The sequence below is a fragment of the Triticum urartu genome, chromosome 2 (genome assembly GCF_003073215.2).
Source record: "Triticum urartu cultivar G1812 chromosome 2, Tu2.1, whole genome shotgun sequence".
NCBI lineage: Eukaryota > Viridiplantae > Streptophyta > Magnoliopsida > Poales > Poaceae > Triticum > Triticum urartu.
Window position 1 is genome coordinate 181,357,003 of NC_053023.1, and position 72,089 is coordinate 181,429,091.

Consider the following 72,089-nt stretch of genomic DNA (forward strand, 5'->3'; position numbering starts at 1 on the left):
GTCTTGTCCATCACATCATTCTCCTAATGATGTGATCCCGTTACCAACGACATCCAATGTCCATGGTTAGGAAACCGTAACCATCTATTGATCAACGAGCTAGTCAACTAGAGGCTTACTAGGGACATGGTGTTGTCTATGTATCCACACATGTATCTGAGTTTCCTATCAATACAATTATAGCATGGATAATAAACGATTATCATGAACAAGGAAATATAATAATAATCAATTTATTATTGCCTCTAGGGCATATTTCCAACACAGAGTCGGTTACAATGGGAGGAGATCTACATATCCGTATTGCCAAGCTTGCCTTCCACGCCAAGGAAAGTCCCATCCGGACACAGGACGAAGTCTTCAATCTTGTATCTTCATAGTCCAACAGTCCGGCCAAAGGTTATAGTCCGGCTATCCGGACACCCCCTAATCCAGGACTCCCTCACCCACCACACGAGACGATAACCGTCACGCCGGATACAGTAAAAGTAAATCCGGCCGGGCCGAACACAGCAGACAAGACTCATTCGAGCTACGTCGTGATACAGCCCCGTACAGAGGCGCCGCACACCCCCTATGCTTCACGGATGAAGTAATGGACCATCAAATCCCAGGGTGTTTTAAACCCATAAATATTGAATCATACGATGGTACAACAGATCCTGCGGTATGGATTGAGGACTACCTCCTGCATATCCACTTGGCCCGTGGTGATGATCTACACGCCATCAAGTACCTCCCACTCAAACTTAAAGGACCAGCTCGACATTGGCTCAACAGCTTGCCAGCAGAATCCATTGGCTATTGGGAAGATCTGGAAGCCACATTCCTCGACAACTTCCAGGGCACTTATGTGCGACCACCAGATGCCAATGACTTGATCCATATAATTCAACAGCTAGAAGAATCGGCCAGACAATTCTGGACACGATTCCTAACCAAGAAAAATCAAATCGTGGACTGTCCGGATGCAGAGGCCCTAGCAGCTTTCAAGCATAACATCCGTGACGAGTGGCTTGCCCGGCACCTCGGCCAGGAAAAGCCGAAATCTATGGCAGCCCTCAAGACGCTCATGACCCACTTTTGTGCGGGAGAGGACAGCTGGCTGGCTCGCAGCAATAACATATCAAAGAACTCTAGTACTTCGGATACTAAGGACGGCAACGGTAGGTCACGTCACAACAAACATAAGCGCCACAGCAGCGACAACAATACAGAGGATACGATAGTAAATGTTGGATTCAGAGGCTCCAAGCCCGGTCAACGGAAGAAGCCATTTAAACGAAGTACTCCGGGCCTGTCTAGTTTGGACCGTATACTCGATCTCTCGTGTCACATACATGGCACCCCCGACAAGCCAGCCAACCACACCAACAGGGATTGTTGGGTGTTCAAGCAGGCCGGCAAGTTAAATGCCGAAAACAAAGACAAGGGGCTACATAGCGACGACGAAGAGGAGCCCCGACCGCCGAACACTAGAGGACAGAAGGGGTTTCCCCCACAAGTGCGGACGGTGAACATGATATACGCAACCCACATCCCAAGAGGGAGCGGAAGCGTGCGTTAAGGGACGTATACACATTGGAGCCGGTCGCCCCAAAGTTCAACCCATGGTCCTCCTGTTCGATCACTTTCGATCGCAGGGACCACCCCACCAGTATCCGCCATGGCGGATTTGCCGCATTGGTCCTAGACCCAATCATTGATGGATTTCACCTCACTCAAGTCCTTATGGACGGCAGCAGCAGCCTAAACCTGCTTTACCGGGACACAGTGCGAAAGATGGGCATATATCCCTCAAGGATTAAACCCACAAAGACGACCTTTAAAGGTGTCATACCAGGTGTAGAGGCCCATTGCACAGGCTCAGTCACACTAGAAGTGGTCTTCGGATACCCGGATAATTTCCGAAGCGAGGAGTTAATCTTCGATATAGTCCCGTTCTGTAGTGGCTATCATGCACTGCTCGGACGAACCGCATTTGCAAAATTCAACGCGGTGCCGCACTATGCATACCTCAAGCTCAAGATGCCAGGACCTCGGGGGGGTCATCACAGTCAATGGAAACACAGAGCGCTCTCTCCGAACCGAGGAGCACACTGTGGCCCTCGCAGCAGAAGTGCAAAGCAGCCTATCAAGGCAATTCTCCAGTCCGGCGGTCAAACGTCCGGACACCGTCAAGCGCACTCGAAGTAATCTGCAACGTGACCGCCTGGCACGTTCTGTGCTCGCATAGCAATGCGGCCCCTACCCCAGCCCCATCCAAATGGCGACCTACGTGCCACGCGTACACAATTACGCATTAAAAATACCATGGGCACAGGAGGAGGGGCACGACTACGGCACGCCCCGAAACGCGGCTCAACCGCACTAGGGGCTCCCTACTTTGTTATTTTTTCTCTCTTCCAGGACTTTACTCTCTAGAGGCCCTGTCCGGTAGTACAATTGCCGAACACACGATGCAAGGACCAGGGGGGCCGAAAGCTACGTCGCATCATGGAACTCCTAGGTGGTCTCTATAACGAGCAAAATACCTACTTTAAAATACTATTCCACAGCTTACCCTTGGAGGAGACATGTTAAATAGTCCCATTTTCTGCTTATCGCACTACTTGTATCGTTCTGCTTCAATGCACCTTTTCGAATAAACAATGCATAGCTTCAGTCTACTATTGCATTCTCTTTTTCTGTATATATGTTCATTAATGACATTTTGCACCCGTACACTTTGGTATGGCCAATACACCAGGGGCTTAAGTATCCCACAATATGCTGTGAGAAGTCCGAACACTTTCACAAGTGCGGCACCCCAAACTTATAGCATTATATGCATCGGCTCCGAATCATGTCTTGGGTCAATAGTTGGGTTTGCCCGACTCCCACGTTTTGGTACCTTACGTTCGGTTATATCGGCTAAGGTAGCACTGGGAGAACTACTGCGATTGTGCCCCGGTTCAGCTGGGCTAAGCACCTCAGTAGAGAAAGCTAAAACTGACTGTCATGATAATGCGAGAGCTGGTCGCTGTTCGAGAGGTTTCAAGTCCCTAAAGACTTATGCCGCTTAGGGCGAGGAGTCGGCTTTGTCTGGCTTAGGCATGGATAGCGCCGCGAACTCGGTCTTCCGAATACTAGGGGCTTCGCCAAAATTTAAAATTATAAAATTCTATTGCTAAGTGAGAGTGATAAAGCATTATAGTTTGATTACCTTGTTCGTTGTGCTGAGCACCTCCCTCAGAGGACCCAAGAATGGGAAAAAGAGTGCTCAGGTTTATCCCGAACACTACAGCACTCGTGGCTTGGGGGCAGAAGCCGACGACTCACCATCTCTCAGATTTAATAAACGGCCGCACAGAAGGTAATATTTTAAATTCAAACAAGCGTTGCGTAGCGCATATGAACAAGTTTTCAGCGTACATGACCACAAATGCGAGTTCACTCAAAAATTACATCTTTGGAACATACATCCACCACAAGGCGGGCACCCTTCAGGACGCCCTCATAGTACATTTTAGGGCGGCGATGCTCCTTGCCCTGCGGTGGCCCATCCTTCACCAGCTTCTCAGCGTCCATCTTGCCCCAGTGTACTTTAACACGGGCAAGCGCCCTGGTAGCACCCTCGATGCAGATGGAGCACTTGATGACCTGAAGCCAAGGGCGGGCATCCGCAAGCCGCTTCATCAGCCCGAAGTAGCTCCCTGGCATGGCCTCTCCAGGCCACAGCCGGACTATCAGACCCTTCATGGCCTGTTCAGCCGCCTTATGGACCTCGACCAACTGCTTCAGCTGGTCGCTTACGGGCACCGGATGTTCGGCATCAGTATACTGAGACTAGAACACCTTCTCCGTCGAGCTCCCCTCCTCGGCTCGGTAGTGCTTTGCGGCATCTGACACACTGCGTGGCAAATCTGCGAATGCTCCTGGAGAGCTCCGGACTCGGGTAAGTAACAAGTAATTTACTTTCACATGCTTGCTTTGCATAATGAATGCCTTACCCGCAGCTATGTTCTTCATCTCCTCAATTTCCTGGAGGGCCTTTTGGGCTTCGGCATTGGCATGTTTGGCGCTCTCGAGGGCTGAGGCAAGCTCAGACTCTCGCGTCTTCGAGTCAAGCTCCAAACTCTCATGTTTTTTCATGAGAGCCTGGAGCTCTTGCTGCACCTCCTCCACCCACGCCTCCTGTTTCCCTCGCTTGGTGCGCTCCATGGCTGCTTTGTTTTGGGCCTCAGATAGTGCTTGCTTCAGGGTTGCCACCTCCGTCGCGGCCCCTGCCATAGCCACGATAATCCTGTGCAACCACATCTTTTTTATATACTTACACAAGGTATTACTTACCTTCTTTCTCCTTGAGCTGCTTCTTGGCAAGGCCGAGCTCTTCCTCGGACCGCTGGAGGCTGTGCTTCAACGCATCGACCTCCGCAGTCAGTGCGGCAGAGGTCATCAGCGCAGCCTGCATACCCATATCGACATACTTATGTTAGACTCCTGCGGATATTCTTAGATCCTCAATTCGGCTTTTCTTTGTGAACACCGAACAGAGCATCAGGGGCTACTGTCTATGCGGTAATATTTTCATATATTTTAAATACATACCTCAATGCCTGTTAGAAGGCTGGCACAGGCTTCAGTCAGTCCGCTCTTGGCGGACTGAACCTTTTGGATCACCGCACTCATAATAGTACGGTGCTCCTCATCGATGGAGGCGCCATTAAGCACCTCCAGCAAATTATCCGGTGCCTCCGGTTGGACGGAGGTCACGGGCACGGTAGGCTTGCCCCTCTTAGTGGGGGGCCGCCTGCCGGAGTCCGGAACCACTTGAGGTTCCGGTGCGGTGTTCGGCCCGGGGCTGAAATTGGAGCCCTTGGGAGCCTTGCTCCCTTTGCGCCTGCAGTCCGGAAGGTCGCCTCATGGCGCCTCCAGGACTACCTCCCCTCGGCTTGGTGCCCTTTGAGACAACACCTCGGCGTTGTCCGCAGGGCAAGGGGAGGAGGCAGTCGGAAGTGATCCTCCGCTGCTCATGGCCGACGGGTCCAAGGAACCGCTCGACGAAGATACGTCGATACGGGCCCGGGACGGGCTGCATAACCGTGTCCGGCGTTAGGAGAAGCTGTGCAATTAAACGGTGCCACGAGTTACTCTGGTGTCCGAATACTTAGGATCTCGCCAGGGGCTTGGCCCTGGGTGGCCTCTCGTCTTCGCTGTTGGTGGCGGTGGCGGAGTAGTCCGGAGGGAGAGCCCTTCCCTTCTTGGACCCTCCGGCCTCCCCAGTTGGGGCGGCCTTCCTTTTCTCCCCCCCCCCCCCGCTGGGGGGGGGGAAGCTTTTTTTCCTCCTCCTCATCTTCGTGGGAGGAGTGCGCCTCGGATTCATCAGACGATGAGTATGATACTACCGGGTGCCGGGAACTCTTTCGGGTTCCCGTGGCTTTCTTCTTGACCTTCTTCTCCGGCACCACGTAAGGTTCCGGAACCAGCAGCTCCGCTAAGCGGGCGTCTGTTGGGCCTTCGGGCAGAGGGGCCAGACAATCAATCTGCCCCGATGTCTCCACCCAATCCTATCAAAGGCGTGGAAGCTCAAATCCCGCACATAGCTAAACTATGAAGAATGAATACCCTATAAGAGGCAAAACATCTTACCACGCTGGCTTGGCGCTTCGCGCTGAATCCGCGATCCTCGGTAAGGGGAGGGGGAACCTCGGCGCCCTTGAATAGCACCTTCCAAGCATCCTCGTGTGTTGTGTCGAAAAGCTCGCTTAGAGTTTGGTGCTGGGCCGGGTCGAACTCCCACAAGTTGAACGCCCGTTGTTGACACTGGAGGATCCGGCGGATGAGCATGACCTGGAATATGTTGAAAAGTTTGAGCTTCTTGCTCACCATGTTTTGGATACAGGTTTGGAGTCCGGTCAGCTCTCCTGAACTACCCCAGGACAGGCCCTTCTCTTGCCAGGAGGTGAGCCGCGTGGGGATTCCGGATCAGAACTCGGGGGCCGCTGCCCATTTGGGGTCACGCGGCTCGGTGATGTAGAACCACCTCAATTGCCACCCCTTTATGGTCTCCACGTAGGAGCCCTCGAGCCATGTGATGTTGGGCATCTTGCCCACCATGGCGCCTCCGCACTCCGCCTGCCGGCCGCTCACCACCTTCGGTTTTACATTGAAGGTCTTCAGCCATAAGCCAAAGTGGGGATTGATGCGGAGGAAGGCCTCACACACGACGATAAACACCGAGATGTTGAGGATGAAGTTCGGGTTCAGATCGTGGAAATCCAAGCCGTAGTAGAACATCAGCCCCCAGACAAATGAGTGGAGAGGGAATCCCAGTCCGCGGAGGAAATGGGTAAGGAACACTACCCTCTCGTGGGGCCTGGGGGTGGGGATGAGCTTCCCCGCATCTGGGAGCCGGTGCGCGATGTCGTCGGGCAGGTATCTGGCTCCCCTCAGCTTCTTGATGTGTTCCTCTGTGACGGAGGAAACCATCCATCTGCCTCCCGCTCCGGACATGGTTGGAGAAGGTTGAGGAGGAAAATGCATACTTGGGCGCTGGAGCTCGGGTGTGCGAAAATGGATGAGCAAAGGAGGAAGAAGGCGTGGATGGAAGAGGTGAATCCTTATCCCCTTATATGGGCGGACGAAACTATGCATCCCCACCAGCCTGGTAAAACTCACTTATGCCCCAAGCGCCGTAATCAATGGCGCGGTTGGGTTACCCATGTCCGTATTGATGAGAATCCCGCGATAAGGGGACATGATCTCTGCTTCGACAAGACGTGCCAAGGAAACCGCCTCGTGAAACGTGTGGAGGTGGGACAGTAAAAAATGATTCGAATAAAGGCTTGGCTGTGGTGTGATGTCACGCTACAGAATACGTCAGCAGATTGGATTTGTGAAAATATTACTCTCTCTACGGTGGTATGTGGTAACTTGTTTTGCAGAGCCGGACATGATCCTCGTGTTCAAAATCTTCTATGAAGTATTCGGAGGAGGAACCCGCCTTGCAATGCCCAAGACAATCTGCGCGCCGAACTCGTCATCATTGAAGCCTGGTTCAGGGGCTACTGAGGGAGTCCTGGATTAGGGGGTATCCAGACAGCCAGACTATAATCTTTGGCCAGACTGTTGGACTATGGAGATACAAGATTGAAGACTTTGTCCCGTGTCCGGATGGGACTCTCCTTGGCGTGGAAGGCAAGCTTGGCAATACGGATATGTAGATCTCCTTCCTTGTAACCGACTCTGTGTAACCCTAGCCCCTCCGGTGTCTATACAAACCAGAGGGTTTAGTCCGTAGGACACAACAACAACAATCATACCATAGGCTAGCTTCTAGGGTTTAGCCTCTCCGATCTCATGGTAGATCAACTCTTGTACTACCCATATCATCAATATTAATCAAGCAGGAGTAGGGTTTTACCTCCATCAAGAGGGCCCGAACCTGGGTAAAAACATCGTGTCCCTTGTCTCCTGTTACCATCCGCCTAGACGCACAGTTCGAGACCCCCTACCCGAGATCCGCCGGTTTTGACACTGACAGTCATGCACCCTTGAAGAGTGGTCTATTTTTGATGAATCTCGATAGTAGTGATACACATATTCATAATGTTGAAGCCAAAAGATGCAGAGTTGATAATGATAGTGCAACTTATTTGTGGCACTGCCGTTTAGGTCATATCGGTGTAAAGCGCATGAAGAAACTCCATACTGATGGACTTTTGGAACTAGTTGATTATGAATCACTTGGTACTTGCGAACCGTGCCTCATGGGCAAGATGACCAAAACGCTGTTCTCCGGTACTATGGAGAGAGCAACAGATTTGTTGGAAATCATACATACAGATGTATGTGGTCCAATGAATGTTGAGGCTCGTGGCGGATATCATTATTTTCTCGCCTTCACAGATGATTTAAACAGATATGGGTATATCTACCTAATGAAGCATAAGTCTGAAACATTTGAAAAGTTCAAAGAGTTTCAGAGTGAAGTTGAAAATCATCGTAACAAGAAAATAAAGTTTCTACGATCTGATCGTGGAGGAGAATATTTGAGTTACGAGTTTGGTCTACATTTGAAACAATGCGGAATAGTTTCGCAACTCACGCCACCGGGAACACCACAGCGTAATGGTGTGTCCGAACGTCGTAATCGTACTTTACTAGATATGGTGCGATCTATGATGTCTCTTACTGATTTACCGCTATCGTTTTGCGGTTAAACTTTAGATACGGTCGCAATCACGTTAAATAGGGCACCATCGAAAACCGTTGAGATGATGCCTTATGAACTGTGGTTTGGCAAGAAACCAAAGTTGTCGTTTCTGAAAGTTTGGGGCTGCGATGCTTATGTGAAAAAGCTTCAACCTGATAAGCTCGAACCCAAATTGGAGAAGTGTGTCTTCATAGGATACCCAAAGGAGACTGTTGGTACACCTTCTATGATAGATGCAAAGGCAAAACATTCATTGCTAAGAATGGATCCTTTCTAGAGAAGGAGTTTCTCTCGAAAGAAGTGGGTGGGAGGAAAGTAGAACTTGAGGAGGTAACTGTGCCTGCTCCCTTATTGGAAAGTAGTTCATCACAGAAACCAATTTCTATGACATCTACACCAATTAGTGAGGAAGTTAATGATGATGATCATGGAACTTCAGATCAAGTTGTTATTGAACCTCGTAGATAAACCAAAGTAAGATCCGCACCAGAGTGGTATGGTAATCCTGTTCTGGAAGTCATGCTACTAGATCATGATGAACCTACGAACTATGAAGAAGCAATGGTGAGCCCAGATTCCACAAAATGGCTTGAGGCCATGAAATCTGAGATGGGATCCATGTATGAGAACAAAGTGTGGACTTTGGTTGACTTGCCCGATGATCGGCAAGCAATTGAGAATAAATGGATCTTCAAGAAGAAGACTGACGCTGATGGTAATGTTACTGTCTACAAAGCTCGACCTGTTGCGAAAGGTTTTCGACAAGTTCAAGGGATTGACTACGATGAGACCTTCTCACCCGTAGCGATGCTTAAGTCTGTCCGAATCATGTTAGCGATTGCCGCATTTTATGATTATGAAATTTGGCAGATGGATGTCAAAACTGCATTCCTTAATGGATTTTTGGAAGAAGAGTTGTATATGATGCAACCGGAAGGTTTTGTCGATCCAAAAGGAGCTAACAAAGTGTGCAAGCTCCAGCGATCCATTTATGGACTGGTGCAAGCCTCTCGGAGTTGGAATAATCACTTTGATAGTGTGATCAAAGCATTTGGTTTTGTACAGACTTTTGGAGAAGCCTGTATTTACAAGAAAGTGAGTGGGAGCTCTGTAGCATTTCTGATATTATATGTGGATGACATATTACTGATTGGAAATGATATAGAATTTCTGGATAGCATAAAGGGATACTTGAATAAGAGTTTTTCAATGAAAGACCTCGGTGAAGCTGCTTACATATTGGGCATCAAGATCTATAGAGATAGATCGAGACGCTTAATTGGACTTTCACAAAGCACATACCTTGACAAAGTTTTGAAGAAGTTCAAAATGGATCAAGCAAAGAAAGGGTTCTTGCCTGTGTTACAAGGTGTGAAGTTGAGTAAGACTCAATGCCCGACCACTGCAGAAGATAGAGAGAAAATGAAAGATGTTCCCTATGCTTCAGCCATAGGCTCTATCATGTATGCAATGCTGTGTACCAGACCTGATGTGTGCCTTGCTATAAGTCTAGCAGGGAGGTACAAAACTAATCTAGGAGTGGATCACTAGACAGCGGTCAAGAACATCCTGAAGTACCTGAAAAGGACTAAGGATATGTTTCTCATTTATGGAGGTGACAAAGAGCTCATCATAAATGTTTACGTTGATCCAAGCTTTGACACTGATCCGGACGATTCTAAATCACAAACCGGGTACATGTTTAGATTGAACGGTGGAGCTGTCAGTTGGTGCAGTTCTAAACAAAGCATCATGGCGGGATCTACGTGTGAAGCGAAGTACATAGCTGCTTCGGAAGTAGCAAATGAAGGAGTCTGGATGAAGGATTTCATATCCGATCTAGGTGTCATACCTAATGCATCGGGTCCAATGAAAATCTTTTGTGACAATACTGGAGCAATTGCCTTGGCGAAGGAATCCAGATTTCACAAGAGAACCAAGCACATCAAGAGACACTTCAATTCCATCTGGGATTTAGTCCAGGTGGGAGACATAGAAATTTGCAAGATACATACGGATCTGAATGTTGCAGACCCGTTGACTAAGCCTCTTCCACGAGCAAAACATGATCAGCACCAAGGCTCCATGGGTGTTAGAATCATTACTGTGTAATCTAGATTATTGACTCTAGTGCAAGTGGGAGACTGAAGGAAATATGCCCTAGAGGCAATAATAAAGTTATTATTTATTTCCTTATATCATGATAAATGTTTATTATTCATGCTAGAATTGTATTAACCGGAAACATAATACATGTGTGAATACATAGACAAACAGAGTGTCACTAGTATGCCTCTACTTGACTAGCTTGTTGATCAAATATGGTTAAGTTTCCTAACCATTGACATGGGTTGTCATTTTCTTAATGGGATCACATCATTAGGAGAATGATGTGATTGACATGACCCATTCCGTTAGCTTAGCACACAATCGTTTAGTATGTTGCTATTGCTTTCTTCATGACTTATACATGTTCCTATGACTATGAGATTATGCAACTCCCATTTACCGGAGGAACACTTTGTGTGCTACCAAACGTCACAATGTAACTGGGTGATTATAAAGGTGCTCTACAGGTGTCTCCGAAGGTACTTGTTGGGTTGGCGTATTTCGAGATTAGGATTTGTCACTCCGATTGTCGGAGAGGTATCTCTGGGCCCTCTCGGTAATGCACATCACTTAAGCCTTGCAAGCATTGCAACTAATGAGTTAGTTGCAGGATGATGTATTACGGAACGAGTAAAGAGACTTGCCGGTAACGAGATTGAACTAGGTATTGAGATACCGACGATCGAATCTCGGGCAAGTAACATACCGATGACAAAGGGAACAACGTATGTTGTTATGCGGTTTGACCGATAAAGATCTTCATAGAATATGTGGGAGACAATATGAGCATCCAGGTTCCGCTATTGGTTATTGACCGGAGACGTGTATCGGTCATGTCTACATAGTTCTCGAACCCGTAGGGTCCGCACGCTTAACGTTACGATGACAGTTTTATTATGAGTTTATATGTTTTGATGTACCGAAGGTTGTTCGGAGTCCCGGATGTGATCACGGACATGACGAGGAGTCTCGAAATGGTCGAGACATGAAGATTGATATATTGGAAGCCTATGTTTGGATATCGAAAGTGTTCCGGGTGAAATCGGGATTTTACCGGAGTACCGGGAGGTTACCGGAACCCCCCGGGAACCTAATGGGCCTTAATGGGCCTAGGTGGAAGAGAGAAGAGGTGGCTAGGGATGGGCCGCGCGCCCCTCCCCCCAGTCTGAATAGGACAAGGAGAGGGGGGCGGCGCCCCCCTTTCCTTCTTCTCCTCCACTCCTTTCCCCTCCCAAGTCCTATTCCAACTAGGAAAGGGGGGGGGGAGTCATACTCCCGGTGGGAGTAGGACTCCTCCTGGCGCGCCTCTCCCTATGGCCGGCCGCACACCCCCTTTGCTCCTCTATATACGGGGGCAGGGGGCACCCTAGAGACACAACAATTGATCATTGATCTCTTAGCCGTGTGTGGTGCCCCCCTCCACCATAGTCCACCTCGATAATACTGTAGTGGTGCTTAGGCGAAGCCGTGCGTCGGTAGAACATCAACATCGTCACCACACCGTCGTGCTGACGAAACTCTCCCTCAACACTCAGCTGGATCGGAGTTCGAGGGACGTCATCGGGCTGAACGTGTGCTGAACTCGGAGGTGCCGTACGTTCGGTACTTGATCGGTCGGATCATGAAGACGTACGACTACATCAACCGCACTGTGCTAACGCTTCCGCTTTCGGTCTACGAGGGTATGTGGACAACACTCTCCCCTCTTGTTGTTATGCATCACCATGATCTTGCGTGTGCGTAGGAATTTTTTTGAAATTACTATGTTCCCCAACAACTTGATTATGAATCATTTGATACTTGCGAACCATGCCTCATGGACAAGATGACTGAAACTCCGTTCTCCGGAACAATGGAGCGAACCACTGACTTATTGGAAACAATACATACCGATGTATACGATCCAATGAGTGTTGAGGCTCGTGGTGGGTATCGTTATTTTCTAACCTTCACAGATGATTTGAGCAGATATGGGTATATCTACTTAACGAAACACAAGTCTGAAACATTTGAAAAGTTCAAAGAATTTTAGAGTGAAGTTGAGAATCATCGTAACAAGAAAGTAATGTTTCTACGATCTAATCGCGGAGGCGAATATTTGAGTTACGAGTTTGCCTTCATTTGAAACAATGTGGAATAGTTTCGCAACTCACGCCACCTGGAACACCACAGCGTAATGGTGTGTCCGAATGTCGTAACCGCACTTTATTAGATATGGTGCGATCTATGATGTCTCTTATCGATTTACCACTATCGTTTTGGGGTTATGCATTAGAGACAGCTGCATTCACGTTAAATAGGGCACCATCTAAATCCATTGAGACGACACCGTATGAACTGTGGTTTAGCAAGAAACCTAAGCTGTCGTTTCTTAAAGTTTGGGGTTGCGATGCTTATATGAAAAAGTTTCAACCTGATAAGCTCAAACCCAAATTGGAGAAGTGCGTCTTCATAGGATACCCAAAAGAAACTGTTGGGTACACCTTCTATCACAGATTCGAAGGCAAGATCTTTGTTGCTAAGAGTGGATCCTTTCTAGAGAAGGAGTTTCTCTTGAAAGAAGTGAGTGGGAGGAAAGTAGAACTTGATGAGGTAATTGTAATTTCTCTCGAATTGGAAATTAGCTCATCACAGAAATCAGTTCCAGTGATGCCTACACCAATTAGTGAGGAAGTTAATGATGATGATCATGAAACTTTAGGTCAAGTTACTACCGAACCTCGTAGGTCAACCAGAGTACGATCCGCACCAGAGTGGTACGGTAATCCTGTTTTGGAAGTAGTGTTGCTAGATCATGATGAACCTACAAACTATGAGGAAGCGATGATGAGCCCAGATTCCGACAGATGGCTTGAGGCCATGAAATCTGAGATAGAATCCATGTATGGGAACAAAGTGTGGACTTTGGTGGACTTGACAGATGATCGGCAAGCCATTGAGAATAAATGGATCTTCAAGAGGAAGACGGACCCTGATAGTAGTGTTACTATCTACAAAGCTCGACTTGTCAAAAAGGGTTTTTGACAAATTCAAGATGTTGACTACGATGAGATTTTCTCACTCGTATCGATGCTTAAAGTCTGTCCGAATCATGTTAGCAATTGCCACATTTTATGAAATCTGACAAATGGATATCAAAACTGCATTCCTTAATGGATTTATTAAAGAAGAGTTGTATATGATACAACCAGAAGGTTTTGTCAATCCTAAAGGTGCTAACAAAATGTGCAAGCTCCAGCGATCCATCTATGGACTGGTGCAAGCATCTCGGAGTTGGAATATATGCTTTAATAAGTTGATCAAAGCATATTGTTTTATATAGACTTGTGGTGAAGCCTGTATTTACAAGAAAGCGAGTGGGAGCACTACAGCCTTTCTAATAAGTATATGTGAATGACATATTGTTGATCGGAAATGATGTAGAATTTTCTAGAAAGCATAAAGGAGTGTTTGAAAGGAGTTTTTTCAAAGAAAGACCTCAGTGAAGCTGCTTACATATTGGGCATCAAGATCTATAGAGATAGATCAAGACGCTTGATAAGATTTTTCAATGAGTACATACCTTGACAAGATTTTGAAGTAGTTCAAAATGGAACAGTCAAAGAAGGAGTTCTTGCCTATATTGGAAGGTGTAAAGTTGAGTAAGACTCAAAACACGACCATGGAAGAAAATAGAAAGAGAATGAAAGTCATTCCCTATGCCTCAGTCGTAGGTTCTATAAAGTATGCTATGATGTGTACCAAACCTATTGTGTACCTTGCCATGAGTTTGGCAAGGGGGTACGATATTGATCCAGGAGTGGATCACTTGACAACAGTCAAAATTATCCTTGAAGACTAAGGAGACATTTCTTGGTTATGGAGGTGATAAAGAGTTCGTTGTAAAGAGTTACGCCGATGCAAGCTTTTACACCGATCCGGATGACTCTGAGTCTCAATCTGGATACATATTGAAAGTGGGAGCAATTAGCTAGAGTAGCTCCATGCAGAGCATTGTAGACATATAAAATTTGCAAAATACATACGGCTCTAAATGTGATAGACCCATTAACTAAGCTTCTCTCACAAGCAAAATATGATCACACCTTAGTACTCTTTGGGTGTTAATCACATAGCGATGTGAACTAGATTATTGACTCTAGTAAAACCCTTTGGGTATTAGTCACATGGCAATGTGAACTAATCACATGGTGATGTGAACTATTGGTGTTAAATCACATGGCGATGTGAACTAGATTATTGACTCTAGTGCAAGTGGGAGACTGAAGGAAATATGCCCTAGAGGCAATAATAAAGTTGTTATTTCTATTTCCTTATGTCATGATAAATGTTTATTATTCATGCTAGAATTGTATTAACCTGAAACTTAGTACATGTGTGAATACATAGACAAAACAGAGTGTCCCAAGTATGCCTCTACTTGACTAGCTCGTTAATCAAACATGGTTATGTTTCCTGACCATAGACATGTGTTGTCATTTGATGAACAGGATCACATCATTAGAGAATGATGTGATGGACAAGACCCATCTATTAGCTTAGCATAATGATCGTTTAGTTTTATTGCTATTGCTTTCATCATGACTTATACATGTTCCTCTGACTATGAGATTATGCAACTCCCGAATACTAGAGGAACACCTTGTGTGCTATCAAATGTCACAATGTAACTGGGTGATTATAAATATGATCTACAGATGTCTCTGAAGGTGTTTGTTGGGTTGGCATAGATCGAGATTAGGATTTTCCACTCCGTGTATCGGAGAGGTATCTCTGGGCCCTCTCGGTAATGCACATCACTATAAGCCTTGCAAGCAATGTGACTAATGGGTTAGTCACTTGATGTTGCATTACGGAACGAGTTAAGAGACTTGCCGGTAACGAGATTGAACTAGGTATGATGATACCAGTGATTGAATCTCGGACAAGTAGCACACTGATGACAAAGGAAACAACGCGTGTTGTTGTGTGGTTTGAACGGTAAAGATCTTCGTAGAATATGTAGGAATCAATATGAGAATCCAGGTTCTGCTATTGTTTATTGACCGGAGATGTGTCTCGGTCATGTCTACATAGTTCTCGAACCCGTAGGGTCTGCACGCTTAACGTTTGATGACGATTTGTATTATGAGTTATGTGATTTGATGACCGAAGTTTGTTCGGAGTCCCGGATGAGATCACGGACATGACGAGGAGTCTCGAAATGGTCGAGAGGTAAATATTCATATATATAGGACGATGGTATTTGGACACGGGAAGTGTTCCGGGTGATACCGGGTCACCAGAAGGGGTTACGGGCAACCCCCGGCAAAGATATGGGCTTAATGGGCCAAGTAAGGGAACACAAGGCCAGCCACGTGGGGAGAAAGGGAAAGGAGAGGAGGAAAAGGAAAGTATGAAGTAGGAATTCTACTTCCTTCCCCTCCCCCTCCTTCCTTTCCCCCTTGTCCAAATATGGTAAGGGGGCCGAATTGGACTAGGGGCCCAAGTAGGATTCCTCCTACTTGGGCGCGCCCTAGTCTACCTCCCTCCCTCTCCATACTTTATATACGTGGGGAGGGCACCCCTAGAACACACATCAATTGTTCCTAGCCGTGTGTGGCGCCCCCTCCACAGTTAACACCTCGGTCATATCGTCATAGTGCTTAGGCGAAGCCCTGCGCCGGTAACATCATCATCACTGTCGCCACACCGTCGTGCTGACGGAACTCTCCCTCGTCCTCAACTGGATCAAGAGCTCGAGGGACGTCATCGTGTTGAACGTGTGCTAAACACGGAGGTTTCATACGTTCGGTGCTTGGGTCGGTTGGATCACGAAGACGTTCGACTGCATCAACCGCGTTACTAAACGCTTCCGCTTTCGGTCTATGAGGGTACGTGGACACACTCTCCCGCTTATTGCTATGCATCTCCTAGATAGATCTTGCGTGATCGTAGGTAACTTTTTTGAAACACTACGTTCCCCAACATTATTTGTGTAGGTGTGAGAACTTGACGAGAACCGGAACTAGTTGTGCTATTTCCTTGTTACATCATTGAGTGATCATTGATCCATTCTCAACATTGGTCAAGGTACATTTGGTATAGTTCTCTCCTTTCTTCCACTCATATTTGCTCGAGTCTTGTGATGTATAGGCAAGGCATTTCATCTCCGGTCTTCGACAACAATGACGACGCGAACAACTACATCACCAAAACATCCATCTTCGATCTACAACGACAAATACAAGGCGCACAATCAAGATTGCAAGAGCGCATCAACAACCTCACCATCGACATACGACACTCCGAAGCACGTACAAGAGACTACTTCTACAACAAGCTTTTCGCACAAAAGGAGGAGAATGATGCAAGGATGGAGGAGATTCTGGCCTTGGTCAAGTCTACTTCCCCTTCGTCATCTTCACAGCGGTGGCTAGCAAGTCGATCATCTTCGGAGCACCCACACGATGCAAGCGCAATTCATCCACGTCTACATCTACATGGTGAACATCACATTCGTGATAAAAATTGTCATGAAGGGCAAGTCACCTCGAAGCATCATGTGCACGACGCCAACGAACAACATCTACTACGAGCTCAAGTACGACAAAGACACCATCATCATGAAGATGCTCGACACGCACAAACCTGCACTACAAAAAAATACACTTCCGTGATGATACGTGTTTGTCACAGTAGGTCACGTTTTTTGTCATGCATGTACATCCATGACAAATTTATGACAGAATCAAGATAGTCATACCAGTGCTGTCGTAGAAGTGTTCCATGACATTACCAAAATTATCATCACGGAAGTGTCCACTTCCATGACGATAAATCGCACGTCACAGTAGTGCTTTCGTCAAGGGTGACCGACACATGGCATCCACCGTAACGGAACGCCGTTAAGCTACCGGGTCGGGTTTTGGATCCGATAACCCATTAACAGCCCTGGCCAATTGGAAATTTCCAGGTGTAAAATTCTTATTGGCCAGATGAAACACGTGTCAGCTCGTTAGTGGGTCAGATAGGCGCCTATGATACGTCGACACGTGGCCCGGCCCAACAGAGGCCCATTCCTGTGAAAAGGCCGGCCCGTTTGACTTGGTCAAAAGCTGGCGGGCCGGCCCATGGAAAGCCTGTTAACGGCCTGTTTGCATATAGCCCATTTACAGCCCGCTAACCCAAGGCAAGTTACGCCCTATCCGAATTAGGCCCAGTAGCGTTATCTGGGCCATCCAATATGATTCCAGCCTGTTTTCACTTCTGGCCCATGTATAGCCCATGACGTATTTCGGCCCATATGAGGCCCTTTGTAACTCTTGGCCCATTAGCGGCCCGTGCTGAAACTGGCCCGTAATGAACAGTGTATTACTTTACACCCATTAACGGCCCATGGTGAAACTAGCCTGTAATGAACAGTGTATCACTTTATACCCATTAACGTCCCGTTAATCCGTTGGGCCGTTTCTAGCCCAAGTTAACTTTTGGCCTTCTGAGGGCCCATTTATTCTTGGGCTCATTTGCAGCATTCGGTTACTTACGGCCCGTTACTGTCGTTTTCTGCTTGTGGGCTGCTACCTCTTGAGCACTGCGTTGGTTTTCCCCGAAGAGGAGAGGATGATGCAGCAAAGTAGCGTAAGTGTTTCCCTCAGTTTTTGATAACCAAGGTATCAATCCAGTAGGAGGCTACACGCAAGTCCCTCGTACCTGCACAAAACGATAGCTCCTCGCAACCAACGCGATTAGGGGTTGTCAATCCCTTCACGGTCACTTACGAGAGTGAGATCTGATAGATATGATAGATAATATTTTTGGTATTTTTGATATAGATATGCAAAGTGAAAAGTAAAAAAGCAAAGCAATAATAAAGTGATAGAGATTGATATGATGAGAATAGACCCGGGGCCCTAGGGTTCACTAGTGGCTTCTCTCAAGAGCATAAGTATTCTACGGTGGGTGAACAAATTACTGTTGAGCAATTGACAGAATTGAGCATAGTTATGAGAATATCTAGGTATGATCATGTATATAGGCATCACGTCCGAGACAAGTAGACCGACTCCTGCCTGCATCTACTACTATTACTCCACTCATCGACCGCTATCCAGCATGCATCTAGAGTATTAAGTTAAAAACAGAGTAACACCTTAAGTAAGATGACATGATGTAGAGGGATAAATTCATGCAATATGATATAAACCCCATCTTGTTATCCTCGATGGCAACTATGCAATACGTGCCTTGCTGCCCCTTCTGTCACTGGGAAAGGACACCGCAAGATCGAACCCAAAGCTAAGCACTTCTCCCATTGCAAGAAAAACCAATCTAGTAGGCCAAACCAAACTGATAATTCTAAGAGACTTGCAAATATAACCAATCATACATAAAAGAATTCAGAGAAGATTCAAATATTATTCATAGATAGACTTGATCATAAACCCACAATTCATCGGTCTCAACAAACACACCGCAAAAAGAAGATTACATCGAATAGATCTCCACAAGAGAGGGGGAGAACATTGTATTGAGATCCAAAAAGAGAGAAGAAGCCATCTAGCTAATAACTATGGACCCGAAGGTCTGAGGTAAACTACTCACACTTCATCGGAGGGGCTATGATGATGTAGAAGCCCTCCGTGATGACGACCCTCTCCGGCGAAGCTCCGGAACAGGCCCCAAGATGGGATCTCGTGGATACAGAAAGTTGCGGCGCTGGAGTTAGGTTTTTGGCTCCTGTTCTAATCGTTTGGGGGTACGTAGGCATATATAGGAGGAAGGAGTATGTCGGTGGAGCTCCGAGGGGCCCACGAGGCAGGGGGCGCGCCCCCCACCCTTGTGACCGCCTCTTTTACTTCTTGGAGTAGGGTCCAAGTCTCCTGGATCACGTTCGGTGAGAAAATCACGTTCCCGAAGGTTTCATTCTGTTTGGACTCCGTTTGATATGCTGTTTCTCTGAAACACTGAAATAGGCAAAAAACAGCAATTCTGGGATGGGTCTCCGGTTAATAGGTTAGTCCCAAAAATAATATAAAAGTGGAAAATAAAGCCCAATATAGTCCAAAACAGTAGATAATATAGCATGGAGCAATCAAAAATTATAGATACGTTGGAGACGTTTCAGGCATCCCCAAGCTTAATTCCTACTCGTCCTCGAGTAGGTAAATGATAAAAAGAGAATTTTTGATGCGGAATGCTACTTGGCATAATTCCAATGCAAATCTTCTTAATTGTGGTATGAATATTCAGATTCGAAAGATTCAAGACAAAAGTTCATATTGACATAAAAATAATAATACTTCAAGCATACTAAGTAAGCAATTATGTCTTCTCAAAATAACATGGCCAAAGAAAGTTTATCCCTACAAAATCATATAGTTTAGTCATGCTCCATTTTCTTCACACAAGAATGTTCTCATCATGCACAACCCCGATGACAAGCCAAGCAATTGTTTCATACTTTAGTAATCTCAGACTTTTTTCAACTTTCACGCAATACATGAGCGTGAGCCATGGATATAGCACTATGTGGAGAAGACAAAAAGGAGAAAGTCTCACATCAACACGGCTAATCAATGGGCTAGGGAGATGCTCATCAATTGATGTCAATGCAAGGAGTAGGGATTGCCATGCAACGGATGCACTAGAGCTATAAATGTATGAAAGCTCAACATAAGAAACTAAGTGGGTGTGCATCCAAATTGCTGGCTCACGAAGACCTAGGGCACTTGAGGAGGCCCATTGTTGGAATATACAATCCAAGTTCTATAATGAAAGATTCCCACTAGTATATGAAAATGAAAAAACATGAGACTCTCTATCATGAAGATTATGGTGCTACTTTGAAGCACAAGTGTGGAAAAAGAGGATAGTAGCATTGCCCCTTTCTATTATTATATTTTGGGCCTTTTTTTTCTTTGGCCTTTCTCTTTTTCTTTTTTTGGGACAATGCTCTATTGAATGATGATCATCACACTTCTATTTATTTACAACTCAATGATTACAACTCGATACTAAAACAAAGTATGACTGTCGGTGTCAAAACCGGCGGATCTCGGGTAGGGGGTCCCGAACTGTGCGTCCAGGCCGGATGGTAACAGGAGGCAAGGGACACGAAGTTTTACCCAGGTTCGAGCCCTCTTGACGCAGGTAAAACCCTACGTCCTGCTTGATTAATATTGATGATATGGGTAGTACAAGAGTAGATCTACCACGAGATCAGAGAGGCTAAACCCTAGAAGCTAGCCTATGGTATGATTGTTGTATATCCTCTATTGACTAGCCTGGCCTCGGTTTATATAATGCACCAGAGGCCTAGGATAACAAGAGTCCTAGCCGAATACGCCGGTGGGGAGGAGTCCTTGTCTTGATCACCAAGTCTTGTAGAATCTTCCATGTATGCGGCAGCTGTCCGAACTGGCCCATGAGTATACGGCCATGGGGGTCCTCGGCCCAATCTAACAGATCGGGAGATGACGTGGTGAGTACCCCCTAGTCCAGGACACCGTCAGTAGCCCCCTGAACCGGTCTTCAAGTTAGAGACGCTCCCCGATTCTTCCGAACTGTTCTTCATCTTCGGTTGTCGGTCTTGGAAACTGGTTCAACAAATCTTCCCACCTTCGATCTTGAGGATCGCCGAAATGCATTCGACGACTTTACACGTCGGGTATCCGAGAAGCCCCTTTAAGTTTCCAGCCTTTATCAATGCCTTGTTATTTTTATGCCACACCTCGGGTTTGAAGTTGTTCCCGGTAGGCAATGTCCTCTTGCGTCCGAGCTCTAATGCCGGACTGCAATCGAGGTATCTTTTGCAGCCGAGCACCAATGCCGGACTGCTTCCGAGCTCTAACGCCGAAATGTATCCGAGCTCCAACGCCGGACTGTGTCCCAGCTCCAACGCCGGACTGTGTCCAAGCTCCAACGCCGGACTATATCCAAGATGTCATAGATCATCTTGGTCCAAAAGAGTTGAAGGAGTTTAGCTGAGCTTAATGCTGGAAATGCCCTCTATGGAGCCAGCCACTAGCGCCCGAGCTTTATGCCGGACTGCTTCCGAGGTGATGCACCACCCCGACTGTGGGCCAATTTTTTGTCAATATTTTTTATTGGTGCAATTTATTCTCTGCCGAGATATATAGCCAGTAGCCCTCAAGGTGTGTATCGGTCTAAAACCCGAGATGCACCTGAAGGATGACGTAAGACCGCTGATCCCAGTAGCCGCTGAGACTTAGTTGATTTGCAAAATCGGCCTGAGGATCAAGTCCATGCTTGGCAGAATACTTCGGGACACTAAAAGCGGCATGCTCAGTCCTCGGGACTTAGGTTGGGTGCGGCCGACCAACCTGAGGATCAAAATCTCCTCGGAAACTATATTGCACATAAAATTTTCTGCATTGGACAAGCAATGCAGTAGCCCCCGAGACACTAGTCAGGTGGTAACACCAGATCAGGGGATCAATGTGCCCCTTTAATATTTGTAAATAATAAGCCCGAAGCCCAGTAGCCCCCGAGCCTTAATGCGGGCACGGGTGGACGAATAAAGGATCAATATCCATAGTAAAATCAGAAATTATGTGTAATGACTCTATGTATGCAAGTACTTTACGTCATTAATGCTCGGATCCGCATTCTACAAAACTTTGTTGACCGACCATCGGCTTCCACCTCCTCGGCCAGTAGCCGAGGAGTGTGTCCTACTTTATAAAGCCTTTATGAGGGCAAAGATTTACAACAAACAAGGCAATCTGGCCATACGGTTTTATAAGCAAAGGTACACAGAGAGTTATATTACTATTTAACAGAAGAAATGTCTTCCGAAGAAAATAGTCCCGCTATCGGTTCCTTTCTTTGGGTTGTCATGCTAAGCATGATCATTAAACCTCAGCTCTAATGTAAGAGCGAAATATTGAGGATTTAGTTTGGGAGGCCAGTTAATAGCCCCTGGTAGTGTTCGGCGACAGTCGGAATCAAGCCGTAAAGACTTCGGCCAATGTTATGAACGGCCCATCATTTATCATAGTCATCGGATCGCTGACCAGTTTACGCTTATTGTGAAAGTCCGTTTTCCGCTTTCTCCACTGAGGTGCTTAACCATGTGAGCTAGAAGCACAATCGCAGTGGTTCTCCCTTTGCACGCCTAGTCGAACAAAACGGAACGTAGGAAGCAAGTGCAGGAGCCGGGCAACCCAACTATTGACCGAAGACACAATTCGAAACCGATGCATGTATAGCAATATCTGAGAACGTTTTTGCCGAATCCCTAAAGGTGTCCGGCGTTGCACTGCGAGACTAATGCTGGAAAAGCACAAATAGTTTAAAAGTGCCAAAAAGCTTGGAAAACCAAGAAACATCAGTAAAAACATGACGTCCGAACAATATCAAGTGTTCGGTGCCAATCCGAAAGTTGGTCTTAGAAAAAAGAAGTGCGTCTGTCATGCTTTAACATGATACATCCTATCTCAAGACTTCGAGCGGGTCAGCCTACGGCTTCAACCTCCTATCCCGAGGGCGGAGTACTTCTCATCAGGGTAGTTTAGCAAACTTAACTCTAGCGGTTTTGAGAGAGAAATTAGGCTCCCCGGCTAGTGACCGCACACTCGTGTCGAAAAAATGAGTGATAAATAATAATAATAAAACTTTGCAACGACTAAGAAGAAGAACACTTATTATAAAACAGCTCAAATAAACTTAAGAGCCCCCAAGTGACTTGGGTAGAAGAATGATTGCATGTACCGAAGTACTTATATCATATCTATGTTCAACCGAACTTTAAACGCGTCTTAACCGACCGTTGGCTTCTCCCTCTTCGGTCAAGGACCGAAAAGTGTTATGTACTCCATCGGTCGAGAATATCGACGGTGTTTCCGATAACCAGGCAATCAGGCCATAAGGCTGTAACAGACAAAGCGCGCTCAGGGAACTTATGCTATATTACCGTGAAGTGTAAGAAGCATCTTAGAAGAAAATAGTACCCCCATCGATACCTTTCTTCAGTGCTCATTGCTATTATGAGACTTGTGCAATAGATTTTTTGTACTCATGAGTTCCGTTGTGTGCCGACCATCATTGAAAACTATAAGAGCGCTAGCTTTCGGCTTCACCCAGTATGAGGTCCGGCTCGGGTGACCCGATCGTGACAATCGCAGAGGTGCTCCCTTTACTCCCTAGCCGAACAATCAGGAACGTAGGGGTAAACACAGGAGCGAGGCAACCCAGCTTGCAAATCGCTTAAGTCAATATGGTGCATATTGTGGCGTAATACACGAACAAGGAACGAAGCCGTACAAGTATAATCATATGCAAGTGGAAAAGCTTCATGAAGGAAGCCCCCAAATGAATTGGGTATTTGAATTTATGCGTCACAAACAAAGTTTGGACAAGGAAATTTTTACAAGCAACTTTTTTCCAAAAAAAGTATAATGCTTGGTCGAACCGAACACCAGTTAGAAATTAAAGCTTTGAGCGTGAAAACGACTTAGCTGGTTAATGTGTTCGGTATTGATGAAGCGGTCTGAGCTTGATGCGGGGCAAGGTTCCATCCCCCAAGCTGGTCCCGAGGTGGCGGAGCGGAGGGCTCGACATGCCGAAGTGGTGACATAGCACGGTCAATGTAGACCGGCAGAGTGACGCCGAAGTCCCCGGATCATTTTCCTGTGCACAAAAAATAGTGCAAACCGGAGATAATAGTAATAATGATAATTTAAAAAAATGTTGCATAATAAATAATTTATGCAAAGTGAGGAATAGAAGAAATATGGCCTGGCACCGAAGTCAATGTCGATGCAGGGCGTCGGCAGGATGTAGTAAGGCGTGGCAAAGCCTGGATTCACAGGTCGGTCCGAGCTCCGGATGCGGCGTTCGCCGGACTATGTACGGAAACTGATCGAACCACCACGCGACCGTCGTTAATGCGGTCACCATTTGATAGACCTGTGTACATATCATGGACAAACGAGAGTAATAATTCCTTGGGAAAAATGAACCCAAACAAGTAAAAAATACTGGGATTAATAGCACCTGGTTTACTTGTTGTAGCAATCCGAAGGAAGGTGATTCCTAAAATTGGGACTCGCTCCGCACACCCATTGCCTGATGGGTGATAAAACGACGGCATGGCAATGCTGGTAAAGGTTGACTCGCCGAGGCAAAGCCCTCGGCCCAGCTAACGTGACGGAGCTGGTCGTCTAGTGACGCCGAAGTGTCCGGAGTAGGTTGATGAAGAGATGGCGAAGCCCCCGGTCCAGCCGAGATGTCGAAGCCTCGACGTCAGCCGATGAGTCGAAGTAGGTCGGCGTGATGGACACCGGCTTGAAGAAGCAATAGTGCGGCCCTGTCGATGCAAGTTGTGACGTGGTCGATGCTGGCTTGATGAAGCGACCGTGCGGCGATGCCGGTATGCCCACTCCGTGTAATCCGTGGGGCGGCGATGTTGATGATGATTTATCCTTCGCGATGCCAGACTCTTGTTCGGCTTGCTGAGACGATGATCCGAAGAGGTTGAGCTCGGCTAAAGCGACGACGTGTCTAGCGCAGGTCGGCAGCCGTGGAGTAATATTGCCGGACTGGTTTGACACCAGCATGATGTTGAAGATCATGTTCAAAAGATCTTAAAGTTAGTGGGATGTGTTCGGGAACAAAACAAAATACCCTATACAAAACTTCCTTCAAAAGGGATGTTCGAAATCCTGTTCATAAAAAAGATGAACTCGGGTCGGATTCGTTTTCGCGCAGAAAACAGATCCGAAAAGTGAGGCACTAATCGGAAGGTTCCCGGAGTTTGGACGGTCGGATCGAGCTGAAAGTTTGAGAGGTGGTAGATATAGGAATTCCGCAGCCGATCAACGGTTGGATCTTCTAAAGGACGTCCGAGCTAGAAGCTGGACACCACGCCCTAAACTCATCCAAATTCCCATCCAGATTTGACAGGGCTCCGGTATATCGTGGATTGCCAGAGATTCCTCCATCGGAACGCGACGAAATTTTCCAGGATTGTTATAGACTCAATTCCGCACAATTCCACCAAAGCGATCATCAAAGTGATACTCAAGGAGGTGGTGGCGGCAGATACGAGTTCGGTTTCCAACAAAAACAGCACGGTCGCTTGAGGGCAATGTTGACGTTGAGCCCCCAAGCTCCATAGATGATTCCTCCGTGATCTTGATAGAGATTAGAGTTGATGTTTGAGGAAGGCACTCGTCCGAACATAGTGATCCAAACACGGGGTGCAATTCTTGGTCGAACCAAGGTGACCAGTCGAACTGGTGACGAAGACACCGAAGGCGCAGTTGATCTGCAGGTGAGCCATCGATCCTTTTGTCGATCACACAGCGGAACTCTCAATGAAAGCACCAATGTCGGTGTCAAAACCGGCAGATCTCGGGTAGGGGGTCCCGAACTGTGCGTCTAGGCCGGATGGTAACAGGAGGCAAGGGACACAAAGTTTTACCCAGGTTTGGGCCCTCTCGATGGAGGTAAAACCCTACATCCTGCTTGATTAATATTGATGATATGGGCAGTACAAGAGTAGAACTACCACGAGATTAGAGAGGCTAAACCCTAGAAGCTAGCCTATGGTATGATTGTTGTATATCCTCTATCGACTAGCCTGGCCTCGGTTTATATAATGCACCAGAGGCCTAGGATAACAAGAGTCCTAGCCGAATACGCCGGTGGGGAGGAGTCCTTGTCTTGATCACCAAGTCTTGTAGAATCTTCCATGTATGCGGCAGCTTTCCGAACTGGCCCATGAGTATACGGCCATGGGGGTCCTCGGCCCAATCTAACAGATCGGGAGATGACGTGGTGAGTACCCCCTAGTCCAGGACACCGTCAATGACTCTATATGAATGCCTCCGGCGGTGTACCGGGATATGCAATGAACCAAGAGTGACATGTATGAAAGAACTATGAATGCTGGATTTGCCACAAATACTATGTCAACTACATGATCATGCTAAAGCAATATGACAATGATGAATGTGTCATGAAGAGCGGTATGGTGGAAAGTTGCATGGCAATATATCTCGGAATGGCTATGGAAATGCCATAATAGGTAGGTATGGTGGCTGTTTTGAGGAAGATATAAGGAGGTTTATGTGTGAAAGAGCGTATCATATCACGGGGTTTGGATGCACCGGCGAAGTTTGCACCAACTCTCAATGTGAGAAAGGGTAATGCACGGTACCAAAGAGGCTAGCAATGATGGAAGGGTGAGAGTGCGTATAATCCATGGACTCAACATTAGTCATAAAGAACTCACATACTTATTGCAAAAATCTACAAGCCATCAGAAACCAAAGTACTACGCGCATGCTCCTAGGGGGATATATTGGTAGGAAAAGACCATCGCTCATCCCCGACCGCCACTCATAAGGAGGACAATCAAATAACACCTCATGTTTCAAACTTGTTACATAACGTTTACCATATGTGCATGCTACGGGACATGCTAACTTCAACACAAGAATTTATCAAATTCACAACTACTCAACTAGCACAACTTTGATATTATCACCTCCATATCTCAAAACAATTATGAAGCATCAAACTTTTCTTAGCATTCAACGCACTCAAAAGAAAGTTTCACAAATCTTGAATACCAAGCATATTGTTATTATTAAGCAAATTACCATGCTATTAAAGACTCTCAAAATAATCTAAGTGAAGCATGAGAGATCAATAGTTTCTTTAAAACAAGTCCACCACCGTGCGCTAAAAAGATCTAAGTGAAGCACATAGAGCGAAACTACATAACTCAAAAGGTATAAGTGAAGCACATAGAGTATTCTATCAAATTCTAATTCATGTATGGCTCTCTCAAAAGGTGCGTACAGCAAGGATGCTTGTGGCACACTAACAAACAAAGACACAAATAATACAAGACGCTCCAAGCAAAACACATATCATGTGGTGAATAAAAATATAGCTCCAAGTAAAATTACCGATGGAAGTAGACGAAAGAGGGGATGCCTTCCGGGGCATCCCCAAGCTTTGACTTTTTGGTGTCCCTGGATTATCTTGGGGGTGCCATGGGCATCCCCAAGCTTAGTCTTTTCCCACTCCTTGTTCCATAATCCATCAAAAGATTTCACCCAAAACTTGAAAACTTCACAACACAAAACTCAATAGAAATCTCCTGAGCTCCGTTAGAGAAAGAAAACAAAAGACCACTTCAAGGTACTGTAATGAACTCATTATTTATTTATATTGGTGTTAAACCTAATGTATTCCAACTTCTCTATGGATTATAAACTATTTTACTAGCCATAGATTCATCAAAATAAGCAAGCAACACACGAAAAACAGAATCTGTCAAAAACAGAACAGTCTGTAGTAATCTGTAACTAACGCAAACATCTGGAACCCAAAAAAATCGACAAAAATAGGAAGACCTAGACAATTTGTTTATTGATCAGAAGCAATTGGAATCAGTATTTTATCACGTTCTGGTGATTTTTAACAATTCGGTCACTGAGCGCAAAGTTTCTGGAAATTACAGCAAGATCAAATAACTATCATCCAAGAAGATCCTATAGGTCTAACTTGGCACAAACACAAATTAAAACACAAAACCACATCCAAACAGAAGGTAGATGGGTCATTTATTCCTAAACAGAAGAAAAACACAAAAAACTAAAAATAAAATTGGGTTGCCTCCCAACAAGCGCTATCGTTTAACACCCCTAGCTAGGCATAAAAGCGAGGATAGATCTAGGTATTACCATCTTTGGTAGGCAATTCTTCAATGAGGCATCTATATTTCTTAGTAATTATCACACTTTTAGGCACAAGATCGAAAAATTCAGTTGTAGCAAATGGTTCCTTAATGATAGCAAAAAGTTCGGGATGAATACTTATAGATTTAAGATCCGCAGTTTCCTTACTAGATGATTCACCCTTATTCTTAGGAACATACATAAGCTTGGAAATTCTAGTAGGAGGACTTGGAATATTTTTTACGGAAGAAAAAGCAGTTCCCAAGTTGGCAATGATACCCTCAAGTTTATCGATTCTAGTGGAATCTAGATTTATTTTCTCATTAACCATGGGTTCTTTCTCCTTAATATTTTTCATAGTTATTCCTACCTTAGATCCATATTGGGTAATTTGATTATGGATCTTTTTATCTAGATTTTCAATTGATTCAATGGTAGCAACTTTGTTTTCAATAATTTCAAGCCTTTGCATAACATGCTCCCAAGTTAACATAGTTCCATTAACCAAAAGAGGTGGTGAGCCAAATAGATCTATCAAAGCGTTATAAGAATCAAAAGTATGGCTACCCAAGAAATTCCCCCCGGTAATGGTACCAAGGATATATCTATACCAAGGACTAGCACCTACATAAAAATTGCAAAGAAGAACTGAAGTAGATTGCTTCCTGGTAGATCTGTTTTGAGCATTGCAAATTCTATACCAAGCGTCTTTCAGATTTTCTCCCTCCCTTTGTTTAAATTTTAGGACTTCATTCCCGGGAGATAACGGAGAAGAAATAAGACTGGCCATGATGACAAGGCAAGCGAGAAGAAGGAAAACGGAAAAGGAGAAGGAGATTGGGAAAGAGAGGGCAAATAAAACGGCAAGGGTGAAGTGGGGGAGAGGAAAACGAGAGGCAAATGGAAACTAATGTAATGCGAGAGATAGGGATTGTGATGGGTACTTGGTATGTTGAATTTTGTGCAGACTCCCCAGCAACGGCGCCAGAAATTCTTCTTGCTACCTCTTGAGCACTGCGTTGGTTTTCCCTGAAGAGGAGAGGATGATGCAGCAAAGTAGCATAAGTATTTCCCTCAGTTTTTGAGAACCAAGGTATCAATCCAGTAGGAGGCTACACGCAATATCCTCGTACCTGCACAAAACAATAGCTCCTCGCAACCAACGCGATTAGGGGTTGTCAATCCCTTCACGGTCACTTACGAGAGTGAGATCTGATAGAGATGATAGATAATATTTTTGGTATTTTTGATATAGAGATGCAAAGTGAAAAGGAAAAGGAAAAGTAAAAAAGCAAAGCAATAATAAAGTGATAGATATTGATATGATGAGAATAGACCCGGGGGCCATAGGGTTCACTAGTGGCTTCTCTCAAGAGCATAAGTATTCTATGGTGGGTGAACAAATTACTGTTGAGCAATTGACAGAATTGAGCATAGTTATGAGAATATCTAGGTATGATCATGTATGTAGGCATCACGTCCGAGACAAGTAGACCGACTCCTGCCTGCATCTACTACTATTACTCCACTCATCGACCGCTATCCAGCATGCATCTAGAGTATTAAGTTAAAAACAGAGTAATGCCTTAAGCAAGATGACATGATGTAGAGGGATAAATTCAAGCAATATGATATAAACCCCATCTTGTTATCCTCGATGGCAACGATGCAATACGTGCCTTGCTGCCCCTTATGTCACTGGAAAAGGACACCGCAAGATTGAACCCAAAGCTAAGCACTTCTCCCATTGCAAGAAAAACCAATATAGTAGGCCAAACCAAACTAATAATTCAAAGAGACTTGCAAAGATAACCAATCATACATAAAAGAATTCAGAGAAGATTCAAATATTATTCATAGATAGACTTGATCGTAAACCCACAATTGACCGGTCTCAACAAACACACCGTAAAAAGAAGATTACATCAAATAGATCTCCACGAGAGAGGGGGAGAACATTGTATTGAGATCCAAAAAGAGAGAAGAAGCCATCTAGCTAATAACTATGGACCCGAAGGTCTGAGGTAAACTACTCACACTTCATCGGAGGGGCTATGATGATGTAGAAGCCCTCCGTGATGACGGCTCTCTCCGGCGAAGCTCTGGAATAGGCCCCAAGATGGGATCTCGTGGATATAGAAAGTTGCGGCGGTGGAATTAGGTTTTTGGCTCCTGTTCTGATCGTTTGGGGGTACGTAGGTATATATAGGAGGAAGGAGTACGTCGGTGGAGCTCTGAGGGGCCCACGAGGCAGGGGGGCGCGCCCCCACCCTTGTGAACGCCTCTTTTATTTCTTGGAGTAGGGTCCAAGTCTCCTGGATCACGTTCGGTGAGAAAATCACGTTCCCGAAGGTTTCATTTCGTTTGGACTCCGTTTGATATTCGGTTTCTCCGAAACACTGAAATAGGCAAAATAGTAGATAATATAGCATGGAGCAATAAAAAATTATAGATACGTGGGAGACGTATCATGGGCCAAATTCAGCCCGTCGTTACAGTCGGCCCGTTTGTGGACCGTTAGTCTGTTGGGCCATTTTCATAGCATCACCAAATACGGCCTATTATCGGCCCGTTATGGTCAGCCCATAAAATGTACGATTTCCATTAAAGGCCCGTCTACGGCCCATTAAAGGCCCGTACAAGACCCATAAATGAGTCGGCGGCCCATGGATCCTACGAGACGTACAAGGCCCATGGATCCTACGAGACGTATAAGGCCCATGGATCCTGCGAGACGTAGAAGGCCATGGATCCTACGTGACGTAGAAGGCCCATGGATCCTACGAGATGTAGAAGGCCCATAGATCCAACGGCCCGTGAAGGGCCATGGTCGGGCGAGTTGGCCTCCATTTGAACGATATAGCATATTCAAAGAATTATCCTACTCAATACTATCACCTCTAAAAGCATACACTATTACAATAAAGAGATCGAGGCATAGAAAGGTAGAATAATCCTACACTATACAATAAAGAAATTACAGCCGATTATACCCACTGGGCATTATGGTTCGGCACAGGTGATAATGAAGCATACACAAACAACAAATTACATACACTGGGCACATACAGCTCATACATCATGGACGCGCATCAACTTAACTCCATTTGAACTATAATCTCTTCAGAAAATAGGATTGGCCGGATTCAGATAGCAAAAATTTCAGTCTGCAAAATCTCCAATTCCTTCATGGTTACCTCAGTGTCTTGTTTCATTTTTTGACTCCTGCATCTAATACCTGCATGTGTAGTCTCAACTTGTTGATTATACGTTGACAATCATGTACACGTTGTCTTGCCACCTCTAGTTGATGCTCGAGAACATCAGCACATTCCAATTCCAATCCATAATCATTCGGTAACGGCCATGCCGCTCTGCTCGCAGATCTTTGTGTTGATGTCGCTTCATCCTGAAATGTTTCTGTAAGTACACATGACTAGGGTAAAAATATAGTTACAATAGTGAAGCGAACAAGACACTATTTTGTACTACATGGCAAAATAGGACTAACAATAATGTTACACGTCACTTTCAAAAAAAAATGTTACACGTCATGAAGCATAAGTAGGTGATATTTTCAAAATTATAAAAAATATAGTCTGTGTAGCCTGCATAGCTCACCAGAGGAGCATGATGTTGGGGCCCAATCAAAAACACAGACAAGTTACAAATTTAGACAGCACGTTGCGTATAAGTAAGCAAGCAGTTGGCCATTCTGTGCCTCAATTAAAGTCTTATGGAGCATAATGAAGAGCAGAGGGTTTCATACAAACATACTACAGCAGGAAAAATTATGCAATCATTAGCGTAGTATAAACTAGATTGTGAGCCTCATGCAATAATAGTTGGTTAATAGACTTCAAAGCTTCAGGCACACTTTGAAAGAGTAATTAAATGGTAAGGCCTTTAATTATGTCAACTAATAGTGATACAAGTACCGAACATCGGGTATGATTATTTGGGCATCTCATTAACTGAGGACAAATAAAGCAATTGAAAAGAGAAAATTAACTATGCCTGAAACAAACAAGGAATTGAACCGTTGAGTTGCATACAGTGACTTACCTTAGCAGGTTGAAGAGGCTCAACACAGCTCCTACTTCTCTTGCAAGGCTCCTTCCTAACATCTTGTACTTGGAAATCCTCAATCTTATCTTCGTTGCACCCCCTCTGCAAGGTGACACAAACTAGTTACTCGTCTCCTTGAAAGATAAATATGAATACTTTCCAGTCTGTGAACACAAAAGGATGAGATTATAACAAAACAACACCACATAATGAAACATGCCGCATCTCTTGCACTTGCACACAATGAAATGAGCATTTACTATGTCTGCACTATGTAAAAACTAGGCATACCTTTGAACTGGATCTCCAGGTACTCTTGGAGAGCATACTGTAGCGTACAGCCAAACCTTTATGTCACCTATGAGTTAGACAAGGCCCCACTACAGCAGCCCTTAGTGTTTAAATCGTTGACAAGCTCTGTTAGAGTGTTAGGTGAAGAACAACAAGTAATCAAAGCAAACAATCCTAGTATGGCTGGCTGATGCAAACAAGCAATTGAACGGATGTGTGAGCAAATCTTACATATCAAGAAAAGAAGCAAAGAAGGAGGCTTAAAGACCATCACTTGACTGATCAGATTTAAGGGGCATTTAAACATCATGTGCAACGTATGAACTAACATAAACATTGCATATTCCAGATTCTACAATGGAATGCACATGTATTAGGTTATGCCATGTATGATGATGCCTAAATGTACAGATAGCAGGCAGGAGTGATTCATCATTGCACGCACAATTGAATTGCAGGTTAAGAGATAGTTCGATTCCGCCTTTTCAGAGCATATTGTCAAAATAAGCCATAAAAGATGTAAAGAAGTCATTTTTGAGTTATGGGCTTGGGCTTAACTAATTTCGCTTTGGAGGGGGGTGTTTCGGGTAGAACCTAACTAAAAATTGAAGGGAAGGGGAATAGTGAAATGACTCTGTTGTCTGCCTATATTACACTCAAAATGCAACTGTTGACGCCCGTGTCACACCTGACCCTCAAGTAAAAACAAACACGCAAGCATTCATTTCCCTGCCCGCTTGCATCTCCTCTCCCCTTTCCCTCTACCTTGATCCCCTGCCTGCAGCACTAGCGTTCCTCCAGCGAGCCGTCGCCACCGGTCCCATCTGGCCTGGTCCTCGATGATGCTATGTCCAGCTAGGCTACATGGTCGGCGGGTAGGGGCAAATCTCCCTGGCTGCTCCTTCCTCTGGCGCCGCCCCTCATTCTCATGGTCTCCAGCAGCTGCTCCAATGTGGTTCGTCCAACGCACTACTCCGGCGGGCGCTGCACAACTACGGCTGATGCCACACCCCTCCTCCCAGGCCATGGCCTTGAGGTGCTGTTGAAGGATGAGCTCATCCAACAAGGTGAGGTTCTCCTATGATTTTTTGCCAAATTTTCATTTTGATCCACTATACGATGAATTGCTATGAGCTGCTTCTGCTGCTGCTATATGATGCATTGCTATGAGCCTGCTGCTACTATATGATGAATTGCTATGAGCTGCTGCTGCTGCTGTATGATGAGTTGCTATGAGCCGCTGCTGCTGCTATATGATGAATTGCTATGAGCTGCTGCTGCTATATGATGAGTTGCTACAAGCTGCTCCTGCTGCTGCTATATGATGAATTGCTATGAGCTGCTCCTGCTGCTGCTATATGATGAATTGCTAGGAGCTGCTGCTGCTATATGATGAATTGCTGTGAGCTGCTGCTGCTATATGATGAATTGCTATGAGCTGCTGCTGGTATATGATGAATTGCAGACTGCTGCTGTTGTATGATGAGTTGCTATGAGCTGCTGCTGCTGCTATATGATGCTTTCAGGTGGTGCTGCTATACGATAATAACCAGCCACTTGGACCATCGAATTTCAATAAATAATGGCTCTTCATTTAAATGTGGGTCATGCATTCTTCATTTAAATTAGGCAATGGGATCTCTATGGAAAACATTGACCAAAGTAGATTGTGCCAAGTAGATGGTATCTTTGTATTTGCATTTTGAGCAAATAGTGATGGTCTGTTTTCCTATCATATTAATTACTGCACTGGGTTCAATTTGTGATGTTTGCAAGTCAAATTAATTTCCATATGGGCAGCAAAATGAAAAAATATAATGCAATCTAGACTTTCCACTAATCATACCAAAGATAAGCTAAAATGCAATGAAAAGAACTGGTTGGCTTATTACATGGAGCTTATATTCACAGGTGCTTATTTTCTTAGGATAACTCATAATAACTGTCCCTAAGAAACTTGGCTAATAGAACTGGCATACAAATAACATGTCACAATGATTGCAATGGAGGAGTGACGTACCATAGCACACTGTATAGGCTCACCGCTGCCTCTCCTTTTTTTTGCGATGTTTCATGAAATTGCCACATACATCTTGTACTTTTTCATTGTGTAACCCTATCTGCAAGTTGACACGGCTAATTTCAGACATCTCTACATGATACTACATTGCATATCCCTTGCGCATATTTAAACCACCAATTAACAATTGTGTGCGTACCATAAACTAGCCATGACTCTGTATGATGGACTAGCAGGCACTCTAAGGGAGCCTAATGTAGTGCACTGGAATTCCTACATGCCACCTGCGATTTTCTGTAATGTACTGCCCCTGTTCCTAAATATATGTCTTTGTAGAGATTCCAGTATGGACCACATACAGATGTATATAGATGCATTTTTGAGTGTAGATTCACTCATTTTGCTCATTATGTAGCCTATAGTGGAATCTCTAGAAATACTTATATTTAGGAATGGAGGTATGAGGTAGTATCATGTATGACATCTACATATCTAATTTAGCAGCCAGTAGTAGAAATCATTGTCTGCACAAAGAGATTACTGGTCGAAAATCCTAGCAAAGCATAGAACAATACAAGAGAGAGAGATGCGCTTACAAGATCATAGCAATGCCTCAGTCCAGGATCTTGGTTGGCCAAGATGTTAGATCCAGAAGAAACATCGTCCTTGTAGTTTTTGCCAGCTGCATAACAGGTAACAGCGACCGGTTAGTATATTTGAAGTACATCGGGCAGGTGATGTTGGATGGGTTTAAAGGTGACAAGTACCTAGGCCGTGGCGGGTGCTTGGTATCTCTCCAGACGGTGGGAATCAGGTTAGAAACGTCAAGGGTGATGACGCTGCGCTGGCTGTCGGGGTCCGGTAAGGAGATCTAGAACCATCGAGTAGGGTGTTTGTGGAGCGGCTCCGGTAGGGTGGACTACGGTGTGGGCGAAGCGGATCCGTGGCCGTGGACGAGGGCGTAGGTGAAGCTGCTCCGGTGGTTGGGTTAAGGATGGTGTCAACGACGTGGATCTGCGGCCGTGGACGGGGCATCAGAAGTTGCTCCAGTGGTTGGGTTAAGGATGGTGTCGACGATGCGGATTTGCGGCCGTGGACGGGGCGTCAGAAGCTGCTCCGGTCGTTGGGTTAAGGATGGTGTCGACAATGTGGATCTGCGGCCATGGACGGGGCGTCAGAAGCTGCTCCGGTGGTTGGGTTAAGGGTGGTGTCGACGATGCAGATCTGCGGCCGTGGACGGGGCGTCAGAAGCTGCTCCGGTAGGTTGGAAGAGGGTGCGAGGAAGCGGATTTGAGGCCGTGAACTTGTGAGTTGGCAAAGCGGCCTCGGTAGGGTTGAGAATGGTATCGGCGAAGCTACTCCGGTAGGGTTGAGGAAGGTATTGGCGAAGCGGCTCCGGTAGGGTTGAGGAAGGTGTCGGCGAAGCGGCTCCGGTAGGGTTGAGGAAGGTGTCGGCGAAGAGGATCAGAGGCCGTCGACGGGGGTGTCGGTGGGGCGACTTCGGGGGGTGTGGACGAAGCGTCTCCGGTGGGGAGTACGAATGAGCCGCTACAGATGCGCGGCGGTTGACGAGAGTACCGGCGAAGCAGATCGGGCGCCATGGACAAGGCCGACACTGAATGGGCTGTGGTACAGTGGTGGATGAGCAGTCTACTTGTTTCTAGGGGAGGTGGGAGGGATAGATGCGGCCGCAGAAGCAGATCCGGCGAGGTGGACGCCGCTGGTAGTGAATGGGCTATGGTACGCCGGTGGATGAGCAGTCTAGGGTTTCGAGAGGGCATGGGAGAAAGGGCGATGAAGTACGGACGGCGTGATGTAAGATGCTCTGGTGCTGTGGAGTTAGTTGTTTTTGCGGGAGGGGAGAGGAAATGGGGGTGCTGTGTAGTGGGGGAACCAGAAGTTACCAAAGCAGCCCCGACCTATCATGTAGATGAGGGCGGTATTGTAACTGTTGGTCTCCGTGCACCAAGGACAAAAGGGGGATTTCGCATGCTAAAGACTAAGGTGGCGGAAATTTTAGAAGAGGCGGGAGATTTTGCCGCCCGTGGGATCGTTCGTATCCATTTTCAACTAATTTTGGACCATGCTAGCGGGAAGGTCATGCTAGACCGTGTACACGGGGCACGCGTCAGCAGTTAATAACTGGTGTGAAGTCCACCCCAGAAGAAAAGACAATAACTCGGGATGATGCGCTGATAACTTGGACGTTCACACGGGCGCGGCCAATCGTACGGGTGTAGTGGCGCGTTCACAAAAAAGGGATCAAACGCTCAGCCTATGTATTTCTCGTGTAAATAGATATTTTAGTGCCATTGGTTATTTACTTTAAACATAATGCATTGACGTGTTAGTGTAGAGGCGCACAAAAAGAAATGGATATTGTAGTCAGCTACTTAAAAGTGTTACCTCATATGATTACATAGCCTCCATTTCATAAATTGCGTACCCGTTGAATTCATATATGAATATTACATATATTACTTCAAAATAGAAACTTAAATCATCCAAGACTAATGAATTTGAATGCAAGAGTAACAATGGTGCATATACATGATAGCCACATTGGTTGTTTGAAGAAATATCACTGTAACTTTGGCATGCACAATTGAAAAGGTTTATTTAAATAGAAAAAATGTGATATGTGAGTGTCCAATCTTTATAGCATTGAATCGATATTGTACCTTTGGCCACGATACGAAGTAAATATTGACTTATGTTCGAGCGATGAACGTCCACGATCGCTAGATAGTGATACGTGAATGAATTGTGCAATCTCTCTCACACGCATACATATCTCATTTTCTTGTGGGCATCGGAATCACACACGCGCACTTCGTGTATTTCTCTCCCTCCGTCAGGGTTAAATTCGTCTTTCTACCCCGTCCTACAAGTCTCTCACACAGAAACACACACGCTCTCTATGTCTAACACGCCCACCCCTTTAATTCCGCCCACCCACAGCCACTAATGTCTCAAAGTATAATAATTTCTCTCACACATATGCTATCTACCTATCCCTTAATATAGCTAGATATGTGTCACACAAACTCCTTCTCCATACTAGCAAGATGCCCATGCATTGCACGGAACATCAAGATGCATTTGTATGAGAAGTTTATCTCGTGGGAGAAAATCATGAACGAGGGAATGCATTATTTGCAAATGCGGAGAGGGGTGTGCGTATCTTTTTGCAAAATTACCATAGTTTCCTTCCTGTCCGTCGGATATAAATCGGATGGCCTATATTGCAGGATGGCAGGAGCACCATCATCACCAACTCTGTTTTTTTTATAAGAGAGTAGAGATATGTGAGTGTCACTACCCCCCCCCCCACACACCCACACTTCCCAACACCGAAGGAGTAGGGTGACACCTCGATCTTGATACTAATCTATCGACTGGCTTCTCTCTCAAACATACACACACACACACTACCCGGCACCGAAGGAGTAGGGTGGCACATCGATCTTGATAATAATCTATCTACCCCTCTTTCAAACACACACACACACACACTCGCTAGTTGTGCCTCTATGCCTACCGCGCACACTCTCGATACGTCTTTCTCTCCCTCCCCCCAACAATGATAGCAGAAGGGTGACAACTTGATCTGATCATAATCTGTCAATTGGTTTGTCTCTCAAACATTGTGTCTCGGTGCCTCGCTCGGTAGCCCCCTCGATATGTAGACTTCTTGCGCGCGCACAGCTGTAGTGACGATGACGCTGAACCCAGTGTGCCTTGTTTTTACCGGCCTCATGTGATAGTTTTCACCCTGTTTTCTGTTAATTAACAAGGCACCCTTTTCTTTGTTACTACTAGTGAATCTGAAATCATTCGAGGCCGACATAAAATATATCACTTCAACCCAATTATCGCAGCAACTATTTTAAAATAAATTAGCTAGCTGCCAGTGCGTTGCACGGAACATCAAGATGCATTTGTATGAGTAGTTTATCTTGTGAGAGAAAAGGTTAAACGAGGGAAGGCCTTATTTGCGAACGTGGAGAGACGTGTGGGTATATTTTTTGCAAAATTGCCATAGTTTCTTTCCTATCCGTTAGATATAAATCCGACGGCCTATATTGCAGGATGGCACGCACACCATCATCACCAACTCTGTTTTCTACTCCCTCCGTCCTAAAATACTTGTCATCAAAATGGATAAAAAGAGATGTATCTAAAACTAAAATACGTCTAGATACATTTCCTTTTATCCATTTTGATGACAAGTATTTCCGGACGGACGGAGTATTTGTCTTTTTAGAGATTTCAACAAGTGACTATGACCGGACCTCACCAACATACTCAAAAAAGTAGTCCATAATTTTGATGTTACCCTCTTTTCTTGGCGGTGCAGTGCCATCTGGATACCTCATAAATAAATCAAGGACAAATCTGACCCCTTCCTGAAAAGACATACGGAGCAAAATGAGTGAATCTACACTCTAAAATATGTCTACATACACATCCGTATGTGGTAGTCCATTTGAAATCTAAAAAATACAAATATTTAGGAACGAATCGAGTATATATAAGAGTAGACATGGAGATATATCTCCACCATGGTCTACAACAAAAATGTGCCGGGCTAGTTAGCGCCGGATGCTCGCAACGCGATGACATGAGTTCGAATTCTCTCTTTTAACTTTATATTTTTATATTATATATTACTCTACTTATTTAATATATACTTCTTTCGCTACTGTACTGACAGTGAAACCCACAGAGTACTTAGAATACAAGATTAAGGATGGACTTGTTTCTTTTTAACTTTATGTACGAAGCTGTAGCCACCATGCAAGTCACGTGTATACTATACATGCGATTAACTTTTTATAGAGGGACAATCATAGAGGCAATTAACTCAAATGGATTGGATGTCACTCTATTATTTCCAGCATAAAGAGCATCTCCAACGGCAGCCGGCAAATTTCCTCCCGCTTCCTTAAGTGGAGGACGACATCAAACGCCAGCGGCATACATTTTTACAACTCTAACCAACCAGATGAAATTCGTGCAAACACGGACTGATTTCATATAAGCATGAAGGATTTCGTATAAAAAAGCCGGATCTTCATATAAACATGATGGATTTCATTACATTTACATGAACTAAGAGGTGCCAATCCAGCTCTCTTGTATAATTAATACTCCCTCCGTCCGGAAATACTTGTCCTAGAAATGGATGTATCTAGACTTATTTTAGTTCTAAATGGCCGCCCGCGGATCCCTTTGTCTTCCTCATGTCCGTCAGACACTTGCGGGGTCGACGAAGGTCCTCGGAAGAGACGAAGCAGCAAAGAAACCACCTGAATCCGCGGTCATCGCCTCGGCGGTGGCCTTCATGGGTCCCAAGTGGCGGCGGCCTCCCATGTTCTACTTCTCCTCGATGATGGCGGCGGACACGGAGAAGCTGGCCACCGACTCGTCGCTCTCCATGCACCCGGCTTCTGTCTCTGCCTGCATGGCGCTGACGCAGGCACGGGAGGCGCTCCCACAAACACGCGAGGCGCGCCCACCGCAGGCACTAGTACCGGCGTGCTCGCCGCCGTGCCGGCGTGGAGCAACTCGCCACTCCTCATCGAGCTGAACTGGAGCGGCGAGTTGCTGAACCACGTGCCTGCTTGGGGCGGCAACTGGCTCCGTCGGGCCAAGCGAGGTTGGTGAAGCATCGAGCGGCCTCGCCCGTATCCGGAGGGCTCGGAGGGCCACCTAGCCGGGTAATATGTCGGAGAACGGCTCATCGGAAGCCATCGGAAGAGTGGAGAAAATGGTGAAGGAGGAGATGGGGGAGCGGCAGAGGGGTGCGATTCTTACCCGCTGTCTGTTTGGCCTTGTGTAAATAGGGGGCGGACGGTAGGAGCTTGGCCGGCGTCTGGCATCGTTTAAACTGAGGGCGGACGGGAGGAGCTCGGCCGGTGTTGCGTTTAATTCCGGCCCGCTCATGAACGGACGTGTGGCCGGAGTAGGATTCTCGGTTTGCATGCGGGTTTAACGGAGGGGTTTAATGGAGGCGCCGGGCGTGCAGCGGGCGGCGCAGTACTATTCGATTTGACAGCAGTAATGAGCCATCAAATCTCAAAGGCCCTCGCCTCTCGTGAATCCGACCAAGCTAGACTGCCCCGTCCTCTAGCCTTTTAAAAATGTATACTTTTGTACAACAGTAGTATCGATGGATTGCGCCATGGAGCAAAACTTGAAATAAAAAAAAGGTGGTACGTATAGAGAGCGCTTGTCGCCAAATTATGCATATAGTACTATTAAAAAGGCTAGTCACAATAATGGTGTCCAGCACAACCCACACCTCAAATAAAAGTAAGAGGGTGCTTGGATACGTTTTAGTCCCATGACTAAAAGTAGTGGGACTAAAACATGCTAGCCTCACCCATGCTTGGATCCAAATACTAAAAAGGCTAAAATCAAGTTAATGAGCATTTATTATCCTCCAAACCCTCCAATCCAGAACTCGCATGTGTTAAAGGAGAGGAGTTAAATGAGTAGGGAGAGGACTAATCCACATTTTAGTAGGGGTACCCCTGACTAAAAATTTTTAGTCTCAAGACTAGTTTTAGCCCCTCTTTAGCCCGGGGTGTTTGGAACTTTAGCCTCTTAAAGAGACTATTTTTAGTCGGACTAAAATAAGTCCCTTGGATCCAAGCACCCTCTAAGCATCCTGAAATTCTTTGACAAAACTAAGCACCCTGAAATTCTTTGACAACTAAACTGCTAGCTATATGATGTTGGCCATATATATTGTACGTATATAATGTGAAGAAATGAGTGGTAGTACTATACCAACTAAAAGATGAAATGTAAGAAATACTTCTGCTGGGGGCTCAGCACAACACACCCCTCAAATTAAATTAAGCACACCTAAAATTAAAATTTGCAACTATTCCGGTAGACACTGCATTAGAACCACCACGATCAACGACACTGCCACCTTACTCAGAGTCCTCGTCCACGTCCTCGACTTCGTCCTTGTCCCTCTTCCTGTTGGCCGATACTTCTTTGCTTGAATCACACACTTGGCTGTTGCTCTTCATCCAACCCTTGTAGATATTGAAGCAAAGGTAGCCATCCATTGCAGCGTAGTGGATGTGGTCTATATCTAGTACATTCCGCTGCCATGCATGACGATGAAACTTGTATGGAGGTTTCTCTAGTTTACCGTACGAAGGATGAACCATGGCTCCTGCCAGGGTCAGCATTGAAGGCTGAAGAGAGGACACCAGCCGATTCTTCTGGAGGTCGAAGGTGTTGCCTACAACGAGGCCTATCCGACGCAGGACTTCTTTGTCATTACCAAAGTCTACAATAACGAATTTGACTAGGTTTCTCCCGAGGAAGTCCTTAAAATCCTGGCACTCAACGTCGGCATGGCATATGTGGTAGACCAAGCATAAGTCATGCATGCAAACCTGGATCACGGCGGGCTTCTTCCTCTCTTCGTCCTTTAGATCCTTCTCTCGTCCCAGGACTGTGGTGTACTCAACATCTAGCCTAGCGACCCACTCATCATCTGAGTTTTCGAACATGCGTCTGAAGCGAGAAAGGCATCCTTTCACCGTCGTAGAAGAACGGGTGTAGATGACGTCGAACTCATCGCCGGTGATGGTTCTAACCTTGTACTCACCGCCGATCGTGGAGATTTGGGACGCCATGGATTTGGGAGGAGGGTTAGGATTAGTGGAACTACCGTAATGTGAATGGACGGGACGACTAGGAGCGAACCGCCATAGTATTGAAGGACGTGCGGGGATGAGTAGGAGCGAACTTCCAGCGTGCGAACGGCAGGGTAGTGGCTTTCCATTCTCCCATGATACGGGCTTCTGAGAGCCCTTGGATCTGAGATCGAACGGTTGCATGGCGTGATTCTAGACCTATGGGTGAATATCCTATCCTGGAGGGTTATTCTGCAAATTTTCAGCAACTTAGCATGCGACTGCTTGATCTCAGATCCAAGGGCTGCCAGTAGCCCGTATCGTGGTCGCGCCTACAACGACCGTCGCGTCGCTCGTGCGGTCGCGCCCTTGGAGATTTAACACGGTGCGTTAGGCTATCTGATGTTGGCATATCATACATAGTCACTCATACTACAACAAGGTTTTGGCTATAAGGTTGGCTATAAGTGTATTTTTTTACTTCTCTCTATCTCTTTCTTCGTACTCCCTCCGTCCCATAATATAAGAACGTTTTTGACACAAGTGTAGTGCCAAAAACATTCTTATATTATGGGACAGGGGGAGTACTATTATTTATTGCATTTGCCAAGGAGTGACCTCTTCCAATGAAATGGCGTTGCTAAGTTTGCTTCATTTAATTAGCTATAAACTCAAAATTGTCTTTTCACCTAGTTACACGCGCTTAGCATCGTTTCTTCCTTGGGTCACCAAACTAGTCTCTCTCTTCTTGATTAACTTGCCACATCAGACTTTATGCCTATGTGGCAAGCTTAAGCACCTGTAGGAGCAAGTGTAACATCCCAAATTTGCAATTTGGAATGTTATACACTAGATCATCATGCATATCATATTTTCTTGCATTTTGGTTGATCCTAGAAATTTCACGCAACTCAAGGACCTTCGGAGAGAGTTGGGGATTTCGTTATTTTCATATTTGAGAGTTTTCTTGAATTTGAAAAGAGGATCATTTGATTTATTTATTTCATCTTCAATTATTTTCCTATATCAAAAATGAGAGAGGGAAGAATATGACTTTCCCAAATTTAGGAAAAATGAAGATTTAATAAATAGATCAATTTTGTTTGCCGGAGTTTGTTTGCTTTTTATTTGGATAGGGAAAAATGCGCGTTTTCGAAAATTGCATTTTAGGTCCGTAGAAAAGTTCATTTTGTTCGGCTCATTTTTAGGAGTCGGGGAAAATTTACTTTAGAAATTTTGGAGCCCGTTTAGATTTTCTTTTCTGTGTTTTTCTGCGCAGAACCGTTCTAAAAAAAATCCAGCAGGCCAGCCGGGGCAAGGCCCAGGCCAGCCACCGCCTCCCCAGCGCAGGCAGCCAGCCGCGCCAAGCCATCGCGCGCGCCAGGCGCCAGAGGCAGGAGCCGCCGCCGCCCCTTTTTGATTCCTAGTAGGACTTTAGTCCTACTCCGTTTCCTCTTTTTCTTTCCTATTCCTACTCTATTTCTTGTCCCCTACCCCAAGAAACCCCCTCCCCCCACCAATATAAATACCCCAACACCCCCCCCCAAAACATCAAAAAAAACCCCAAGCCCTCCACCGCACCCCACCCCACACCCGCGCCGCCGCCTTTGTGCCCTAGCGCCGCCGCCGCACCTTGCCCACGCCGTCGCCGTCCTACGCCACGCCGCCGGAGCCTCTCGCCGGAGACCTCGCCGGAGGTTGCCCGCGTCTCTTTTCCTCGGATCGTTTTCTTCTAATCGTTCCGATTCTTTTCTTCTCCCCTGATTCGTTTTCTAGATCGGTTTTTCGTTTTGGTTTTCTTCTCCGAAACCCTAGATCGGATTCGTTTTATTTTCCGATTTAGTTGCCTTTGGACCGTTCGCCGGACCGTTCGTCCTAACGAACGTGATCACCGGATTCTTCTAGGTTAACGAACGTCCGTTCGTATAACCGTTCTTCTTTTTCTTCTCGTCGGATTTATTCCGCGATCGCGATCTCAGATCCGATCTTCGTTCTAGTTTATCTTCTCGCTCGTTTATCGGAATCAGGTGATTCAAGCGCCTGGATTTTCATTTCGAAACCGCCGTTCCATCTAATCAACTTAAACAAGTTTTTGCCCCGGTAAAATTTGACCTAGTTTCAACGTGCTAGAACCGAGTTGTTTTCTTCCGCCGTTTGTTTTCCGTTTCTTTGTTCGGTTCGTTCTTTCTTTGCAACCGGAGTTCTTAAGTTGAACTTTCTGGTTCGATCTCTTGTTCGAGTTTTACCTGTGCATTAGATGATTAGTTATTGTGTGCTTGTTGTTTGTCTGCGATAGATCACCCGGATTGCGCCGCCTGTTACTTCAAAACCCTAGGACTCGCGGATCATCAGCAAGGCAAGTAACACTTTGATCATACCTTTTCTACAACCCATGTTTTATTGCATTAGATCAATCCTCTCACATTGCATGATTAGGATCTAATTAAATTGTGGGATGGGAAGTAGATGAGGTAGTACCTATCACCTGTATTATTATTATGAAACCTTTGGGAGTTACTTCTACGTTTGCTTATTATGCCATGCTATGCTAGTAGACGTGGATTGGGTGAGTGATATCCATGACAGATGTGAGTTGATAATTTTAATGGTTTATCTAAGGTGGCAACTTAAACACACATCTGGGTGGATTGAGGCACCTGATGTCTATCAGGACTTGCCTGTTTTTTTTCAGACCGCCACCCAGGCTCAAAGGGATCATAAGATCTTCCATGCTAGAAACTTCCGTGTGCAGCCACAAGCCATTATGGGCTCTGGCATAGTTGACTAAGTTGTGCGAACTCTTACGGGGTGGACTAGCAGATGTAGGGGTTGTAGGTGGTACGGTCTACCCCACATGTAAGGTGCTAGCGCTTCTGAAAGACTATGTCTCGGTCATCCGTCTTCTCAAACACCATGTAGTGCGAGAAACCAAACGGAGGCGATCGAGTCTTGTGGGGAAAAGTGCGCAAACCTCTGCAGAGTGTACAAACTAATCATGATTAGCCGTGTCCCCGGTTATGGACAACTTGAGTATCTAGTACTTGAATATCATGTGAATCTCGACATGTTACTTCTAATTAATATTGTTGGGTTTTAATTGTTCACTTAATTGGGATCGGAATGCTGTCAACCATTCTCGATGTTTAACAACTACCATGATAGTTAAATAAATTTATTCCTTTGCAGTAGGGAAAAACTGGCTTTACGCAAAACTGTAACCATAGAGCTTTCCACCAGCCATATATGCATATAGTATAGCTGTTTCATTCCATTACTCTCTATGTGTTACTTTGCCAGCATATTCCATGTGCTGAACCGTTTTCGGGCTGCAACTTCTCATGTTGCAGACTTTTTAGACGACGAGTAAGGTTTTTTAGGTCGTGGTTCTATACTCAGTGATGCCGTTGGAGTTGATGGACCCATTTATCTTCTGAGTCTTCCGCTGTTATCGTTTTAGATGGCCTTAAGCCATTTTTATTGTAATAAGTTCTCTTTTGAGACAATGATGTAATAAGTGTGTGATTGCCACTCTGCTATAAATCCTTCGATGTACTGTGTGGTGTCAGCATTACTGATCCAGGGATGACACCTGAGCACAGAGCACTTGATCCATTCGGGTCGGGTCGCTACAGCAAGTAAGTACAATAGTGTGCTTTACATGGCATTTTTGCATATGTGGAGGAAAGAGAGGCAAGGAAAAAGTGGAGAAGTGGGCTCTCATGTAAGACCCAGCCTCTACTACATGGTGGAGCATTGGGAGAGGCACCTGTATGGAGGTGGTCAGGAATCGGGAGACTCACGCCGGTCGTAGCGCCACAGTTAAAATGATAATGTCAAGTCAAATCACGGGGCCCCACCTGTCCAGCAGTAACTCGCTATCAAATCACATAGCCCTACGTTTGCAGTAGCCTACTCCCTCGTCTTCTCGCGTCTCTGTCGAACTGACTAGGCAGAACTGCCTCGCCTACCGCGCAGGAAAAGCCCGCGCAGTATACTCCCTCCGTCTAGGTGACGAAGGTGGAGAGGAAAATGAGAGAACTTAATGTTTAGTATTTGCTAAGGCTAGTTGTAATGGTACTAGCCTTAGCAATTTTGATGAGGTGTCATAGAATTAAATGAAGAAAGAGAGAGAGTTGAGTACTATGTGTCATACATGGCAATAAATAAAGTACTACATGATACTACTCCCTCCGTCTAGGTGTGTAAGTTATCTTACGTTGTGCACCGCGACCAAGGCAGAGAGGAAAACAAGAAAACTTAATGTCTTTTTGCTAATTAATAGCATTGCATGCAATGAACTGACCACTACATGTCATGTTTGTTACTCTCAAGTCATTGAAAGCATGCACGGCCCACATCTCTTATTGGTTGATATGTCACAACACAAGAAATGAGGAGTTAATGTACCGTGCCTAAGTATTTTGGGATTATTTGATTTTTGTAAGGTGACTTACACACCTAGACAGAGGGAGTATTCGATTTGACAGTGGGCGGCGCAGTTCCCGATACGGCTTTAATGCAGACGAGGGAGGGAGTAGCAGTTCCCGATATGTTGAACGACCAATGCATCCTCCTTCAATTAATGCATGAGGGAAGTAATGGGAGGAGGTCCGGGAAAAGAGGCTGCACGATGTGAATGCAACGCAGTTTGCCCTCATTGCCCTCATATAAACGCGCCCCTCCATTCCAATGCATCTACCACATTGTACGCACCTAAGCATTTGCCTAAGCACCTACACTAAGCGCAAAAGAGCTCACTCCATACCCATGGCGGCGATGCGCGTTAGCGGCCAGCGGATGCGCCAGATGGTCCACGACGCCAGCCTGCGGCATGGCGCCAAGGATCGTCTCCAGACGGTGTTGGAGACCGGTTGGTGGATGGCCGCCGTCGACGCCAACTACGACTCTCAATTGGACCAGATGATCATTGCCACCAGCAACAAGTTCACCGTCCTCGAGAAGCTCGTGGACGACATCGCCGTACTCCTCCAGCCCACGCGCCCGGGCTCCTCATTGCCTGCCACCCTAATCGGCCTCCATGGCCGGAACCTCTTTCAAGCACTAGTGGCCCTGCGACTCTCCGCCGACGCCACAAAGAATGTCCACCTGGAGGTCGCGCTCACCGCGAGGCGCCTCACCCTGCAAGAATTCGTCGACCTACACATCCACGTGTACGAGCAAATAGTGTACATAGGTATCTACAAGGCCAGTGAGGACGCTACGACGTTGGCCTTCCTCAACCGGCTGGAAGCCTTGGATGCCTTTGCTGAGAAGCACCTCGACCTCACCATAAAAGCCGCCGCTCCTTAGCCGCCAGTCGGTGGCCCGGCGCACTAAGTTGAGGAGGAGGAGGTCGTACGTTCGTGGATCCATCTTTCTTCTTGCCTTCTATAACCACCACTGTGATCACATCATCGTGGCCTTAATTCTTATTGTGTTGTTGCATTCTCGTTCCAGTCAATACCAACATGTGCGATCCCTTTGCTTAATTATATGCATCACTGTAACTAGTACTCCATCCGTCAATTTATAAGTTGTGCTTACCTTTTCCATCAACTTCGTGCAACGCGCGGGCATCTTGCTAGAAACACTAGAATATGTCTATATAATCCGTATGTGATAGTCCATTTGAAATCTCAAAAAGACAAATATTTAGGTACGGAGGGAGTAATATATTAGGAGTATATCAAAACAATAGTAATTTCTTTCAAGTTTGTGAACAAATACTACTATTCTACTACTTTGGATCCGTCGCAACGCATGGGCACATTGCTGGTAAAAGGAAAAGGCATGCCGCGTTCGCGTCGCACCCCCACACGCCCGGGAATCGGGAGTACAACACGGCCCGTCCGGCACGACACATAGCTTAGGGAAGGCGTGTAGCCTAGCATTTTCACTTTCATGTGGGACCGCCGTTGAGAAAACCGACACCCTGCCCGCCGCCGGGTTGGAAAACAGAAACGAGGGGAAGATCTAGCTGTAGCACGGAAGCCAAGAAATTTGGTGTCAGACGGGGTTTGTTGATAGAGTAGGAGCATTCCGTACTAGTACTACTCCTACTAGTACCAAGTTTGTACTCCTAATACTATATTACTAGTACTACCACTATACAACTAGTAGGTACGTGCACGACACAACATCATAGGAACAAAAAACGGGAAGATCTTGTTTTGGGTGATTTATCTTTTTTTCAATCAACATAGTATGAATAATATGATGTGGGGGGCACCCATGAAGCTTATGTGGCTTGGTTGCATGGCTACGGAAGGTTATAGAAAAATAAATAGATAATGTGTTTAGAGTGCACCCCACTAAATAGATATACTTTGGATCCATTGCAACGGACCGGCACATCTATATCTATACCCCCTATATAGTGTGTGAAAAACTTTGAAAGTTGGTCATTGGATGAAGCCAATCCGACGGTACAAAGATGGAAAATCCAAGCACTACTGGCCGTTGGATATCATCCACCAGATTATGCCACATGTATAATCTAGAAGACTCCATGGTTGAACTTAATTCATGACTAACTTTGCCACAACTAAGCTTAGGTGAAGTTATTAGTTCTTCAAAATGAGAGCCACAAGTTGGCAAGCCTAAGGGAATCTTGCCACATTTTTTGTGTGTATGTCATGTGGGACCTTAGTGTGGCTTGCCTAAGGTGTGGCTTGAACCAAACACTCACCTAAGTTAATCAAACTTGCCTAACCTTACATTCCACCAGATTTTGCCACATGTTAGAATCCAGAAAGCTCCACATGTAGAAGCATAATGCACAAACCACCAGAATCTCATGCGTGCAATGCACGTGTACCTTACTAGTACTAGTTGGTAGTAGTAGTAAGATGCAAATTCCAGTTTTGGCACGAGCTCGTACTGCGGGAGCACCACAAGGCCTGCCGCAGGAGTTACATTTCCCTCTCTGGGCCCACAGGACCGAACTTCAGTGGCTTAGTGCCCGGCCTATGAGTCAATGACATGCGGACCTTAAATGCGGCTGGCCCACATGTAATTCTCATGGTGGTGGCGTGGTTCACGACTCACTCGTTCAAGATGAACTGGCTGGTGGTGGCGTGGATGTGGCGAGGGTGCCATAGCTGGGCGTCGGGGTGTTACGAGGCGTAGATGGCTACACCGGCGGGTACTACCTATAGTATATAAGTACTCCAGCTAAGTATTGATGCCCGGGACGAAATGTGTCACAGCCGCTGGATGAAAATTCGATGGTGCGGGAGTACGGATCGGAGCACAGCAGCGGAGTAGGCAAACAGTGTCCAATCGGGTGTGTCTGTGGTAGAAAGTTGATGGTCGCCGCAGTTCAGCTGGCCCGCATGTCATGCACACAAAGGCAAAGGAGCGGTGGGGCCGAGAGGGATGAGGGGCACGTCGGGGGGATGAGGATCCCCTGACGCGAACAATCCTGCCATTCTGTCACTGACATGTGGGGCCCATAAGCATGGGTCCCACCTATCAGCGAAGGAAAGGCTGGGCAAGGCAGTGATAGCCACGTTAGAGGATCCATGTCCACGTCGGGGGACGTCGTGCCGTGGGTTGGAGCGGCGTCGTGGGAATCGCGTGTGGGTGTGGTAGTGGTAGAAACAAGAAACGTGATGGTCGCCGTGGTTCAACTTCCATGGACAAGCTGTCATGTCTGCTGACACATGTATATCAAAACTAGAGTGTTTATATTTCAAGCACGTTAACAAGTATTATTCTACTACTTTGGATCCATTGCAACGCACGGGCCAGCACATTGGTAGTAGTAGTGTCCATCTCTATCTCTAGAGGCCTTCCCTCGTTCATCCTTTTCTCTCACAAGATAAACTACTCATACAAATGCATCTTGATGTTCCGTGGAACGCACGAGGATGTTTCCTTGGGGGTCTCTCCAGCACGGCGTGGCCGTAGTTGCAAGTTGACGCCCCTTGAGATGCCGACGTTGAGGGGCACTCGGATTTCCTCTGGTGAGCAGGTAAGATGAGTTTGATCATGTAGTAAATGCATTCTAAAGACTACTTTCGTGTCCATTTCCTAATTCTCCTTATGCCCACTGTTTCACAGGTTAGGCTCGGTGCGAGTGGAGATTGGCTTGCATATGTACGGGAGGGTACCAACATCAATTTGCACAACATTTACAACGGTGACACCGTTCCCGTAGAATCTTTGTCCAACATTGGGATCAGCCATGCAACGGGCCACTGCATGAATTGGTATGATGGAACCACGGTGAGATTGAATAAGATAGCACGAACCTTGCACATGGCGGTCAAAGGCGGACCATGCTGTCTGTGGCCGATTTGTTGCCGTACGAGTAGGAAGACGTTGTGCTCTTTTCTAACCGCATCATCGCGGTGACAAACCGGGGACTTATTTTGTATGGGACACATCCTACGATATACTCCCTCTCTCCCAGTTTATTTGTTTTGAATCTTTTCGTTTTATAAGTTTCAAATTCAAATTTTGAGCTCCCCATCACATGTTGAGATTACAATGTCCATTAAATCATTGCGTGCATGTATAGTAAAGAAACAAATATCGAGTTTGGCACGAGTTCGTGCTGGGGGAGCACCACAAGCCCTGGCGCAGGAGTTACATTTCCCTCTCAGGGCCGTCGGGACTGAGCTTCAGCGCCTTACTACACCTACCTTTGAGTCAATAACATGTGGACCCGATAGGTGACTGGTCCACATGTAATGCTCCCGTAGGCAGAGGGGCAGTGGGGCCAAGAGGGGTGAGCCGCAGGTCGGGGGACGTGTGGTTTCATGGGTTCGAGCGGCGTCGTGGGAATCGCGTGTGGCTGTGGTAGAAACTTGATGCTCGCCGCATTTTAGGTGGCCCACATGTCATGCACACAAAGGCAGAGGGGCGGTGCGGCCGAGAGGGGTGAGGCGCACGTCGGGGGGCGTGGTGCCGTGGGTTGGAGAGGCGTCGTGGGAATCGTGAGATGAAATGTGATGGTTGCCGTAGTTGAACTTCCATGGACAAGCTGTCATGTCCACGGACACATGCACTGCATACCGGTCACTGGAAGGAGTAGCAGAGAAAGCTATATATGCGAATAAATAGTTCCTTATAGTCAAGCGGACCCACGCTACTACTCTGTTCCAAAGACATGCACACCATCGAAATAGTCCATCTATATCAATATACACCGAGAGGGAATAATTTTTTTTACAAGAGAAGAAATAGTTCATCCATCCATAATGCCCTCCTGCTGGTGCAGCCTTTTCTTCTTCTTCTTCTTCTTCTTCCTCTTCTTCTTCTTCTTCTTCTTCTCATTCTCTGTGGGAGACGGCTTTGCAACAAGCTCTTTGGACCTTGCAGCTATCTCGAAACTCACACGGGCATCGAGGGCAGCATATTTTATCCGCTCGTACGTCAAGGGATAATTCTCCCATCCAGACGACCTTGATGCCACCATCTCGTCACCCTTATGAAGATTTGTACCGAGCACAAAATTTTCTACGTCGAATAGGGATGGTGTCTGTTTATCACAATCTTCTACAGGAATTTTGATTCTGGTTTGTAGGTCAGCGATGCTTTTCAAATCAAGGTTGTACGGCTCCAGCTTCTGTTTGTCCCCTTCGATGGCTGCCCATAGAAGTATATGTCCTCCTGAGGCAAGAAATCGTGAAGCTCACCTGGTATGGAGAGCGAGTGTATGATGTGGTACACCAAAACATCATCTTCGAGGCAGAGCTGAAGGACGGCGGCGCGTTGGATCTTCCCAGGGGCACGCTCCGTGTACTCTGCGTCGAGACCGATGACCCTCGTCTCTACCTTTTCGAGGGAGTTTGATACATTGTTGATCCACTGCCGAACAACCCTTGGGTGGACGGTGACGGTGGAAACTATGCGCATCGAGCCTTCGACGAGGACATGTTGGACGCTAAAAACCTACATCTCAATCTCTTTCGCCATTTGGAACCGCTGGAATGGAGGGCTATGGTTTGGAGAATTAGGATTAGATGGCTAGTCTAACTGAAGTAGTAGATGATTATTTAAAGAGGTTAAAACAATGTGAACGTAGTGGGGTTTGGATGAAAATGAAGACGAAGGGGAGGTGAAGAAGCCGAGGAGAATCGGTTCCCGATGGAGAAGTAAATGGGAGAAGTGGCGTGCAGGCAGTTGATTAGACAGCTAGGTAGACTAAACGAAAAGGCTATGCGGGTAGACTGATGAGTCGTACCTGTTCGTCTATGTGCCCATCCTTCCTGATAGGTGGGACCTATGCAAACAGATAAAAAATGTGTCGTAGTTTTTTCTTTTTTTGAGCGCGTGAGTGGGAGACACAGCATTCTCTGGTTAAGGAATACTCCCTCCGTTTAGGTGAGTATAAGTCACCTTATGAAAATCAGGTTTTCCCAAAACCTTTAGGTGTGGAGCATTAACTTCCTGCTCGATCCCCTCCCAGCCTCGTTAGTCAGCGTTCTCTTCCTCTGCTGCCGCGTTCTACCTTTCCATTTTCCTCTTCACAAGTGTGGAACGATCTGCATGCCGTCCTTGATGCACCAGAACGACCACTGCATGCATCGCGACAGGGCGTTGATTGGGCATGCACGAGAATTTGGTTCTGCTCGCAATATGGATGATACCTGAACGATGAAGTGAACAGGCATGCTAGCACGGGAGACCTATTTCCGCTATACAATACTGGAGTACTCATGTTCCTACTACTACTACTACTACTAGTAGTAGTAGTAGTAGTAGTAGTAGTAGTAGTAGTAGTAGTAGTAGTAGTAGTAGTAGTAGTACAACTGTGGTACACTTGATGGTCAAAATACTATGCATCCGGTCCTCATAGTGAAGTGATAACACCCTGCGCCTGACACTAGTCCAGGCGGCATGTTCGGGTTACCAAAGTCAGCCTCACCCTGTGCACTGTGTAGTCTGTCACCGCCGCTGTACAGCACATTGGCGCCTCGCCTCGTCTCCCTCTCCGCTCCCATAGCACCACTCCATCTCCATCTCCTTCTCCGTCTCTGTCTCCGTCTCCATCTCACTGTGCCCCCATGTACCGTCGCCTCACTCGCCTCCCCCAGTACCACTATTCCCTCGCTAGCCGCTCCAGCATCGACATCCTTCTCCCCCGTAAATCAAGCCCCCTTCCAAGCTCCACCATGGCCGAACGCGGCGCAGCATCCATATGAGCCGCGATTGGAGAAATCTCCCCATTGACATCCTCGACCTCTGTTGTTCGTGTATGGATATGTTGAGCGCCCTGCAGATGGCTGCATGCTCGAGGGACATGCAAACGGCCATCATCGAAGCAAGGCCTAAGCTTTTCAAGACACCCTCCTTGCTGCTATCTGGTCTTGCGAGATTGGCTCACCATGATACGGAGGCGTCCATGATGCCCCTCGACTTCAATCCGATCTCCATTAGCCGAAACATCTTTGCAGGTATGTAGTGGGTTGCCGTACATCATTTCCCTCGACATCGATCCGATCACCATCGCCCGAAACTTCTTGGCAGGTATGTACTGGGTCGGCATGAACTCCCACTGGATGGCTGCCTTCAGAGAAGACGGTAAAAAGTTGGTGCTCGTGAACTTCCAGACCTCCCATGAGCTGATCCTTCCTCCGTTGGATTATATAGAGTATTACCATCGCAGTCCAAGTCATCTAGATTACTACGTCAGTTGGACGGACCTTGTTTTGCAGAAGAGTGTAATCTGCCAAGTGCCCACACGACATGCGAATTACGCAGACTTCAAGCTAATTGCCTTGTTCGACCGCGGACTCACCTATGTTTACACCCTGGAGACAACTCGGCTCATAGTGGATCATCGTCAAAGCTGATACACACTTCTGTGATGCTATTGAACACAATGGCATCATCTACGCGAACGACAAAGCAGATGGCACCATGTATTGCTGGTACGGCGCGTGTAAGTTGTTTCATTCTCATGTTAATGATGACGCCATGACACTGTTTGAACTTTTTGTGATGATTGGCATATCCCCGTTTGAGCAGAATTTGAGTAGAACTATGGCAATGTATTAGAGACGCCGTAAATCAGCTATATTTGGAATGAGTTAATTCATGCGATTGTGACCATGTCATTACAGCCAATTTGTAACCTGAATAATCAAACGGTTAGGAATATATGGATATTATCCTTATTTTACAGTAATCTATATACTACTACTAAATATGAGTGTGTATCAATGGCCATGTTAGTTTCCTCATTTTCATGATGTAGAGCACCACACTGTTGGTTTCATCTAACCATACATTAGGGAAGTAAATGTGCATATGGAGAACTCTATATTTGGAAGTAGTGAAATCCTGCAATGCTTACCATGTGTACATACCTATATTCGCCCTTCAGCAATCAATGGCTAGAATAATATCCTCACAAAAATTTTGCCCACAGAACACGAGTATATAACAATGCATGGTCTGTTAGTTACCTTGAAGAATTTGTTTGTGAGGACAGGACATGATTACTCCCTCCGTTCCCAAATATTTGTCTTTCTAGAGATTTTAACAAGTGACTACATACGGAGCAAAATGAGTGAATCTACACTCTAAAATATGTCTACATACATCTGTATGTTGTGTCTATTTGAAATGCCTAGAAAGACAAATATTTGGGAACGGAGGGAGTACATAACATGCATGACATGGTAGTTTCCTGTGAAGAATCGATTGCGAGATAACATGAGTATAACCATGCATGGCACTTCTATATTTTCGAACCTAGTATACATTTCCCTGTATTTTCTTGCCAGTTCCAACAGGGACATATCAATGCTGTTTCTTGCATTATCCTACTCATACTCTGAACAATGCTGATCTTACATTAACAATGCCTGTCCTTTTTGATATGATGCAGTGTCCCTACAGTTACTGCCCTTTGTAACCACACCACCTTTGCCAAAAACAGGGAAACACAACTAGTTCCTCTCTTGATCAGACGACGACAAAAGACTGATGATCATTCGGACACATGAGCCGGAAAAGTTATATTGCAAAAACCCCACTGCATACAAGCACCGTGTACTACGTGAGTATCCGGACAGTGGTTGTTACGTCTATGAGCAGGATACCAGCTTGTTGGGGCCTTTAGGATTTTTTAGTTGGAGGTGGGTAAACAGCCTTGGTTCACACTCTCTGTTTCTCGGACTCAATTATCCGATTGACCAGGAGATCACTGTCGGCAAGGACCTTGATGGCAGAGAGGCTCTGTTTGCTATGGAAAACTGTGTCTACATGGCGAGCCCTAGGAGTTCGGAAGCAAACTCCCCTGATTGTCAACGATACAGCCTGCAGCCAAAAGAAGGTGAGAATGACAAAGGCATCCGGATTAACTTTGATCCTTGGATGTCTCAATTACGACAGGCAGTGATGTGGTTCAAGCCTTCAGGTTGATAGGTAATTGGGTTGTTGCATCGAAATGGTGGAGTACTGGTGTCTCCGGATCACTGGTCGCTAAAGCAGGGCTGCAAATTACGATGGTGTTGGATCATCTCTTCGAATGACTTTGTTGTCTTTGCTGCTGGTTCTGGATGGGTAGTTCTTTCTTTTGTTATGCATATTCCTTGTCATTTGGTCATCCTCGTTTATGTCACTCTTACTATGTAATAGTTACTTCTGTTTAGAATGTCATTCTTGTCTGGATCACGAGAGTCTGAACGCTGCAGATGGGTGCGTTTTGGTGGTGCAGCAAGACTTCTTATGAACTATCATGTCTTGTTGTTTATGTCAGTAGTAGTCACTAGTCAGTGTTTGAATGTTGTATATATCGTTGTTTCAAACTGTTCATTGTCTCGAACTACTGGTGGGCTAAATGAGGGCATCACCATTCTCCAGTGTTCAGAGTATATCTCCTTTTTTCAAGTTATATAATTTGAGCTCAGTGTCTTTTCGATGATGTACACTTGTTTGGGCCAGTGAGGTGTCGTTGAATATGGGCCGAGTAGTAACGCAATGCCAAACAGGTCAATTATGACTCTCAGGACGGGCTCTCAAAAGATCCTGAAAAAAGGCCGGGCTCTCCAAAAAAGAAACAATAAGTTCTCTTAGGCCGACATGTGGGCGCCACCGGTGTTTTCGTGCGCTTGCGCGCCGAGAGCATATTGGCGCGTGCTCGAAATTCGTGCTACCTTTTCATCCCCAGTCTCCCGCCCCTCCCCCACCTCTGGAATCTCGATTCCTACTCCAGTTCCCCCCAATCCCCCCCCTGTACTCCCTGTACTCAAGCGCACTATCATGTCACCGGTCAACGTGGATCTCCGAGCCGGAGATCCTGAGGTCCGTCCAGCCTTCGGTCGTTGCGTGCTGTCGCTCAACAGTGGCATGGCGGCGCTTGACGACCATTTTGCCGGCAAAGTGCTGATGGTAACCATCAACGGCGACCGGCCTCCCATCTCGCCGGATGACCTTGTCAAAGCTCTTGGCATTGCGCACGGCATCCAAATAAGTGACTTGCTCGTCGAAGTCTGTCCGCCACCGGCTGATTTCTTCGTCAGGTTCTGGACAACTTTCGACTGCAGTCGTGTGTTCGAATCTTCCTAGCGTTTGTTCTGCGATGGCGCGCTGGTGAGCTTTGATCGGTGGCACCCAGGATCGGGCTCGGTGCCCTCTGAGCTTGAGTTTTTAACAAAGCTTACCTTCCACGGCAAGCCTCAACGTGCTTGGAACAGCGAGTTCATGAACGAGCTTATCAACGACCTTGGAGGTGAGCTCGTAAGTATGTTTGTTCCTCCAGACAGCTGGGCTCTGATGGTTATGGAATGGATGAAGAAGCCGTCCACCATACCGAAGGTGATTGGTGTTGAGATACCAGTGCAGGAACCGGGGTTGTACTATTCGTCTCCACCAAGGCCGCCGCGGACCACGTTAGGGATATACCTGTATCGAGTGTTCGTGCATGTCGAAGAAGTGGTCAATCCATCAATCGAAGTCCTGCCGCCGCCGATTGTGCCAGAGTCCGTCGACGACGTCCGTTACAGGAGTCAACGTCAGACTTTCCCCGTGTTGCTCGGAACGATGGATGGCACAGGGCCTACTCCATCGCGCGGCGGAGGCCACTGCTTCTTTGGGAGAAGAGACAGGGCTGGCTGCCTGGATGTGCTCTAATTTGAGGTAACAACTGAATCTTGTCAGATACTAGTTAAATCCGAGCTATGGGTGTGAAGCACTGATATGCCAGTACATTTGATTGTGACCTATTCTAATTTTGTACCTGAACTTTTTTTAGAAAGGGTTGTACGTCAACTTAATGTGCTAGCAGAACTTATTGTGTTGTCTGTCTGTTCTCTTTGCACAACATTCAAGATATTTCCCCGTCATTGATAAAGATGATGAACCGTTATGTACGACTTCGTTGGTTTCAACATAGCCCTTCCCGTAGCGATCCACCACTTCCATCCTGATTGTGCCGCCTGCGTGAAATTTTTGTATGCAAGTTCAGTGTGCTATGATGTTCTATATGATTGTGTCAACTATATAAGTTTTTACTGAGCATCAGCAATGCATATGGCTGAAAGATGTATTTACGAGCATCGACCGATGGGTCTCTCTTTCTATCTCTCTCTCTCTCACACACACACACACACGCACACGCACAAGTGGGACCCGTTGAATTATTTATTTGCTCGTGACAGCTTTTAATTAGGTTCCACTGTAATCTAACTTTTTTCTTAAGTTATTAATTGAGCTCAGTGACTTCAAAAAGTTGTACAGAAGCCTTGTTTGGGCCTTTCCGGCATCGCTGAATGTGGGCTGAGTAACCATGTTAGGTTACTACACAGGCCTTTTTTTCAACATCAGCAATGCAACTGGGCCGACAGTTGTACCCAATATCCGGGTCAACTTGTTATTCTCCGCCCCGCTGGACTTCAAACTTTCCTGGGAGGTATGCATTAGGCTTAACAAGAAAATGGACTTTAAGAAATAATAAATGAGATGTAATTATAATAACTGGATAGTTACTATGCACCAAACACGTAATTAGTTTGAAAAATATATTATTTTTGGAATTCGAAAATTTTAATTTCATTACTTGTTGCGCATGCAATATTTCGTTGGATTTTGACGTAATACAACTTTATTTTGAAATTATATTTAACTTGACTAGAAATTTCAGATAAAAATATTTTGGATCCCATCAAAATGTGGGAATGTTTTTTGAATTCTGTTTTGAGCGGTTGTTTGAAATTATTAATCGTTGTCCTAGCTAGAAGTTGGGTTGTACTTTTAACAAACTGTAAATGGGCTGTAGTAAATTCCATTAGAATTAAAAATGGGTTGTACATTCTTACAAATCGCAAATGGGCTATATGTTCTCTGCCAAATTCGAGCTGTGGGCCTACTAAGTTGACGCGTACCAAGGGCTTTGTCAACTTAGTCAATATAAACGATTCTAGCTGCAGTGATCGTACGATGTCCATCCAACGGCTGTAGTGCTTCTTCAACCTCTGGTCTTCTTGCTCCAGCCGCCCAAAGCAGCGCCGGTCGTGTCGTGTGCTCCTGCCTCCCGTGGGCGGCTGTGATGCCGCGGAAGCCTCACCACCCTGTACTACTCCCACCGCTGGCCAGGCCATCCCTCTACTCACCCACACCCCCTGTTATTCTGCGGCGACGGCAGCCTCACACCGCAGCCGAACCAGTGAACCCTCGTACTCCTCTCCGCACGGGCTTCCACTGCTGCGTCTTCCCCGGCTCCGCGTCATCCCCTTCCTAGGCCTCGCCATCGTCCAGACCACCGCCCTGGTGCTCTCGGCGCGGCATGGTCAACGTGGTCAACGACCGACTTCCATCGGAAGAGTACTGTACGTGGAGAGGCTGACAGCTGGGTCTAGGCGGCCGCAAGGAAGTGCCTCCTTATTACATGCAAAATAATTATTCCTCCACCTGACAGCAGGGATCCACCAGACGGGCCACCTTATTTCGCGAAATAAAACATTTCCCCCCTGACTGCTGGGACCCACCAGACGGGCCAGCGTATTTCGCGAAAAAAATGTTCCCCCCGCTGTCAGCTCGGACCCACCGGAAGTGCCTCCTTATTACGCACAAAAAAATGAATACTCCCCCTACTAGCTGGGACCCACCATGGTGGGAGGCTGACTTGTGGGCCTACTAAGTTGACTGGGACGGGTGCCTTTGTCAACTTTTGTCAGTATGAACGATTCCAGCTCAAGTGACCGCACAATGTCCATCCAACGGCCGTAGTGCTTCTTCAACCTCTGGTCTTCTTGCTCCAGCCGCCCAAAGCAGTGCCGGTCGTGCCGCATGCTCCTGCCTCCCATGGCCGGCTGTGCTGCCGCGGAGGCCTCACCGCCCCCTACTATTCCCACCGTTGGCCAGGCCCTGCGGCGACGGCAGCCTCACACCGCAGCCGAACCAGTGAACCCTCATACTCCTCTCCGTGCGGGCTTCCACTGCCGCGTCTTCCCCGGCTCCCCGTCGTCCTCTTCCTAGGCCTCACCGTCGTCCACCGCCCTGGTGCTCTCGGCGTGGCGTGGTCAACGTGGTCAAGGAACGACTTCCATCGGACGTGGACTATACGTGGAGAGGCTAACAGCTGGGTCCATGGCCGCAGCAAGGAAGTGCCTCCTTATTACGTGGAAAATAATGATTCCTCCACCTGACAGCTGGGACCCACCGGATGGGCCACTGTATTTCGTGAAAAAAATGTTTCCCCCTGACTGCTGTGACCCACCAGCTACATCTTCGCACGCAAGGAAGTGTGTCCAGGCCAAAAAACAAAATGATTCGCCCCCTGACTACTGGGACCCACCAGCTACATCTTCGCACGCAAGGAAGTGCCTGACAGTCGGGACCCACCTGGTCGAAGCATACGTAGCATTGTCATTCTGGTCGCGAACGTGTACATACATATATACTGGTGGATGTAGAGGCGCGCACGTGTCGTAGTAGAGGCACGTACGTGTCGTAGTAGAGGCGCGCACGTAGCATGTACACGTACGTACAGCGGCCAGGGTGCAAGAAAGAAAATAGAGCCACGTATGTGTACATACGGGCAGGGTCTCGAACGCCTACTCGTGCATACGTACGGCCAGGGCTCGTGTACATGGCTGGGTCGGAACGGAGAAACAGCGTCGTCGTCGTGTTCATGGGGAGGCAACGGAATGCGTCGTGTTCATGGGAAGGCAACAGAATGCGTCGTGTTCATCGGGAGGCAATGGAATGCGTGGGAGCCAACCGGCTGGGTTGGAACAGAATGCGTGGTCGTGTTCATCGGGAGGGCTTGGACGGAACAGGCGATGGAAACGAGGCCTGGCGTATCGATGAACGGAGGAAACGACCTTGTGTTTGACCGGCCACGTTCGAAACGGGATCCTGTTCATCTGGAGGGGTCTGGCGTACCGCAAGACAGAGGAAACGGACCTCCTACAGTCGAAACGGGAGTCCTATTGATTGGGAGGGCTGTGGCATACCGCAAAACGGAGGAAACGGACTTGTGTTAGAGTGCTACGGTCGAAACGGGGTCCAGTTCATCAGGAGGGGTGTGGCGTACCGCAAAACGGGACTCCACGGGGTACTGTTCATCTCCACCGTCAACCCCCTCCAGCCTCCACGGGCTACTATTCATCCACCGTCGACCTCCTCCAGCCTCCACCTGCGACTATTCATCCACGGGCTCTTGTTCATCCAGCCTCCACCGCGCGCTACTCCACCAGCTACTGTTCAACCAGCCCTCTCCACGGGCTCCTGTTCAACAACCCCTCCACGGGCTACTGTTCATCCTGCCCTCCACGGGGTGGTCCTGTTCATCCAGCCCTCCACGGGGTCCTGTTCATCCAGCCCCAACCGGCTCGATCGATCGGGGTACTGTTCATCCCGAGGCAACACCACGGGGTCCTGTTCATCCACCCCCACCGAGAACTGTTCATCACCCCCCCTCGCAACGCTCACTATTCATCCAGAGGCAGCATCGATCGGCTTCAGTTAGCAGCAGTAGCAAAGGAATCGCTCGATCGGGTTCAGTTAACAGCCATCGATCGATCGCTCGGGTTCAGTAACGCGTAGCCTACAGTGCAATTGCTCGGGTTCAGTTAGAGCCCAACGCCTCGCTTGGGTTCAGTTAGAGCCCAACGCCTCGCTTGGGTTCAGTTAGATCCCAACGCCTCGCGCACACGCGCGTACGTACGAGAGAAACGCGCATCGCTCGGCCCCCGACCACCCACCGTAACCGGGGACTCCCCGATATTTTCCGCGCCCTCGCTTCTACCACGGTTTTTTCCGTCATGGACGGCCCAAAGAATGTCATGCAGCTGCGTCTTCGGCCCGCCCAGGACGAAAAGCCCATTTTCTATCATGATTTTTTGTCATAGAAGTAGGAGCCCACCACATCTATGATGATACCGGGTTTTGTCACAATTATCGTCATAGAAGTGTCATATGTATGACAGAAAAAAATTCGTTCGGATCAAAATGTCACGGATGTGTCCTTTTTTTGTAGTGCTACAAGTCCCAACAAGCTCTACTTCAAGCTACCGCCAAGCTTCATGAGAAAAAGATAAGACCGCGAGACAAGCACCACCAAGAGGACGCTGCGGCTACTACCACCACCACTTCGGCATCTTCGCCTTTGGACGTACGACATCTTCGCCTACTTCCCATGAGTTCGCCTACGAAAGGATCGATATGGTTGACTAGAGGGGGGGGGTGAATAGGCAACTACCAATTTTAGCTTTTCTTTACCAAATTAAACTTTGCATCATAGTAGGTTGTCTAGAAGTGCAACTAGGTGAGCAACCTATATGATGCAATGACAACAAGCATACAAGCACGCAAGGGTAGAAACACTAAAGAGCTTGCACAAGTAAAGGTAAGAGATAACCAAGAGTGGATCCGGTGAAGACGAGGATGTGTTACCGAAGTTCCTTCCTTTTGAGGGGAAGTACATCTCCGTTGGAGCGGTGTGGAGGCACAATGCTCCCCAAGATGCCACTAGGGCCACCGTATTCTCCTCACGCCCTCACACAATGCGAGATGTCGTGATTCCACTATTGGTGCCCTTGAAGGCGGCGACCGAACCATTACAAACAAGGTTGGGGCAATCTCCACAACTTAATCGGAGGCTCCCAACAAGACCACGAAGCTTCACCACAATGGAATATGGCTCCGAGGTGACCTCAACTGTCTAGGGTGCTCAAACACCCAAGAGTAACAAGATCCGCTAGGGATGAGTGGGGGAATCGAAAATCCCTTGGTGGAAGTGTAGATCAGAGCCTTCTCAATCACTCCCAAGAAAATCAACAAGTTTGATTGGCTAGAGAGATAGATCGGGCGAAAATGAAGCTTGTAGTATTTAATGGAGCTTGAGCAATAAATGGAGCTTGGGGGAGGAAGAGGTAGGTGAGAAGGAAGAAGGGGACTCCCTTTTATAGTGGGGGCAACAATCCCGTTGCCTCCCCCCCCAACAACCAGCCCCGCACAGGGCGGTACTACCGCCAGGACAGCGGTACTGCCGCGCCAGCAAGCGATACTGCCGCGCTGAGGAGACTAGTAGGGAACAGACCCAACTGCGGTACTACCGCGGTGGTAGGGCGGTACTACCGCTCCAGGAATGGTACTACCGCCACTACAACCGTGACTAGTGCCGCAAAACCCGACACAAGAAAAAGACCTCTCGAATCGAGGCGGTAGGAGCCAGACTGCCCAACGGTAGTACGGCAGTGGGGTCAAGGGCGGGAGTACCGCTGTGGAGCGGTACTGCCGCTTGTGACCCTTCGGCCGTAGTACCGCAGGCAGTGCGGTACTACCGCTGGGGTGCGAGAGAGAGGGAGAAGGGATCTCTCAAAGAAGCTGAGGACCAGGCGGAGGTGCCAGGCCCCCAGTGGTACTACTGCTGTGGAGCCATGGCGGTACTACCGCTGCGGAGCGGTACTGCCGCTTGTGGCTTCTCAGCGGTACTACCGCTGGGTGCGCGGTACTGCCGCTTAGACCCAGACAGGACAAGGAAGAGAGGAGAGATCTCTTCAATGGACAGGAAAAGCTCGGAGGGTGAGAAGCTGATGTGTACGTGATGATTCCACCCATGCAAAACCCCAGCGGACCCCCTATTGATAGTATGGTGCCCTCTACGCAACTAGTCCACCGAGAAAGAAACAAAAGAGCTACACCGTCTTGAAATACACTCCGAGGGGAAGAGGGCGTCTCGTGCCAGGGGAGAATCTGTGAATTATTCAAAGCATAAGATTAGTCCGCAAACATGTTGTCATCAATCACCTAAACTACCTTGAGAGAGATATGCCGTAACAATCTCCCCCTTTTTGGTGGATTGATGGCAACAAGGGATTTGCGCAAGAAAAGAAATAAAACAAAGAAAGCTAAGAACTACAAAATATAGACGGGCTCCCCCAGAATGTGTGCACGACACACACATTCGGATCAACACTCCCCCTATATTTTATAGTCCAACAATACTAAGCACAGAAAATATGAGAGAAGTGAATAGACAGGACAAGCATGCATCTCATAATAAACTACAGTACTCTGAAATGACATAAGTAATAAGGTAGCGATAGGAAGCATATGTCTCACACCATATGTCTAGAACTTAGGTCTCACACCAAACCAAACCAAAAAAAGAACACACAAGAAAACACAAGACGACTCAAAGCACGACACAAGAAGCAAATCCCTACACTCTCTCCCCCTTTGGCAGCGAGACACCAAAAAGGGCAAAGAGTGACACTACGACTCCAGGTGATGGGAGGAGGAAGATCTCGAACATCACATCTCTGCATCTTCGTCGTGGGTAGAAAACTGCTCGGCATCGGAGTCGGTCCAGTGGCAATTCTGATGAATCCAGTCCTCCTCTTCAGTGATCTGACCCTCAGACCCACTAGCAACTGGTGCTCCCAACTGACGCATGATCTCCTTGTGGCGCGTCCTGGCATGCTTCTCCGCCACATGAGTCATGTACTGGCCATGGGACTCCATGCAGAAAAGCTTCTTCATCTTGCGCTTGAGCTTCTGTGCCCACGATGGTTCTGCACTAGAGTGGCCAAAGTCCTCCTCATGAGCATCAGTAGCAGCCTCTCCCTCAGTCCCCATGGCAGCAGCAGCAGTAGATAGGCCCCCTGTGGCAGCAGTAGCAGATGGACCTCCTGTGTGAGGCGCTGTCCAGTTGTCCTTCTTCCTCAGACGCTTGATCTCATGAGAAACCAAGTCTCCAGTCTCTAGCAGAACTCTGGGATAAGTCTGTGCCCAGGCCCTCTCAATGAGCCTCATGATGAATGGACCATAGATAGGACACTTGCGCTCAGACACGGCAGATAGAAGTTTAGACCACATGACATGAGAGATATCCAGGCTCTCTCCATTGCTTGCTTCCTTCTCATGCTGACAGAAAAGGAGCATGTCCACGAGGTAAGAGTGGACCATATCCAGATTCCCGATCCGAGGGAAGAGAGTCTCACGGAATATGCGATGAAGAATGTCCAGATACGGAGACAGCTCATAGGTCTTCTTGTCAGTGACTGGGTGAACCTTCACAGTGCAGTAGGGCCAAAGGGCTTGCTTGTGGGTGGAGGTAGCATTGCGGTGAGGACGGAAACCGACAGGAGTCTCAAGTCCGGTATCCACCACATCAAGTAGCTCCATGAAAGCCTTCCACTTGACAGACAGCAGCTTTCCATTGGTCATCCATGTTAGAGTCCTGACGACATCCGTCCCAAGATGGACGGTGGCATAGAATTGAGCCACCAAATCCGCATCGAAATCCTTGTTGAATTGCATGATCATGAGAATGTTCAGCTGAGTGCACATCTGAAGAGCTTCGCCAAAGTACTCCGGGTCCTTCTCCATAGCATCAGTGTCAATGGAGCGAACATCAACAAAAAGATTCTTCTTGGCCTTGATCACATCAAAGTAGATGGCAAACTGAAAACGGTTCCAGAACGGGCGGTTGACCAAAGTGGGTTCTTGGTCCACTGCATAGGGGTTGCGGCGACGCTTCTCCCAAAACTCCTTGTTGGTCATCTCAATCACAGTCTTCCCTTTTGGCTTGTTGGCGGCTCGCTTCGATTGCTGAGGAGGTGGAGGAACACTTGCAGATGCACTTGCTGGAGGCGGTTGGGTGCTTGAGGAACCACCGGCTGGCTCTGAGGTGCGGTAGCGTTTTGATGTGGCACGCCCGGGGTTGATACGGCGACCTTGCTGCTCGGAAAGGTCATCACCTGGAGCCAAACACAAGAACACGCAAAACAACCAGAAAGAACGAGCATAAGCCAACAAACTCAACAAAAAGATCAAGGTAAGGTAGGAAAATGATGGAAATTGGCATGCAGCGGTAGTACCGCCCCAAGCGGTAGTACCGCCCCAAAGGGAGCGGTAGTACCGCTCTACGTCAAGAGGTAGTACAGCTCCAAGAGGAGCGGTAGTACTGCTTAAGGCGGAAAAACATCAGTTTCATATAGCACGAGGCGGTGAAACAGCAGGTTCTTACTACCGCAGTCAGATCCAGCACTACCGGCCTACCAAATTCAAAAATAATCCTACCAAACTCTAATCGAGATAGTCTAGTTGCCTTCTCCAACCAACTCAAGCCTAGATTTAGCCAAAAATCTAGAGATGCAACCACCATTGCCCCTACGAAACAAGAACTGAAAAAGAGATAAAACGAAAGAAAGAACGGGGGCAATACCGGCATCCATGGCAAGAGGACGAGGTGGGGATCGACTCCACCAAAGGAAATGGAGAGGGACGCCCCGGAGACGGAGATCCGTCGGAGCCCTCCCGTGGCAAGAGGAGGCTGGAGAGAGGAAGAGAAATGAGGGGCGAAGTGAATGGGTATGGGGGAGAAGAAACCTCCCCCTGCCCCGACTTAACCCCCTGGTCCCGTCCCTCGGCGGTAGTACCGCGCACCACCAGCGGTAGTACCGCCCAGCACGCCACGGCAACTAAACAGACACGGCTTTAGCTCGACGAAACGACAAGACCGGCAAGAGAAAAAGAAACACACCAGTGAATGACCAAGACACACCTCTTCAAAAGAGGGCGGTGGCCGAGGCCACCTATGTTTGAGTCAAAAGGTATGGCACCGCGAAGATTTTAACCTTGGGCCCATGACCAAAACTCGTCTTTTAAGCACAAGTGCCATCAACAATGGCTAAAGTGAAAGACTTGATCAATTTATGCATAATGGGGAGAGGGAGAGTTCATTGAGAGAACAATACTCCCCCTATGTCCATGCCTACACCTAAACTAGACAACAAATTGAGCGTGGTAGGGTGTGCACGGGTTCAAGCAACATTGCTCGAATCAATGATATTTAGCTCATGCCTTAACTCGCGAAATCTTGCTTCATCCAAGGGCTTCGTGAAAATATCTGCAAGGTTGTCATGAGTGTTGACATAGTTGAGCTTGATCTCTCCTCACCTAATGTGATCCCGGATGAAGTTATACCGAATCTCAATATGCTTCGTCTTGAAGTATTGCACTGGGTTGAGAGAAATCTTGATGGCACTTTCATTGTCACACCAAAGAGGCACTTTGTCACAAGTGACACCGTAATCCTTTAAAGTTTGCCTCATCCATAGAAGTTGTGCACAACAACTACCGGCAGCAACATACTCCGCCTCAGTGGACGAGAGAGACACACAACTTTGCTTTTTGGAAGACCAACTTACCAAAGAGAAACCAAGGAATTGGCACCCTCCGGAAGTGGACTTCCTATCCACTTTGTCTCCCGCCCAATCCGAATCCGAGTACCCTACAAGCTTGAAGTTTGATCCTCTTGGGTACCATAAGCCAAAGTTTGGGGTATGAGCCAAATATCGAAAGATTCGTTTGACCGCCACAAAGTGACTTTCCTTAGGTGCGGCTTGAAACCGTGCACAAATTCCCACACTCAACATGATGTCCGGTCTAGATGCACAAAGGTAAAGCAAGGAACCAATCATGGAACGATATACCTTTTGATCCACCACTTTACCATTGGGATCTAAGTCAAGTTGGCACTTGGTGGGCATTGGAGTGGAGGCCGGCTTGACGTCACTTAGCTTGAATCTCTTGAGCATGTCTTGGGTGTATTTGGATTGATTGATGAAGGTTCCTTCTCTTCTTTGCTTCACTTCGAACCCTAGAAAGAACTTCAACTCTCCCATGGAGGACATCTCGAACTTTGAGGTCATGAGAGCGGCAAATTCCTCATTGAAAGCTTTGTTAGGAGAACCAAAGATAATATCATCAACATATAATTGGCACACAAACAACTCCCTTTGACCTTCTTAGTAAAAAGAGTGGGGTCGATTAGCCCAACTTCAAAACCACGGTCTTGTAACAACTCGGTAAGGTGGTCATACCACACACGTGGGGCTTGTTTAAGGCCATAGAGTGCCTTATCGAGTTGATACACATGATCGGGAAAGTAGGGATCCTCGAACCCGGGGGGTTGCTTGACGTAAACCAATTCATTAATGGGACCATTAAGAAAAGCACTCTTCACATCCATTTGTTGTAACTTAAAGTTATGATGAGAAGCATATGCAATCAACATGCGAATGGATTCAAGACGAGCAACAGGAGCAAAGGTTTCACTGTAGTCGATACCCTCGACTTGGGAGTAGCCTTGTGCTACCAAACGAGCCTTGTTGTGAGTGATAATCCCATGAGCATCTTGCTTGTTCTTGAATATCCACTTGGTTCCAATGACATTGTGATTCCCCGTTGGCCTTGGCACCAATCTCCACACTTTGTTGCGCTCGAAGTTGTTGAGTTCTTCATGCATGGCATTGAGCCAATCCGGATCTTCTAGCGCCTCATAGACCTTGTGGGGTTCCACACAAGAGACAAACACGTGATGCTCACAATAATTTGCTAATTGTCTATGAGTGCTTACCCCCTTTCTTAAGCTTCCAAGCACATTCGTCATGAGATGATCCTTGGTGGAGAGCTTGGAAGCAACCTTGGCGGCACGATGCTCTAATTCCTCCTCGGTGGTGAGTTGAGGAGCGGTTACTTAATCATCTTGAGCACCGTCATGAGCTTGTTCTTGATATTGAACTTGCTCGGGGGAGAGAACTTGACCTTGGGCATCACTTGGTGTGTCAACACTGTCTTGAGTATGATCTTGCCCTTGGTCTTGTTCATGAGGTTGAGGGCCTTCACTTTGTTCTTCGGAAGCGTGTGGTCCTTGGGTTGGTGATGGCTCCACTTGAGTGGAGCATTGTCCTTCTCCTTCGGCCACAAGGGGTTCCTCAATGGGTAGGATGAAACCAACAACCATTCTTCTTATGGCTTGAGGAGGAATTTCATCACCTACATCACAAGTGCCACTTTGCTCCACTTGGGGGCCGTTATTCTAATCAAACTCCATGTTACACGTCTCCTCAATAAGTCCCGTGGATTTATTGAGGACACGGTAAGCATGAGAGTTTGTAGCATAACCAACGAATATGCCCTCATAAGCTCTAGCCTCAAATTTAGACAACCGAACACCTTTCTTGAGAATGAAACACTTACACCCGTATACCCGAAAGTACTTGAGGTTGGGCTTGTTGCCGGTGAGTATCTCGTATGGAGTCTTGTTCAAGCCCTTGCGGAGGTAGAGCCGATTGGATGCATGACACGCGGTGTTGATGGCTTCGGCCCAGAAGTAGTATGGAGACTTGAACTCCGCCATCATGGTCCTTTCCGCATCCATCAACGTCCGGTTCTTCCTCTCCGCAACACCGTTTTGTTGAGGGGTGTATGGTGTGGAATATTGATGCTTGATTCCCTCATCACTAAGAAATTCATCCAAGGTGTAGTTCTTGAACTCGGTGCCATTGTCACTTGTTATTGTCAAGATCTTTGCATTGTGTTGACGTTGTGCTTCATTTGCAAAGTCAATGACGGTTTGTTGGGTCTCGCTCTTCCTCTTGAAGAAATACACCCACGTGTACCTTGAGTAGTCATCTACAATCACCAAGCAATACTTCCTACCTCCAAGACTATCAAAGGATGGGGGCCCAAAAAGATCCATGTGAAGGAGCTCCAAGGGCCTCTTTGAATAAAGGATAGTCGTGGGAGGGTGAGCCTTCTCATGTAGCTTTCCTTCGTTACAGGCACTGCAAGCACGATCTTTAACAAAACTAACATTCGTTAGTCCATGGACATGGTCCCCCTTGAAGAGACTTTGCAAAGATCTCATATTGACATGGGCTAAACGGCGATGCCAAAGCCATCCCACATCAACTTTAGCCATTAGGCATGTCACGGTCTTAGTGGGTCACTCCAAAAAGTTAATCACATATAGACCATTCTCGACATGCCCAACAAAAGCTACTTTAAGAGTCTTGCTCCACAAGAGGGCCACGGTATCGATATCAAAGAAAGTGCAAAGCCCATGATTGCAAGTTGATGAACGGAAAGTAAATTGTATGCAAGGGACTCAATAAGCATGACCTTCTCGATCGTGAGATCATGAGAGATGACCACCTTGCCAAGTCCCAATACCTTAGAGGATGAGGCGTCACCCCACTCGACATTGGTGGGCATAGATGGAACTTTGTGCACGTCCACCTCCAAGTCCTTGCTTCCGGTCATATGATTTGTAGCTCTGCTATCGAGCAACCATGATCCACCACCGGAAGCAAACACCTACAAGAGATCAATGCTTGGTTTTAGGTACCCATTTTGTAATGGGTCCTTCGATGTTAGTAACAAGGGTCTTAGGAACCCAAATAGACCATTCAATGTACTCATGAAGAGAACCAACAAATTTGGCATAAACATGCCCATCACTAGCACGGCATAACACATAAGAAGGATTAAAATCGCCGGCTTTGTTGGGAGGAATGACATTGCCCTTCTTGACATTGTTCTTCTTCTTCTCCTCGGGGGCACTCTCTCCCTCCCTCACAAAAGTTTGCATGAGGGGAGGAGGTCGTTTGGTCTTGTCATTCTTCTTCTTGTTCTTGGAGTCGGGCACGTACCCAACCCCTTCCTTGGCCACACCTCCCTTTTGGTTGATCAAGAGATCGTTGAGGTTCTTCTTGCCTTGTATGCAAGTCGCAAGACCTCTCTCAAGTTGCTCCTTCAACTTAGCATTTTCCTCAACAAGATGTATATGCTCACAACACGGGTTGGTAGCATTTGCATTATCAATTAAAACCATATGAGGAAAAGTTGCTTTCTCCTTAGTTAGCTTCACTTGGAGTTGATCATGCGACTCCTTGAGACTAGCGTGAATACCCTTTAAGGCCTTGTGGGCCTTGTCAAGTATATCAAACTCCTCTTTGAGTCTAGCAAGATCAACCCCGAGTTTGGCCTTCTCGGAATTTAGCACACGAGAAACAATGAGGGCATGATCATAATCTTTCTTTAACTTAGCATGATCAACGTTGTGTGACTCCTCAAGAGCCAAACGAAGACCACGCTCTTCCTCAAGAGCATTGGAAAGATCCGAAATCTCATCGGCAAGTCACGACTATGCCCTTCCATCTTAGAGATGGTGTCTTCGTGAGCCTCGATCATTTCATTGGCCTCACCAAGTTGTTCCAAGAGAGCAACAAAGTGCTTCTTGGATTTTCCCTTGAGTTTGCCCATAAAGGCCTCAAACTCATTAGCCTCCACATTAGCTTCCTCAAGTTCATTAATGCTCTCCGTTGGGGAAGGATGATTAATGATGGTAGTTTTGATGTTGGAGGTTACCTTGTTGGTGGCTTTAGCCATGAGGCACTTGGCGGTGATGCTCTCGTTGGGTGAGTTGAAGAAAGACACCCGTGACGTTGTTGCAATGGCAACGGAGGCCATGGAAACCGACTCATCATCTTCATCATCGTCATCATCCTCATTGTACTCTTCTTGCACAACCAAAGCCTTGGGAGGAGTCTTCTTGGTGAAGTGGTTCTTGTTGGGGAACGACTTGGCCTTGTCCTTTCGGATGAGTTTCCACCATTGTCTTCCCTCTTCTCATACGGGCATTCCACAACGAAATGACTCACATTGCTGCAATTGTAGCAAGTCCTTACACGTTGCTTGCCCCTTGTGCCACTCGAGTTGTTTTTGCTAAAGTTGGGCCTCGAGTTTTTCTTGCTCCAAAATTTCCTTGAAGCAAGTGCCATGTGTTCATGATATGCATACTTCGTATCTTCGGGGTTGCTCTCCTCTTCATCCTCTTCTTCTTCTTCCATGGTGAGCTTGGCCTTCAACGCAAGGTTAGGCTTCTTTGCCCGTTGAGAACGGAGCACCGCATTGTCAGCGGTCTTGTCCAAAATGTTCATGGCCACAAACTCATCCAACACTTCGCTTGAGGTCAAAGTGTGGAAGTCCGGTCTTTGACGAATGACGGAGGACATGGCCTTGTGATAGGGCATCATTGCCTTGAGGAATTTGCGCTTGATCCAATTGTCATCCGTGTCCTTGTTCCCGTGATCTCGTAGTGAGACTGCGAGTTTGGTTACTCTCCAATAAAGCTCATGAGGTTCTTCATCTTCCTTCATTGCAAACTCATCGGCCTCATCTTGTACCACTTCATAGTTGGAGCGTTGAATGCTTGCACTTCCCCGGTAGAGAGACACGACACAATGCCATGCATCTTTGGCCAAGGCGAAGGGACGAAGATGAGGTAGGTCTTCGGATGGAATTGCATCTTGAAAGATGAAGAGAGCATTCTCATTGAATTGATTGTCCGTGGCTTCTCAAGGAGTGAAGTTGCTTGGATCATGTGGATAGAAACGTTCTTCAATGATTCTCCAAAGGTTAGTGTTCACATGATTTAAATGACGTTTAAAGCGGTAAACCCAAGAATCAAAATCCTCATTTTTCACAATCTTAGGGGGAGGACTGGCATGATTCAAATGAGTGGAAGGAACTGGTCCACCATAAACAAGTGGTGGCTCCACATGGGCAAAGATGCCGGTGCCATTCTTGCCACTAGAAGAAGGAGCCTTTTCACTACTAGCTTCCCCCTTGTTGGGGATAGCATCTGACACCTTGTTGGCGGAATCACCCACTTTCAACGGTGCGGTGGATAGTTTAAGCCCCTCAAGAAATTTAGTAAACATGCTTTCAACTTCGGTTGTCATGGAGGTTTTCAATGTCTCCAAGGCCACATTGAACTCCTCACG